Raw genomic sequence first — 72,089 nt, 5'->3', positions numbered from 1 at the left:
CTTATCTTAGGATGTCCATGACTCATTGACATTAGTTAGGAAGCATAATAGATGTTTTGCTTGAAAGCGATAATCTAAGCGAGAACAATATCAAAGTACCCACTTAACATAAATTGTCTTTCCTCTCATATTTGTGCCTCTCTTTCTATTTCTTTTATTTTTGTCTACATTATATCTTATCAGCAATCATTTATTAAGCATCTTCCAGCAGTTAAGTAGCAATCACGGTGTTTCTATTTCTTATTCCCTATGGATCGATACTCACAGGATTTATTACTTGACAAACCCATTGCACTTGCGGGTCCACATAGGGGTGTATCGGTTGAGCATCATTTATGCATTTTCATTCATTTCTAAGTTCATGTATATCCTTGAGCATATATAGCCTGTATTAGACATGGATCTATTAGTGTGTTTAAAACTCTATAAATAGTTTACATGTATTTCTCTAATTTTCTTGGAAATTTTGTTGTACTTGGCAACTGTACATTTCTTGAAGTTTATTGCTCGGGTCGTATTGTTGATGCTCCTTGCGTACTTTTTGAACATACATATGTATATATTTTTGTTCCTTGTTAGAATTTAAGTTTTGTCATCCATTGTTATTTCGAGGGATTTGCGTGGCGTGGATGTCTTCCTCGGGTTACTTGTTGTATCGCGTCAACAGGCCCAGCGAGGGGCATTACATTCTTCCTTGGTGAAATATTATGGAAGCCTTAACCTTATTACGTTGCTCAGAACTCACAAGATTCAACAAATTTGAAACTACTACATTCCCCAACACGTATTCTAATTTCTAATGTTAGACCACAACAAACATTCTTTCTGGGGACCGGGTTGATTCTTTTTCTTTTTTTTTTTTTTTTTGCCAGATGATCGACTAGGCAGCTAAGAAGGCGAGGGGCATCACAAACCTCGGTGGAGCGAGTGGAGGCAGGAGCGGCGTGCACTTTCATCTGGGCACTAAGGACCGCCCTTTTTACAAACACCTCTCACATTCTCGGAAAATGTTACCGTCACCCGTAATTGAACTCTCACCCATTTTGTAAGCATTACAATGGAACGTAGGCTGGAAGTATACCACTTGATGGGTGGTACTTTGAGTTGATTCTATACAAATAAACAAAGGTGGGGAGGCGTACCATGAGACCTTCCATGAAAAGCTAAAATTTGGGATCTACTTTCCTTCTCTAAAAAGTACACTGCCACCTCTCAAGTCTCTAAAGGGTATTTTGCCTTCCTATTTAAAATCCAATAAACAACCTGGCAAATTTTATTAGCATTTGAAGAAGGATGCCTGCCACGTATTTGGGTTAACTCCTATCAATTTTAACTTTGAAATCCAATTTCAATCCATTTATCTACCAAGTAAAAGAGTGATAGCCATGGGTTTGAATGGTGGTCTCCACATAATCAAGAGTTATGAGAATTCTCAAGTTTTAAATCCATGGTATTAACAAAGTGGACTTTAAATTCAAAGGTAGTTCAAGCCAGGGATTGGTCACACATTTGAATAGCAAGGAATACAATGGCTGATCCAAAGATTAGACAAAATAAACATTGGAATTTTATTTAAGGCCCGTTGATATTTCAAGTGAAAAATAACCCTAAAATTTATTTGAACCATTCCAGATTATAACCAACCATGTTGGACATATCAACCTACTTGTGAACCACTTTGCAAAAATCAAAAACTTTAGATCATTTACTCTATTTAAAAATATATATTATTAAAAAATACTTAAAGGCAAAATTAGGATGGACATAGGGTTGAGGGTCCTCAGTTTCCCTCAAGCATGAGGACTCGAATGAAATCTCCTGAATCACATAGCAGACGGGGAATGCTCTCTCAGGGACTACGCCCTAAATAAGGTGGTTCCACACCCACGAAATAAAAGTATATTTATATATAATTCTTTATACGCTTGTATGGATTAACATTGACTAAAAAATAATAGATTTAAAAACAATAAATATCAAACTCACAGTCGCACCTCAATTTTCTTTTTTTTTTTTTTTAACTAGAAGAAATCGGGCAGGGATCAACCCGGGCAATAAAGGGCTTCCTCTTCTTTGGTCCTTAATCCTTGGCAGGGACGAGAATCCTTACCCTAGACTTGAAGTAAGTGTAAAGAAACCTACCTGCCTTTGCCCATATTGCATGGTTAAGTAAAATTTCTTTTTACTCTAGATTCTTTTATATTAAATTTTAAAAAATAATAATAATAATTTTTAGAATGACCAATAAAAAAAAAAAGATTCTGAAAAATTGAGGCAGTGACAGGTAAAAATTGATAGTCCAAACCAACTAAACTCGATCTTACTTGAACATACATATCTATTTATCACCAAGCATTAAGTTAAATCTTAATTTTAATTACATTTTCTGTGCATGAATACTAAAATTACTTGAAAATTAGGATTACATTGAAATCACATAATGATGTCCAAAACAACCTAGTTTGTTCAATTTTAAAATATAATTAAATGTGATTAAACGCCCGCAACATGACAATTTAAAATTCATCAAAGAAGGTTGAGGTTCATGTTACAGTTCCAAAATGAGCTTTGGAAATCTAGGTCGCTCTGCATCAGGATGGATCAGCATTATGCCATCCTTTTGTGCATCAATTATGTTCATGAACTCATCAAACTCCTTACATGCATATCACAGCACTTCCACTGCAAGAAAAATGTATAGGAGATCTTTTATGTATTAAAAGGAAACAATATAGACCTTGTTAACTAAGTTAACAGTGACAACTTACCCCTCTGATTCTGTCATAGGCCAGGTGGCCTGGATGGTACTCACATTGGTTCGTGGTTATCCTTCTCTTTTGAAGATCTTTCCACATCCTTTGTTTTGGCGGGTCTGGATTTCATTCAGATCGATCTTCTTCTTAACTGGAGCAGGTTTATCCTTCACTATCATCTTTGAATTGGGAAGCAATACTTATTGGTTTGAAGGTTTGTTTTGTGATCCTTGACAGACAATGTTTGGGTGAAAACATGAACTCCTAAACCAGTTGACAGCCTACAATTCCTGCATATTAACGCAGAAGAGACAATTCTATTTCATTCGATTATATGGTAGGGGGTGAAGTAGTGTACCATGATCTGAGCAAAAGAAACCTTGAGCATCTTGAACAAAGTATCATTATTCTTTTTGTCGAAACTGGTACAATTGGCTTTGGAGGCTTGGAGATTGTCTGTTAAGTACTGGTTTTTCAGTAGTATGCTTGCCTGTCTTGCATCTGAAAGGGAAAGAATAATTGAGCCAGTCAGGAAGGCAAGAGTTCTTTTAGTAAACAAGACAGCCATGATGCAATCCCAGATGCAAAACGGTCACAGTCTATCTTAAAGAAGTAAACCATCAGCGTATTTTAAGAATGAAACCAAAACACCCGATGCCCTGTAAAATGTAGTACATATAAAGGTCAGAGGTGCCAAGTTGGATTTGCAAAACATGATTCATGAGCAAATCAAATAGGATTAATGCAAGTCCATGAAATTTTATTATATCCAAGTAAGGTCTTCCCTTTGTGTATTTATGAAGAAAGGTAAACATAGTAATCAAGATACTCTCCTTCAGTTTAATAATACATAGTAGTGACAAAATTTACATACCCTGGAATAATAAAAATAGCCAGAGTAGGTGGCTCCTCTGCTTTTAACAGCTCCATTCTTTCATACGATCATGAAAAATAGGCTGGCAAGTTGTATTATATATTATTCTCATTTGGAATTTTGTATCATACTCCCCAAAGAATAGTTCACACAATCAGAACTTGACTTACCCCTGATGTGTGGATGAAGTGGCAAAGTGAGAAAGAGAACGGGGAGCACACCACACCATCAAAAATGGTCAGTTTGAAAATATTAAGTAGAGCCATATTTCAAATATGTGCAATTACCGCTGGGTTTCTAGTGAAATATCAGAAGACTGAGTATAGATCATAAGATAATCAAGTAGAATGAGATTAATATACATATTAATACCAATCTATCGATTAGAAAATAAAATGAGTTGTTTAAGGGAAAAATAAAATGCATAGAATGTGAAAGATTGAACAACTTGTCCTTTTGAAGTCATACTGACAGAAAATCCTTTGTCATGTTTATGGAGATAGGAGATTGGAGATGGAAGAGATAAAAGGTCGCAATGCACACATTTTCAAAAGATAGGTCCAAATGGAGATAATTTTTGGCCATTTATGGCAAAGCTCTCCCTTCAAGCTACACTATTAGAAAGTAAACCGAGCATTATCAGTGACAATGAGCGAGAAAATTTGAGATGTTTTGGTATAGATTATAATAGTCTACAAAGCATAATAAATCAATATGCTTTCCACTGAACAGGTCATCGGTTTGAGTTTATAATACCTTTTTCCCATGATTAGCTTCAAAAAGCATTAAAAATTTCAGAATATTTGTGTCGAGAAATGTTTATATAGGTTGGCTAACAAAGTCCATTAGTGATAACATAAGTTCATTAAGTCCAAAAGAACAAATTAAACTAAGTTAATTTCAGGATGATTGAAAGACCATACAATGTATGATGATCAGAACATCAAGCATCCTCCTCCTGTAGACAAAATAAAAGTTTCCCATTACCAAAACAATTGAATTAAAATCAGTTTTGCCGATTGAGATGGCAATAATTGTAACTATCTGATCTGACAAGGTGGTTTTGACATCTCTAATGAAGGAAAATCACAGTTTTCCTTGTTCTTTTCTTTTCATTTGGCTATCCATCATATTTTCTTCTTACCATCAATCACATGAGCTTTCCCTAACACATTTTTCCTGCTACAATCAAGTAGTAAATCAAGCATTAACAATGAGAATGATGGAAAAATTTTTGAGATGTTTAGTGAGAATTACAATAGTCTAGAAAGTATAATGAATCAATATGCTTTTACGAACGATCTGAGTCTTGAGTTTTATAAATTTTTTCTGCTTACGATGGCTTCAAAAAGCTAAGCACATTCAGAATATTTAATATCAGAGATGTCAATATAGGTCAGCTAAAGGTGTGATCACAAAAAGTTCATAGCGAATAAGAACAATTCAACTAGCTGAATTACAGGATGATGGAAAGGACCATACAAAATATGTTGATCAGACCTCAGCATCTCACTCTCACTAAAGACAAAACAAAGTTTCCTATTACACAACAATTGGAACTTAACTTAAAAATAGTTTGGCAATTCAATGTCTGATAATTATAACCGTCCTTGGTGACAAAAGTGGCTTTTGACTACCAAATGAAAATCACAGTTTTTCCCCTATTCTTTTTCTTTTCATTTGGCTATCATTATTTTTCTTCATCATCAATCACAAGAAAGAGCTTTTCCTTTTTCTACACTTTTTCCTTCCCTCAATCAAAAGCATGGTCCAGAAGCTGTCTATCTTCTTAGACAAGTCTCAATTCCAAATGCAACGTTGGGCTTAAGTAGGAGTGGAGGAAAAAGCTTTCGGTTTCTCGTGCCTTGGATAAATGAAGAAAACAATATCGATACGAAAACAAGAATTATCCTTTGCATGCTATCTCATTTTCCTTCTACCAAACTATGGCGAACAAATCAAAATCAAAATCAGGTGAAAACTGCTGAATTTATCTCAAAAATCAGAAAGAAAACACAGAAACCTTTGATTTAGGACGCAAACGCAATTGAAGCCATAGAACAAAAAGTAAAAGCATAGGAAAGCAAGAGATCGAATGGGAAAAGGAGGAACATTACAGAGTCGTGGTAGCGGCATGACCATCGACGTTATCCTCCTCAGTGAAGAGGCATCGCATCCGATCCTCTGGCACCGAACTGCGCCAAACCTTCTCCATCCCGAGCTCTCTTTCAAATCTCTTTGAACTCTTTTCTCTCAAATCTAGAGACATCTTGCCTGCTTTATGGGCTATGGGAATCCAGAAACGAGGCCTTCAATGCTTGAGCTTTTGCACATAGATCCATCAATACTTGCCAACTAACCATTTTTTAATAATTTTTGTCATTTATATTTAATGACCATATCGTATAATTTCTAATATGGTTTATGTGGCTGACTAAGAGTTCCACTTATAGGAAAATTCCTTTTATGGGCTATGGGAGTTTCATTCTTCAGTTGTCCTCTAGGTTTTAGTTTTCACAAAGTCCACTCTTTTAATGTTTCGTTCTCTTGATCCTCATTGTCAAAGCTATGGGTTATTGGCACGTGAAATGGCTTGCTCTTGCCAACTCAAAAAGCAAACATTGGAGGTTTTCCTCAAGTCAAATCGCCTAGGAGAAAGGAAAAAGGTAATCCCGAAAAGCTATCTCAATTTTCGGACCGTTTTCGTATGTAAGTCTGCTTTTTCTTCGTTTTATTCTTCTTCATCTTAGTCTTTGAAGCTCTCATTTTTGTCCCTCGCTAGGTTCTGTGCTCTTTATATTTGTGCACCTTCTTGAGGGGCCCGAGAAAAGAGCTTTGTTAGGTTTGTCATTATCTCTCTGTTTTTATTCTCCATCACAGAGGCCAGAAGTAGTAGGAAAGCTTTTAAGGTTCTTCATCTGCATCTTTTATACTAAGTAACAACCGATAACCTTTGTAACTTTTTCCAAATTCCATGTAGAGTGTTCATAATCAATGGAAACCTTTTGTGACGTGGCACAATACAAAAGGAGACGTATGCTTCAATTCGCTACTGCCTGAGTTCATGGGAAAGCGGTAATGGGTGACATGCTAGGTGGCGATGAGCGCTGGAGCGAGTTCTAGGGTCAGGTGGAGTTCGTGATAGCAGCTCGTGCAAGACGCTTTGCCCTGAATTAAGTGGGATGCTAACTTTTCGCGCATGTACCATATACATCACTGCTTTCAAACATTTACAAGGCACAGCCGTCGACATGCCTTGAGAACACAAGTGTGTGTCCAATGGATGGCAGCTTTCGAGACTCCATTGATTCCATTGTGTAATATGATGATAATTATTGCCGGTTATCTTTCATTTTGTAGAGATGATAATCGCACCCCTACCAACAGGTATACCCATCAGCATGCACGTATCGTGCACTGGTCGAAGAGGGTAAAGAGGTAGTACCCTCTTTGACGGTGCTGAGGCTCAAATAAATGTATTACCGGTTATTTTTGGTCGGGACTCTGCACGTCGAGATGAGAATATGTCCCCTACCCTACGTTACCCTTTATCCATTGAGTGGGTATGGTAAAACCCATACCCCCTCACTATCATATATATATGTATATATAATTTTTATTAAGTTAAACATTTACCCACAATTTAGTAATTTACCTAAAATCTATTTTCATGGTGATTAATTTGAAAATAATATTTTAAATTTTCTCTTAATATATTATTTTGAATTTTATTTAATTTTTATATTTATATCTAATAGAGCATAATATTATTAAAATTGAATTTTGAATATATATTAAGAATCATAATTAAATTATTAAACATTATAAAACAAATATAAAACATTAATGCTCATAATAATTTATTCGAGTAAATTATAGAAACATCCTAAAAATAAGATGCTATTAAGAGAAATTAATTGGATATATAAATTAATCAATTAATTTACAAACTTACGAGAATTACTTAATTTATAATTGCACTTCAATTTTAAAAATCTCACTTGACATTTATAAAAATTTGAAACTATATAAAAATATAAATTGTAGATATATGAAAAATTTAAAACAAAAACTAAGATAGTTAAACTTAAAGCAATAAAGGTAGAAAGTCACGAGTTCAAGATTAAATAAATGTCAATGAAAATCAATCAACTTATTATCTTATATAAAGCAATTTGTTACATATAATTTTTATATGATTATATGATTTAAGATAAACAAATATATATCAACTTGTAATTTTTGAATTTATGACCAGTGTTTAAACATTTTATTGTAATGGATTATTATTATTAGTAAAATTTTAAATTTAATTACGTAATTTGAATATCGGGTAGCGTGCACCGGGAGTATACCCACGTCATAGCTGAGTTAGGTAAGAGTATGATTTTTACCCTAGAGAGTACGGGTAAAAGGTACATGTAAGAGTTTTGACATACCCCGACCGTTGCCATCCCTATTCATTTGTGTTACTCGTGAATTCATCGCGATACATGTTCATTAAATTGGCCTCATGTGTATTGCAATAGTTCTCTTGTTAGTAAACCTTGCTGTACGTGTAATATTATGTGTTTCTGTGCGCAATTATTATTTATTGTGTAACATTACTCGTTCTTGTGTAGGTTTAAAGTTTTTGTGCAATAAACCATGGTATTGATATTGTTCGAAGTTATGCATTGTCATGCAGGGACGCCTTTTCAGCAAGTATGAACGCAAATGTCGAGATATATTTGTCCCAACATCCTCCTCATGGCGGTGTGCTCTGTGATTGTTCGTCTTCACAAACACTTGATGAGTTGACCTTAAAAAGTGTGTCAATGCTTTGACAATGTAAAGCAGTTCAAAGATTGCCTACGGAACAACATTATAAGACAAAATTTTGATTTTACGTTTATAAAAAATGATAAACTTTCGAAAGTTGATCACAACCGCATCTGCCCAGATTGCTAGAGGCATATGCATGCATCGAGAGAGGGAAATGTTGACACCTTCCGGTGAAGACAATGCAAGCAACACACGCATTGCGGTGGAGGCATTGGTACAACAACTCATCCTAAAGCAAGCAAAAATGGGTCTCTCAACGTGTAATGCGAAATTCAGGAGCGACTCATTAAATAGAGCTACTGATTTGCTTCTTTGGGGTATGGAGTTCGCCTACCATATAAGCGTGCTTGGATGGGGGAAAGAGATTAGCATGGGCCGCCATTCATGGTAAGGAGGTTAGTAGCTACGATTTGCTTCTCCTCAGTACTGCGACCCGAAGTGGGTCGGGAGACGAATCGTGATAGTTTGTAATCATTGAGAATGACGGTGAGCGATTTAAATGCGCTTTCTTCTCTTTTCAAGCATGTTTGTTGGGGTTCAAGCCGGGGTGTATGCTATTACTTTTTGTTGATGTAACTCATTTGCTTCGCCAAGTATGGCGGGATCATCAAAGTGCAGCGGTAAAGATAGCAATGAGGGTATCTTCCATGTAGTATTCATTTGCTAGATTGACAATGAAAACTGTGATGATAATTGGACTTGGTTTCTTACTACTCTGGGAAGGCATTGTAGTGGTGAAAGTGATTATGAGGAAGTTATTATATTTATCTCGGATCGATCGAAGGGTCTTGTTAATGTAGATCCTGCGATGTTCCCATCATCGCCAGCATGGTTATTGTCTTCGCCATTTGGAAGCTAACTTTATGAAGGCTAACGGCAGACTTGGGAAAGCATTGAAAGAACAATGTTGGGTAGTAATCGTGAAAATTGCATATGTGTATGCTGCTCTAAAGAGTTCAACGATGTAGTCGTGAACTTGTAGCTATATCGACCAATGCATATGATTGGTTGTTACACAAGTCCCGACATTGATCATTGGTGTAACTATTTGTTCAAGGGTATGCGGTGAGTGCAGATGTACTTTCGAATGTATCGAGTCTTTTAATGCTCGGATCAAAGAGGCAAGACATCTACCGAGTAATGAGCATGGTCGATACTATACAGTAAGATTAATCTATAGTTCAATGTTTAATGTGTATAAATCGATAATAATGTGTAATAATTGCTGTTATTGTGTAAAAACGTCTTTTCCTGTGTAGTTGACAATGGTCATGTGTAGAAATACTAGTTAATATATAATACTTTTAATACATATTTAATATCTGACGTTATTGTGTAAAATAATAGTCTACTATGTATAATTTTTAAGTACATGTATACTATTTTCAAAAATACTGCGTAGTATTTAACGTTAATGGTTGAGATCATGAAATGCTATGTGATGATTACAAAACCTCGTTTTGTAGCAAATTATGTTTATGTTAATTACTAACTCTTAATTGGCTTTTGCACATATGTTAACACGTAGGTTTAAACTTATGAACATACTTGAGTGGCAGTGAAGTGTCCGCCATGTGGGACACTACCTTTGCCCTCGAGAAACGCAAGAAGGTTGAACAAATCATTGAAAGCAGTCGGTATTTGCGGGTGGGCCGATCAAGTGATGACACTTACGAAGTGGTTGACGATCACAATAGTACTGTCAACCTACGCGTCCGGAAGTGCTCCAGCAGGAGATAGGAAGTATATGGACTCCCGTGTAAGCATACAATTGACGCGATTATGCAAACAGACACAAATGTACACTACTATGTTAACGAATATTTTATAGTCGAATGTATCATCGTGCATATGCCGAACCAATATACCCAATCCCTGACAGTGACAAGCCATCCGATGACACCCGTCAACTCGGAATGCGACCACCAATAGCAAAGAAACGACCTGGTCATCCACGAAGAAAAAGGGTCGAGTCACAAGCCTTTGATGTGCGCGATTTACATTGTGGAAGGTGTCACCAAAGTGGACATAATCGACGATCTTGTAATGCAATCATTGCGGACTAGCTATGAAAACTCATTTATGCAGTTATTTTACCTTTTGTCAGAAATTTATACTGTGCAAGTGTAGCTTCGGATGTAGGGAAGCATGTATCTTCTTTGTGTATGTTGACAATCATATTTGCACATGTTTACTTTCTGTTGTAATTGTGTGGTTAATCAGTTTTCTGTGTATTAACGTTTTTTCCTATGCAAGGTTTAACGTTATTATTTAAAAACCAACTCTAATGTATAAAACAATAAATTTCTGTGTACTTAAGTGTGTTATTGTGTATAAAATTGATACTACTGTGTAAAATCTAACTAAGTTGGATTTGTATTTGCGGAGATTGTTAAAATCCTACTAAGTTGGATTCATAAATGATTTAAGTACAAACATTTGCATATTTAGTTCCATATTACAAAAATGTTCTCAACAGTTGTCATCTTTGCCTTTGTTTGCATGTATAGTTTCTTCTGCATTTTTTATGTTCTCCACGTCAAGTTTTGCTTCCGCTACAGCCTCCGCAGTAGCTTCAGCCTCCTGGGGAGTATTAGCGTCGTTAATAGTCTCCATGGCAGATTTTGCATCCGCTGCAGCCTCCACGGTAGGTTCAGCATCCTAGGCAAGTTCAGCGTCGTCGGTAGTCTCCAAGGTAGGTTCTACGTCCAATGTAGCCTCCGCGATAGGTTCAGCATCCTCGGCAGTCTCTACGGCAGGTTCAGTGGTTGCTTCAGTCTACATCTCCCCATCCGTCCCGTCATCCTTCTCCCCACTGGCGTCCTCGAATGTGTCAAAAATATTGCTGACATCGTTAGCCTTTATAATTTTTCACCGGATTCCATCAAGCAATATTCATGACACGTAATGCAATCTCAAATACAAGATATCTCCCACGGGTATGTCCAATCATTCTCCATTTAAAATTTGCTCCATGTAGTGTACGCAAAATGTTGGACAGCTGTTGCTTCCTGGGGGTTGTTGGGGGCAATCACAAACATGCTCTACAGGTAGATCTCTAAATCTGTTGTGGCCCAAATTAATATCTAGACACAGTTCGAAAAGATCCCGATGAAGCATCATATTCCATCATCACTAAGGAGTATATCAAATAAGGAATACTAAGCGTTTGAGAAGAACTTACCATGTCAATGGCATCTGAGTCATACATAGACAACTGAAGTGAAGAGTAGTTCATGTATTTTGAATTCTCCAAGTCAAGTGTCAACAAATGGTAGTGGCCATTGAAAACGATTGGCAACAGGATAATGTCAGCGTTTTTGTGGCCAAACATTATATCTTGCATCATGTACATAGTCAGGTCTGCCGCGGATTCTAACTTCTGCATGGCGAGCGCCAGAGGACGCGTGCGGACGGCTCATTTTTGGAATGCTAGGGGATTTGAGAGTAACTATTCACACATGATGAGGACCAAGACGTCGACGACATCGTCAAGGACTTGATCTTTACCTTTGAGGAGAACGTAAATGCTTTCACGCATTGTGAACCCGTAGTCGTTCCTCCACACTATTGAACTAAAAAAAATATGACAAGAAAAGCTCAACGTTAATCATATATTACACACATATAATACAGGTTAAACAATTACAACGTATATTACACACATATTAGCCTCCCGAAGCCTGTATACTTCTTTTTTTGTGGTAGAAATTCAAGTGGGGTCTTCACTTCATGGTCGTCTCTCTTAGTCGACCCTCGTATGACACTATTACAAGAGAACTATTTTCCTATGTTCTATTCTTTAGTCCAATCAGGGATTCTACAAGTGCGTCCATTTCTCGTAAGGCCTCTAGGTTGGTATCTGTTGCGTCGATTGAACTGGAATCAAGTGGGAACATTCTCTTAGGCAGGGCACACAAGTGCATGCTCTGTAACAGAGGCAGGTTTGGCAACAGGTGTAGTCTCTGTAACGGGGAAAGGCACTGGGGCCTTAGGACTGATATTTTTATTTGTTAGTACAGGCTCTGCAATAGGGGATGGCACTGGGACCTCTCGGGTGTCATCAGCATCAGGAACCTTAGGGACTATTTCTGATGTGTCTCTTTCCTGAGTTAGGTTTGACTGGCTCCTAAAAGACCTCACTACCCACTTGAATCTCCTACCTTAAGAAAAAGGAAGAGAAGGATCCATTGCTTCCCATTGTATGTTACTATTTGGTGGCGGTGATCTTGATACGGCCCTCTGCCGCCTTTCATCGTTCTTGCCGCGCTTGTCTAAACGCGCACGTATTTCATGAAATTCCTCAAATATTTGCTGCAAAAGGTTGAGCACATCATCGCCGTCCCCCTGTGATTGACCCTGAGAGAATATTGATGAGTTGTCAGGGGAAGAATCCTCCCGGAATCGCTTCCTTATCCGTTGTCTGCTTGGTTTTGCAGAAAATTCCTTGTCAGGGGGCCTATTTTCTTTCCACAGGCCTTGTTGGCGAGAAGCGTCATCTGGCCCTTTTCTTTCTGTCGGCCACTTTAGACAACCTCCCATACCCTTGCTCTTTTGGTTTCCGCCTTCTAAAGCCAATCAGTTTAGTCTCATCATCATTGAGTCGGAACAAGTTTGTAGAACTGCAAAATTGGTCATATATTACACAGGTAAGCCTTATTACACATGAAAAACTAAAGAAACACAAACTATTTAGGCCTTGTTTGGATTGGCTTATCAAAAAAGTACTTTTTTTTAGTTTAGTAAAAGTGCTTCTGAAAAAAAGTGCTTCTCCAGAGTAAGTTAAGCACTTTTTGTATTTTCTGTTTGGATTAGCTTTTATGTAGAAGTAGAAGCTGTAAAAATAAGCTAAAAAACAGCTTTTTTTCATAAGCTTGTCATGAGTAGCTTTTGAAAAAAACTGTTTTTCAGCTTTTTTTACAACTTCTACTTTTTCAAAAAAGCCAATACAAACAACATTTTTGGAATCCAGAAGTGCTTAACTTATAAAAAAGCACTTTTGGGTTTTCCAAAAGCCAATCCAAACAAGGCCTTAATTTACACATGAATGTGTTTTTCTTACAGGTAATCTTTATTATGCACATAAAAATATATTTATACACATGTAGAAATTATTATACATATAAATATGTTTATACATAGATAAACAATATTATACACATGTAATAACATAAGTCACATGTTTTGCAAGAATTTCACACAAGTAAATCACAAACTTATTTCTCTCCCTTTAAGCGACTTTAACAGAGGACCGATTGAAGTCACCTTGATGTAACTAGTTTCCCCATAACATATTATACGGGGTGTTCTTCCCAGCCGCTATTTTTTCACACAACATGTTACCTCGTAGAACCAAATGATGAGGGCGATGATGTACCCTTTCAAATAACCTACGGTGGTGTAGTTTCCTTTGCACTGTATCTATACACGTCCCACCATTGTTGGGAGATCGGTCATCATCCACTTGTGAATGGCATGGGCCCAAACATAACGGCTAAGTGAGGGAAGATCATTAGCGTACTGGCCACAAATATTGGCACGTTTAAGAGAAGTGCTGGGGAAGAAAATAGTAGCCATGAAGTAGACCACCCAAAGCTTCACAAATGTCTCCTCGTCATCGTCTTTCCTTTGCACGAGCTTGCATAGGTTGTCTTTAATTGCGTCACTATGATGATTATGCATTTTATTGAGGAATGTCTCCTCAAACTCACATTGGACTTTCTCGTACCTGAATGGTATGATATCCCCTTCGCAGCGAAGACTGAGAATTAGTGCCACGTCTTCTGGCCTGAATGGCAACATGCTTTCTTCTATCTTGAAGCATTGGATGCGATCATCATACACCTACAGCAGCACGTCAAGCACCCCTCTCTCCTATATGATGGGTGCAACATCCATGAAATGGGCAAAAGGAGTGCCTCGGAGTATCTCCTAGTACCGCATGTTCATCTCCTTCCTCAATGCGGAGATCAGTTCTACAACAGGAGCTTAGTAACACTGTGCATTTACAAACGTCGTCACCATTGTCTGTTGTGGAAATAAAAGAAAAAAAATCAATATCTTAAGTATGAGAGTACTTATTTTACACACGAAGAAGGTATTGTACACAGGAACACCTTATGTTACACAAGAACTCAAATATTACATAATAAGATGCACAAACTAAACAATAATCTGAAGTAAATACATATCATGATAATGTCATATTTCACACACAAATGAAGCAATGTTACAACATCTAAACACCACGCATAGCACTATCGTCCTCCTGCTTGAAGGCTCGTTTTCTCACCTCTTAGTTGCGATTTTCTTTGAGAAACTCCTTCAATGGCTGGTCTTCAACGGGAGAACAATAGATTCTGAGAAAATGAAAGTTGACGCTCGCAAGGAAGATGACTGCTGGGAAAAGGTTTTCCACCGGCTTTCACCTCGATATATAGAAGACAAACAATTGTGCAGCATTGGAGAAAAACCAACGCGGATCCCAACGCTTCGCAAATCCAATCGTCCAACCATGTGCGGTTACCAAGATATTCAAGGGCATACTCATCATTTTCGCATGGCTGGGAACTTTCTCCACACATAAAGGGCAGTATGGTAACTTCCATAGTCATTTAACACCCCAACTAATACCGTTTGGGAAATAAGGGCTGAAAAATGCCAAATATAGGAGGGACTAAAAAAGAAATTTGAAACTTGCAGGGCTTTAAATGGAAAGTGCAAACTTGGGAAGGATGTTTCAATACTTTCCTGAGAAAAATATGAGAATAAAATAATTGATTAATTTTGAGTTCGTATATTAATTTATAGTTCATTAATATTGAAATTACCATGATCAATTTTTGTTCTCTAAAAAACTATATATAGATAAATCAAATAAATAAATATAAAAGATAAACATAAGAATGGAAAATTGTGTTGTTGAGCTTGCAAAATCACAGAGCAGCCCTTCTTGACGCGAACGTCAAGCTCACTCTCAAGGCAAGGAAGAGGGGGCAAAAGCTACTCATCTTCAATTGTTCTAGCATTGGTGCAACATCTGAAAATGGTTCCCGAATAGCTAATCCCTATTTGAATGAGGAATTGCAAGTATTGTAAGTAAATGGAGCTTGGTTCTATGATTTATGAGGTTATCTTTGGCAATGATGCCCTAGAATTAGATCTAATATCTAGGCAAATAGAGCATTGGTGAATGATGGTCATGATCAGGAGGTGACTATTATAGATGCTGGAAATGATTTGAAGGGATTCTTGGCACCTCTTTCTAGAGCTTAACATGTAGATCAAGAACCAAATAAAGAAGGATAAAAGACTTGGGTGTATTTGTTTGCCTCAAATCGAATCAGAGGAAATGGAAGTGAGTTACAGCTTGTAGCTCCGTTTATTTTGAATGGCTAGAGGATTGTTCTATTTCATTCCTCAGAGGTGTAGAAAGGAGAGAATCATTGGCAGAAGGCTCTCATAGGATGTATCTATGGTTTACAATCCGTATTGGAGAAAATTTCATCTTTTTGCCATGAATCGGTGGAGGTATGGCCTAATTCAAGTTTCTAGCATCAATTCTTATCTTTTCTTGTTTCTTTGTAATGAGGAGTATGGTTGTAATAAAATTCTTAATGATGGTCCTTATACTTTTGATAATCATCCACTCCTTTTCAAGAAATAGAACCTTATAATGTCTTTGGATATCTTTGCAATAGGGTCTTTACCTGTTTAGATTCAGCTTCTAGGACTTCCTTTTGAATTTTGGGCAAATGAAATCTTGAGAAAAATTAGTTGTCTTTGTGGCAAACCATTGTATAGTGATAGATGTACATCATGTAGAATCAAAATGGGGTATCCTAGACTTCTTGTAGAGATGGACATTGTTGGTAATTTCCCTGAAACTGTAATTTTGCAAGATAAGAATGGAGTATCATTTAGTCAACCAGTTGTCTATAAATGGAAGCCCAGTTTATGTCCCAGATGTAAGAAATTTGGACATTTAGAAAAAGGAGTACAAGAGCAGGAAAACTGAGAAAACAAGTCCGGAGGAAAAATGAGAAAAAAGATGTGGATAAGAATGCAAAGGATGTTATAGGGAATGGAAATGAGAAGCTTTCTGTGAAGGGCGTACAACGATGTTTTCACAACATAAGGTTGTAGTTTCAACTACTCATGTTGCCTCTACTAAATATATGGTGGTTTCTGAGAATTTGGATGAATGTCCTGCTAAAGTCAAATGCCATAGCTAACCTAAACTTACTGTTAATGATTAGGCAGAAGGAATACCAAGTAGAGATGTGATCAATATGAGGTTGGAGAAAATGCCCATCAATGTAGTTTCTTAAGAACAAGCTGACCTTGCTTTTAAAAATATAGCATAAGGGACATCAAGAAAAAGTTCTAATGCTGAGAGCATGCCTTGTCCAAATTTGATTTAAAATGGAGAAGCTAAAGTCTTAGCTAAACAAGCTAATAAACTTGGCCCTAGTTGTAAAGTTGGAGCTATTGGTGATGGTAGGAAGTGTAGGAAGCTTAACCTACCTAAGATGTTGGAGAATGATTTTATCTTGAAATATTAGAGGGTTAAATAGCCCTCTTAAATAAATAGAGATTAGATCTCTGATTGTAAAGTATAAGGTGTCTGTTATAGATGTTTTGGAAGAAGAGAACCTTTCTATCGTTTGGAAGAATATGAAACTTCCTAATTGGGAGCTCACAACTATTCTCATAGTGCTTTAGGAAGAATTTGGGTTCTATATAACTCTAGTGAGATAAAGTTGTGTGTTGAGTGTTTAGGAGCACATTTCATTCATTATAAAATTGAGTGGAGCTCAAATGTTTTTTACTGGACTTGTGTATACTCTTGTGATGTTTATGCTCGAAGGGAGTTATGGAAGAGCTTATCTAAGCTTTAATAGTAGAATTTCTATTCCATGGCTTATTCAAGGAGGCTTTAATGCAATAATGTGTGCTTGTGATAGAGTGGGAGGCAATTTAGTTTACTTAGAAGACACAGAGGATTTTAAAAATTGGATTGCTCATTCAAATCCTCAGGATATCAGGTGTGTTGGACCAAAATTTACTTGGACCAATAATCATGTAGGAAATAAGAGGATATTTAGGAAACTTGATTGGGATGTTTATCAATGATACTTGGGGTGAAAAATGGAGAGAAGCTTATTGTTCTATAATGGCACCTGACATATCTGATCATTGCCCCTTATTAATTTGTATGGGAGAGAAGGAGAGGAATATTAAAAGTCCTTTTCCAATTTTTTAACATGTGGTGTGATCACCCTAAATTCTATGACATTGTTGTGAGTGTTTGGAATACCCCAGTTAGAGGATGCAGTATGTTCAAACTATATTATAAACTGAAGTTGCTAAGAGCTGAATTGAGATAACTTAATAAGAATGCTTTCAGTCAAATGTCAAAGAAGGTTAAGAAAGCCAGAGGTATGCTAAGTGAGCTACAAGCTGATTTGCATAGGAGGAAAATCTTTTAAGACAAAAAGGCAAATGCAATTAGATCAATTTGGGAGACTATAACACCAAGTATTTCCATAGATTGGTTCAACAAAGAAAGAAAAAGAACTTTATCTCCCAATTAATTCTCCCAAATGGTGAAATATATCTACTAAGGAAGTTAAAGATGCATTGTTGAGTATTAACAGTATTTTTGTGGAGAAAATTTTATCCTAATCAGATCACATGGGACTGTATTGTGATATAACAAAACAAGAAGTTAAAGATGCGTTGTGGAGTATTAAGGAAGAGAGCTGTCTGGGGTTGATGGCTATAATAGCACATTTTTTAAGAAAACTTGGAGAATTGTTAGTCCAGACATTGTACAAGCGGTTAGGGATTTTTTTTTAAGGAATGGTTCTATACTAAAACAACCTAACTCAACTGCCATCACCCTTGTTCCAAAGATAAGTAATCCCATATCTGTAAATGATTTCAGACCAATATCCTGTTACAATGTAATCTTCAAAATTATCTCTAAGATGTTAGCATTTAGACTTAGAAGAGTTTTGAATGAGATTATTCACCCAAATTAGTTGACTTTCATACCAGGAAAGAGAATTGCAAATAATGTTCTTCTTGCTCACAAGTTAGATAAAGGATATCATAAAAATAAGGACTATTGTTGTACCCTGCAAGTGGATCTACAAAAGTCTATGATTCTGTGTCATGGGATTTCATTGGGAAAATAATGCTTGTATTTAGATTTCCACTGAAGTTTATTAACGGACATTTTATGCTATGTTAAATATGTGCAAGTGTCAACATGCGAATATGCAATTAGTATTACAATTGGTCCATTAATACCGCAACTGTGCGGGTAGTCAAGTAATACCTCATGGATGAACACGAGGGTCATATTTCCCTAGGAATGACGAGATGCTCCTATTACTTCCTTTCTACTTAATCAATAGCCTAAACATTTATGTTCTTTCTTTAATCTACTTCTACAACATAATACACAATACAATTAGAGAATTTTTAAGCACAATTGGAAGGAGTTTAGAGGTTGTATGATAGTTATTTTGATTATTACTTATGGTAGGCATTTAGTGCGATAATCCTGTTCTAGAATTGGACTGGGGGAATTCAAAGGCCTACTTGTCCCAAATCCCTTGGCAACCAGGTCTAAATCACTAGGAACTTAAGTTGAAATATCTTTCACCCCAGCCTTCTATGTTTGCCTTAAGTGCAGGAATTCCATGAGAAAGGATAAATCAAACCCTAAGCCTAAGGGGCAATCAATTCCTAATCTAGAGATCTAGCAATATCTAATCTCTTAGAGTATGCATAGATCTAACGTAGCATGGGTCTCCTAATGTGGGGGCATATTTTCCTCATCCATATTAACAAGAATATCATTCAAGCACACATGCGATGATTCACAAAAATTAGAAAGATTTATTAAATTAAACAATCAAGATTTATAAAACAATAATCTAGAGACCTAGACATACAATTTCCCTTGAATTAGGTTCTTATGGATCATAAAATAGACAATTAAAGCAAGAGAAAAACATAAGACCAAGAATAAATAAGCGTCAATAGAATTCCTTCACTAACTCCCTCCAATGGGTCCTCCATGGTTAAGGGTGAGAGGATCCCAAGATTGTTAGGATAACGTGTGTCACTCGCGCCTTCCTCTAACGATGATCTTGAATTATCCTCGAGAAACCTCACCGAAGTCCGTTGGAATATTGAAAAACCTTGTCTCCAGCAGCTCAGATCTCCAGAACTCCGGTCGCCCTACCTTATTTGGCAAAAGAGTCTCCCCAAATTTAGAGAAAATTAAGATATTTATAGTGATCGGATCCACCACACCCCCACCACTGGTGTTGTGATACTCGTGGTAAGTTGTTTCTTGGGCTCCAAGTAGCATCCTAGCACGGTCTCTAGGTGTTGTGTGACTATATCACGAGTGTTATGGTCGTTGTGACTCAGTGTTGCTTCCAATAACTCCATGTTGTCAAGACTTCATAATGAGAGTGGTAAGTGTAGACAACGGGAGTTATAACTTGTCACCACGGTCGTTGTGAACCATTGTGAAGTTTTGATTCAGCAATTTGGCCTGTTTTACTTCAAAACGCCCCGTATTCTCTTCTTTTTCCCTAAACCAGAAATAAAGGTCATGGTGAACAAAAGATTGAAATTTCATACTAATACGGTGCTAAACATATCAAATTCCATGCTAAATGCAATGTTAATGACATAAAAAATATGATCTAATTAGCACTTATCATTTATCAAGCTCATGAAGTGTATTAGGTCTTCTATGTATTCAGTTGTGATTAATGAACAAATCAAAGGCTATTTCCCAAGAAAGCAAGGTTGCAAGCGGGATCCACTTTTCCATTGCTTTTTGTTCTATGCATGGATTATTTCACCAGGGTATTGAATAAGAAATCTGCTCAAGGTTTCACATTCCATAAGAAGTGTAGAGAATTGCAGCTATCTCACTTGTGCTTTGTTAATGATTTGATGGTGTTTACAAATGGAGATGTGGGTTCAATTAAGATTGTTAAGGGGGTTTTAGACCATTTACATGATGTCTCTGCCCTTAAGCCCAACAATAAAAAAAAAGTGCTATTTGTTTTAATGGTGTTGAAGCATATGTTAGAGAGGAAATTTTGAGAATTCTACAATTTAGTGAAGGCACATTGTCTATTAAATACCTAGGTCTTCCCTTGATTTTTTCAAGGTTAACAAAAAGTCATTTCCAAGATCTAATTAATAAAATATCTACCAAAATTTCGCACTGGACAACAAGAACTTTGTCTTATGCAGGGAGGTAAATTATGTACTTTTGAGCATGCGTGGGTATTAGAGTGTTATTTTTCTTTTTCCTAAAGCTGTGATCTATGAAGTAGAGAAGTTGTGCATACGTTGTTTATGGCATGGTTCTAGTAATGTTAATAAAAAAAAGGCCTTGTAAATTGAGATATGGTGAGTAAGAGCAAAATTAATGGAGGCCTTGGGGTTAAGTCAATGCACACTTGGAATAAGGCAGCCCATACTAGACATATATGGGATCTAGTGCAGGAAAAGCCTTTATTATGGGCTAATTGGGTGATTATATATAAATTAAGGAACCTCAGCTTCTGGGGATTAACTAAGCCAATGAATAGTAGTTGGAGCTGGCGACAACTGCTAAATTTATTGTCTGAAATTAGAAATTGCTTTAATTATAAACCAGGTGATGGCAATAAGTTTTCTTTTTGGTTTGATCCTTAGTGTAGAGGCTATTTTGTTATTGAGAAATTCCCTGGAATTAATATCAAAGGCTCTGGTGTGAAAAAGACAGTTGTGGTAAGGGATATATGGAAGAATGGGCATTGGCAGTTCCCTATTTCTTTGAGTGTGTACATGATATGGAAGTGTGCTTTGTTTTTCTTTTGATCTTGGCAATTATGTTAGTGTTTCTGCTTGTATTGTCTTGTTAACTAATCATAGTTTGCCTTTAGTATCTTTGTTAATAACGGGTGATATATAGGAGTAGAGTTTCTTGCTCTGCCTTTTGGGGTTTTTGTTTGTGTTTCAATGTAACATGTTTCACTCAATATATAGAGATATTCCGGATTCACCAAAGGAGAATCATTTCTTTCAATACTCACTCGTTATTAGTTAACAATCCTAATGATTAGATCCATATGCTTAATTCTGATAGGAAATCAAATAGTAAAATGATTATTCATCGAATGACTATTCATTTATTGTATTTTTATCAAATAGGGGGCAGGAAGACTTTATGGAGAAATGGTGGTGGTTCAATTCGATATTGTCTAATGAGAGGTTAGAACATAGGTATGGTCTAAGTAAATCAATGGATAGTCTTGATGGTATTGAATATACCAATGAAAGTGACGACTCCATTCTAAATGATACGGAAAAAAACTTTCTTGGTTGGAGTGATAGTAGCAATTATAGTTTTAGTACTGTTGATTAATTATTTGAGATCAGAAATATTTGGAGTTTGATCTCTGATGAATGTTTTTAAGCTAATAATATTATTTTGGTTTGATTGAACAAAAAAAATGAAAATTTTGTATTTTCTATTAAATTTTTAATACTTTATTTTAGAATAAGATTTTTTTTAGATGATTTTATTTGACTTTTTTTTATAAAAATATAAAAGAATCTTCAAAACCTTACTTTTCTTTGTCAGCAGCGATGAAGAGGGTGAGAACCTCTAAAAAATTTATAATTAAAAAAAAAAATTATAATACACTCAATTTTTTTAATTAATTAAGGAATACTAATTTATAATAAAGATATAATTGATAATCATAGTATTATAATAATAATATATTATTATTATAATTATTATTATTTACATATTAGCCAAACAAAATTATTAAATAAATTTTTTTTTCTGATTATCTCAACAACAGTTAAATCTTTACATTTTTTCTTTTTCATTTCTTTCTCTTCATTACTTTGTTTTTTTACTTTCGGATCCAAACATATGCGAGAAAGTTCTTAACGGGTTTGATGCGGATCCGGATCCGATAGGCGCTGGTAAGGTGTTCCAAGCGGCGGCGGGAGCAAAGGCAAAGAATCCGAGAATCCTCTCGATTGGTCTCATCGAAGGCCCGGGAAACCCTAACTGCCGATCGTGTTCGAAGCCCTAGGGTTTGAATTGGATCTACGATGAGGCCCATCAGGCTCCCTGAGCCGCCCAGTGGCCCCGTCGGCATGCCGGAGATTTTCGAAGGTGGCCTCAATGTCATTCGCCGCGCCATTGTCATTGGAAATGGCTTCCCCGGTGCCGAGAACCAGTGCCTTGGCCTTGTTCGAGCCCTTGGCCTTGCCGAGAAGCATACTCTTTATGTAAGCCCTTGTACTTTGATTTCTCGAGCATCTTTCGATTTTTCTGCCTTTTTATACGATAAGAGAACTTGAAAACTTAGTATTTTTTATGCTAGTTACGCGGTATGGATCTATTAGTTTATTATCAGACCTGGATTGCTGTCGTCTTTCTTTCTTTCTGAATTGCCTTTGTTGTTTTTTTCCTTGGGTTGTGGTTTTTAGTTTGGAAGCTTTGGCAGTTAGTTAAAATCATTCTTTGGATTTGCTCATATAAAAATGAATGGAAGAAATGGTCCACATTGAAGAAAAAGATGAATACTTTATGGTTCAGCGAATGTTATTTGATTTTCTGCGAACACAATATCTGTGATTTTGGAATTGAGAAGTTGTTTCCGAAGTTATGCTTTTTGAAAGATTAAGTTTTTTTATGGTTTAATGAATCTTATCGGAGGTTCTGTGGACTTGACATTTGTGATTCTGGATGTTGTGAGCAGCGTGTTGTAAGACCAAGAGGCGGAATTAATGAGTGGCTCCGGTGGCTCCCAGTGTCTCTGCATAAGATGATAGAAAGTGTGATCAGAAGGATATCAGGTGATTCGCAATTTGGAGGGAGTATCCAAAGCAGAAGGGTATTCCCATTGGCCGCTCAGAATGGTGGGAGTGTTGGCTTATCGTCGATCTTGGAAGCTGATGCCAAGAAGATTGCATCACTTGCTCATGAGACTTTTGAGAAGTAAGGTTATCTATCTAATGATTGGGGTTCATGATTCTCTGTTTTCGACAATTTCTGAACTCATTCTTACAGTTAAAAATTGGAATGTAGTGCCACATGATACAGTTATTCTTGTTACGGGTAGCATGAAATATATAATATCAACACATGATATACCATTAATCTTGATAACCCATCTGTCGTGCAGTTCTCATGGTGCAAGCACATGTGATTTATAGTTTCTTCAGTTCTTGTCTTATCAACGTTAAGACTTGAATATTTCTTTGTGTAAAAAAAAAAAGAAAATACTGTAACACAGGAGCCATAGATTTTGGTAGAAATAACAGTGATTATTATCAGCAAGCTATTGATAGAATCATATTAAGACATTGAGGCGGCAAACTACTTCTGGATTCTTGTATTACTCCTTTCTTATACATTTGCACGCAATTATTTGATCTCAGCTTTTGCCTAAACTCCTTTACACAAGCTTCTGGAGATGGACTTCCTTTACACAACTGGTTAAAGATTATTCTGCAGCTGTCTGTGTCAAAAGCAACACTAATCTGTCACCTTTACATACTCTCTGCCGTATAGACATAAACTCTATGAAATTCCCTTTGTTAGCCAAATGTCATGCATATTCTCACACTTGTTTGGGTGTTTAGTAAAAGTTTCCTTTTATGCTATTTCTCTTTTTAGTCCTATTAAATTTATAAGACCTTTTGTATAATGATTACATCCAAACTCTTCTCAGGGAAGGACCAATTCTGGTGGTTGCTTCTGGACGTGACACCATCTCTATAGCTAGTTCTGTAAGACGTTTGGCTTCACAACATGTATTTGTCATCCAGGTTCATTAACTTCTCTTGTCACTTTTTGATTAAATGGGTTAAATATGATTTCTAAGAATTTGAGTACAGCATGCCTTTTTACATGACTGAGTTTCTCAGTGCAGGGTGTTTCTTTGTTCATTTAGGGGAAGCATATAATAGCAGTTCAGTCAACATTTTAAATAGCATTTTGCCTTTTCTTTTGTTTTTTCAGATACAACATCCAAGGACACGTCTCGACAGGTTTGACTTGGTTGTTACTCCGCGTCATGATTATCATGTGCTTAGCCCTAGTGGACAACAAGAAATCCCTCAATTTATAAGACGGTGGATAACACCTAGAGAGCCACCTAGTAGGAATGTGGTATGCTATCTGTTTTCTTGGCCCTCTTTTCAAGGACTTGTGTGACCGGTTCTTGTTTTCCATGGATTTTCATCTTTCATTATCTACTTACTGTTCCAAATTTTGTAACAGGTTCTCACTGTGGGAGCATTACATCAGGCGGATTCTGCCCTGCTTCGACTAGCTGCATTAAACTGGCATGCAGAACTAGCCCCTCTCCCAAAGCCTTTGCTTGTAGTGAACATTGGAGGACCTACACGTATATCTCTTCTCCCTTTTAAATAGTTCTTGTCCTTCATGTTTTGGGTATCATTTCAATCTTTGTTCTTTTTATAAGTTCTTATTAGAAAACTGGTGGATATGATTTCCAACGAGCAATCATCCTATTTTTATTTCAAAATATGATGAATTGCTTATGTAGAAAGATATGATAAATCAAGCTTTAGGATTCTCTATTTTGTTGTGGTTGCAGCTAATTTAAGTTTGGATTTCTTTATGGGAGTACTTCCATAGCTCCATTGACTAGGTGATGAGTACTCCCTATTTCATTAACCAATGCAACCATGTGGTAAAGCTATAATTGACCTTCAGCTTCTTTTGTTTACTGTCATGTTTACGTTGTTGGGCTTGGTTCCCTAGCGGAGATCCTATTCTACCTCCTTGAACATGTAGTTTATTTCATGTTAAGCGTGATTTATCTCTCATTCTCTTTAATTGCTATTACAGGGCATTGCCGATATGGTGCAGACCTTGCTAAACAGTTGGCAGTTTCACTTCATAGTGTAATGGCAACATGTGGAAGTGTCAGAATTTCCTTCTCCAGGAGAACCCCTCAAAAAGTATTACTTTGTTAAGCAATCTTTTTCATTTTCTTCTGTCATAATCTTCTTTGCAAATGTTTTTCATTCTCTGAAACTGACAGATACGAGTCCATTATGCTAAGGGAATTTGGTGATCATCCCAAAAGTCTATATATGGGATGGTGAAGGTAATAACTCTGTTACATGCTGAGAATGTTCTTAATTCTTGAATTGTTGGAATTAATTGACATTTTTTTACTTGTATAATAAGTCAGACCCAAACCCACATATGGGACATCTAGCATGGGCTGATGCTTTCATTATAACAGCAGATTCAGTTAGTATGTTGAGTGAGGCCTGCAGCACAGGGTAATTCATGTACCATTCAATGGCATAGCATTGTGTGTTGCCTAAACTTTCATGCATTAAATTCGATTTGTTTGCATTTCAGGGAAGCCTGTGTACACAGTTGGAGCTGAACGGTGTACGATGAAATTTTCTTCTTTCCAGAAAACACTGCAAGAGAACGGAGTTGTCCGCCATTCACAGGAATGGAGGATGTGAGTTCTCCTTTCTGTAACTTTTCTTTACTAGAATATATACTGGCTTTGGTTGATTACTAGTATATTTTCTAGAAATATTTCATATGCTTACCGCTTTTGAATTGTGTCTGAGTTTCAATAATAGCCACTCAACCACAGAGCAATCGTGCATTATCATGCTAGTGTTTTTTCAGTATGTACATACATGAGTTTTTCTTGGTTATTTGTTAATTATAGTTTTTAACTTTGAAGTAGCAACACCAAATGATAGGTGACATGGCATAGAACTATTCCTCTATGTAAATTAATTTTTGTATCTATAAACTAATAGGTGACTCCAATCCTTAATGTTTTGGTCCTTGAATGCACAGATGTCTGATAGTTGGAGTTATCCTCCCTCAACGATACAGCTGTAGTTGCAGCGCAGGTTCGTGAGGCACTGGCAGAGCGTGGCTGGACATTGCGTTAAATAATTCCCTGATTAAAGATACAATTCACCCTATACTTGATACGGTTGAGTTTTCCACACAAGATTTGTGTTCGTAATTAGATATTACTTTCTCTCTGAGGTTTTTCGGAGGTGTAAAATAAAATGGCTATTCCCAGCTTGTAAAAATTCAACGAGTATTATAAGATTGATACAGTGATAGGCGACAAAATCTCCAACTTCCCCACAATCTTGTTCTAGTCTTGATCATCATTTTTTTTTAATTTTTTGTTTAGATTTTCTTTTATGAACAACATAATAATTTGCTCTATGATCAGGAAAATCATGAAATATAAGTAATATCATAATCACTCAAGAGACTTAAAAAACTATTAAACATAAGAGGAGTGGTTCATTAATATCATTGAACGTGGGCTCAACCTCTTAAGCACCATTAATGCTTCATGAACTATCTCAACTTCTTCACAAAAACTGAAAATGCATTTGGTTAACGACTCCCACTCTTTCCAGCTCTCTGAACTGCACCAGCATCCCCTCTACTCCTTCACATTAGACACTAAATAAATGCACCTCACTGATCATTTACAAACTGTACCACTACTCACAACCTCTACACAATAAAACACTTTGTATCACTCTCTACCTCTTCATTTATATATAAACAACATCCTCAAATCTTCATTCATTCATCCATTCATCAAGAATTTAGAGCATTAATCAAAAGCCAAACACAAGAACCATGGAAGGCACTTCCACTGCAATAAGCATCCCTGAAGCAAGTGGCACAAACACTGAAGCAAAAGCTCTAGTGCCACCACCAGCTCAAACATCAGCACCAGTTGTTACAAAACGAGAGAGTCGCTTTGGGTCCATCTTCAGAAAGACAAGGGCTGCAGGTGGCTGGAAGAGAGGCCTGGCATGCATTGATTTCATCCTCAGGCTTTTTGCCATTACTGCCACCATTATAGCCGCCATCATGATGGGAACTACTGATGAGACTCTCCCATTCTTCACACATTACTACCAATTTGAAGCCAAATACGATGATTTCCCTGCTTTAACGTAGGTCTCACTAACTAGTATCATTGAAGAAATCTCATCATATAAATATAAATATATATATATATATATATATTGAAAATTTAAGGAGTTGTGTTTTTTGACAGGTTCTTTGTGATTGGAAATGCTATAGCTGGAGGCTACCTAGTGCTGTCTTTAGTCTTCGCACTGATCAGTCTCGTTAGACCACATGCAGTTGGGCCACGCCTTCTTCTGCTTATCTTTGACACTGTGAGCTTTAATTACCACTAATGAAACTAAGCATACATTGATATATTTATAAATATGAATACATCATGTTGGATGATGGAGCATATGATTGAATAATGGTTGTAGGTTGTTCTTGGACTGACTACTGCAGCAGCGGCCGCGGCGGCAGCTATTGTTTCGGTGGCTCATGATGGGAATCAGAGAGCGAATTGGGTGGCCATTTGCTTGCGGTTTGATGGGTTTTGTCAGAGGATAAGCGGGGCGATCGTGGCTTCTTTTGTGGCTGTGCTCATCCTCATGCTCTTGATTCTCATGTCTGGTCTTGCAATGCGTAAACATTAAAAGATGGTGGTATCTTTGTTTTGTTGCCCATCAGCTCTTGATTGTTGTATGTCTCTGCTATCTGTTTCTTTCTTTTGCGTCTTTGTTTTGGGTTATCTTTGAACAAGTGTGAGCGTGTGTACCTGATTAATATGCGTATTAAACATTTTATCAATGGCTTTGAAGTTCTATACATAATATTGGAACAACCTCTGGCCTTTGTTTGGTTCAAAAACAGAGGGGGAGTGAGGAGGTGTAAAAAGTAGCGGGCAAAGGAGGGTTTGAAAAAATTTTATGTTTTGTTCATTGAAAGAGTGTGGAGGGGTAATTTACTTTTTGAGAATAACTTAAGTAATGTTAGATAGATGTAGTTAGTGTAGTTCACCGTTGGATGTTTGACACGTGGCATGAGATGAGTAATTTTAAAAAAAAAGTGAGGGCATTATAGGAAAGTTATTATATTTTTATATATTTTTGGGACACGTGTCACAATATTAATGGTGAACTACACTAACTACATCTATCTAACTTCACCTAAGTCATTTTAATTGATCAGGAGGAGTGACGAGGGGTGAGGAGAGGTGTGTGACACATATTTTATCAATTTGCCCTTTTATATAAAATTGATCATGATAGTTTTTTTATATATACATAAGATTATTTTGTACCAATTTTATTAATATTAATAATAATATTATTATTTAACTAATACTATAACCATTCATTTTATATATATTTTTTTATATTTTTATATTATTATATATAAAAAATATTTGTATTAATATAAAATTGATGCATTACAAAGAATAAGAGAACAAAAATAATTTGAGGGATGAAACTAGATTTTTTAAAAAATTATGATAATTTCTCAAATTAATAAAGAACAATTTGATATTTTCAGACATTTAAAGTTTAAAATTTTGTTAAATATTTCCACCCTTCCAAAAGACCCGATTTGGAAGGGTTTCACCCCTCCAAACTCCTCCTTCCCCAACCAAACAACCATCACTCCTCCCCACCCCTTGTTACCCCTCCAAGCTCCTCTTTCTTCTAACTTCCCCAACCAAACAACCATCACTATAAAGATATGGATGGTTAAAAACTCACGTATGTAAGCCACGCTCAAGCCCAAACCCTCCGTCGTCGTCGTCTTTGTGATTCTCTCCGTCGTTCCCCTCTTGCCATGGCAAGCGGGGACCGGCAGCAGGCTCCCCCTACTTCTGTGAAGACCAAATCCTGGGCTCAAATCACCACTGACTTCCGTCATTCCTCGGACAACTCTCCCCTTCACAATGAACGCATCCTTGCCAAGCTCAGAGAGACAACTACTGATTTTATCAGACTCGACAACGATGCCATGAATAGAGCTAGATTGAAGTTCCAGCATGCTCTTTATGGAAAATTGTTTGGCAAGCCGCCTCACTTCGATCAAGTCAAGTCTGACATGCTCGCTATGTGGAACTCCTTGGGTGAGGTTTCCATCTCCGATCTTCCAAACGGTTTTCTTCTAATTCGATGTCCCTCCCAAGAAATCATGCAGCAGCATCCTCCTTGATGGACCGTGGTCTGTTAATGGTATTATCCTCCAGCTCTCCCCCTGGAAACCCTACTTTGAGCCCACCTTTCGCCAAGCTTAGCACTGCTGCTATCTGGTTGCAGCTACATAACCTTCCCATTGAGTTCTGGGAGGGTGAGATACTGGAAACTATTGCTGGCCAGTTTGGTTCCCTCCTCAAGATCGATGAATTCACTAATTCTCTCAGTCGCTCCAAGTTTGCCCGCATCTGTGTGGAGATCGACTTGTCCAAACCTCTCTCCCGGGGCTTTTGGGATAGGCGACGATCTTCACCGGGTGTTTGTCGTAGTCTGTATGAACGTCTACCGACTTTCATGTTATACGTGTGGGATGATCGGGCATGGAAGCAACTCCTGCTCAAGATCTTTCGACGTCTGGTGCCGCTAGAACCGGTCCAAATCGCCCAGCATGGCGGACCGAGACCGGGTCGAGCCTGGTATCAGATGTTCCAGATCAGAGGATGGATGATGCTGATCCTATCCCTGCTCATCCACCGTCGGAAAACTCTGAAGACCCGGTTCACCTTGCTGAGGAGAGCGATTTTGGCTCTTGGCTTCTGGTGTCTCGCCGGCGTGGCGGCACTCGCGGTCGCGGAGGCGGCACACGTGGCAGTCACGCGACTCGCAGCGTTGCAGCCGATCCCGAGCCCCGATATCTCCTTGTCCCGAGGTGCTGACATTTAGAACATACGTGGCGGCAGGTCTGCTGCTACTGGTGGGCGGCCCGTCACTTCCCATGCTACTTTCGCTACTCCCGATAAAGAGATACAGTTTCAGAACATACGTGGCGGCAGGTCTGCTGCCGTTGGTGGGCGACCCGTCATTCCCCATGCTATTTTCGCCACTCCCGATGATGAGATACAGCTGCCTATCCTCCCCACTCTTAAGTCTTTTAGTCCACCCGTTACCTTCTCTCCCAACGTTCCAATTAATGCTTTAGGGTCCCAAGGCATTGAAGTGACTTCACCCATTGCGTCGCCGCCCAACCCCGTCCACTCACACAACCCCTCTCCTTCACTTACCCCCTAACGAGAGAACCAGGATTGGACCGCATCGATCCAACTCCCCCAACCCTGTTCTTCGCTCCTCTATCACACCAGCTTCGCCCTCCCAGTTTTCCATTAACCCGACCCCCCATGCTTCCCTGGTGGATAAAGTCTCTGCAGCTCTGGATGAAGATGGTATGGAAGAAGATAATAGTCAAGATGAGGATTATTCCGATGATGACGACGACGATGAGATGTCAGTGGAGGAGTCTCCTGATGATGGACCTGACGACTCCATGACTCTCATCCAGTACCAGACCGAAGCCCGTCGGGAAGCTTTAGTTAGAAAAGGTTCAAACCTATCTGATTTATCTCCCAAGAAGGGGAGAATTGAATCTGAAGAGCCCTGCTCTTGATCCGGTCCAATTGCTCTACCCTCTCAGAGTAGTGTTTGTTTTCCTTTTTCTTCTCTCTGTTTTTCATGAATACACCTAAAATCATCTGCTGGAACTGCAGGGGCATCTCCACTGGCGGTACCTCTTCTCGGGTTCATGCGTCTCATTCGCACCTACAAAGCCGGATATCATCTGCCTGGTTGAAACTAGAGCCGATTCTGATCGCGTTGACCGTTTTTGCAGGAAAATTCCCAAGCGTTGGGACTGGGCGGCCATTCTTTCTAATGGTTATTCGGGTGGCATCATAGTTCTGTGGCTTAAGTCCTTAGACACTGTCTCTCCGGTTGTAGTGTCCAATCGGGCCCTTCATATTATTATCTCGTTTGACGAGCATAGGAACTTTCTTATTTCAGTTATTTATAATTCTACTCGTGTTCGTAATCAATGTTTTCTCTGGAATGAACTCTCTAAGCTTTCCCCTCTTCATATTCCTTGGATTATTGTTGGAGACTTTAACTCTATTGTTCACAGATCCGAGCACAAAGGTGGTTCCTTTGCGTACTATGCTAGGAAGGCCCGGTTCTTCCTGGACTTCATAAACGGGAACAACCTTATCGACCTGAACTTCTCAGGTCCCCACTTCACTTGGTGCAACAATCAACTTGGGTTTGCTCGGCGGTGGGCCAGACTGGATAGATGATTGATTAATTTCGCTTGGGCTAACTCTTTTCATATTAACAATCTTAAGCACCTTGCCCGATCATTCTCCGATCATTCCCCTCTCTTTCTCTCTTCTCTCCCTTTTTTGCCGCGTTCTAAGCATGTCTTTCGTTTCGATAATAACTGGTTTGAATTTGTTGGTTGTCATGATGCAGTTCGCGACGCTTGGAACTGTGACCCTCATGGCAATCCCATGCATGCGTTTTCTCATCTCCTTTCCCGGTCCTGCCATAATCTCCGCATGTGGCGTCGGACTGGTGTCAATCGAGCTGATTCTGATATGATTAACATTGAGGCTGAGATCAGCCATCTTGAAAACTCTGATTTCAATTTAATTTCTCAGTCCCTTCTTCTCGATCACTATACTAACCTCTCTACTTTACAGCGTCAGTGCTGCAATATGTGGGCGCAGCGCGCTCGGATGTCGTGGGTCAAAGACGGAGACAAGAACACCAGCTTCTTTCATGCCACTACTCGTATTCGCGCTCACACCAATTTTATTTCGCAGGTTGTTGATACTCAAGGTAACCATTGTCGCGACCAGTCGAGTATTGAATGTGCCTTTCTTAACTTCTAAAAAGACCTTTGGAACACTTCGATTGACACAACAGCCACCCCATACGATGCTCTCCCCGGTAACCTACCCTGCATCCCGGATTCTGTGGCAGCTTCCCTCGTTCGGGAGGTTACTAAGGAAGAAATTTATACAACCATCCTTGAGCTTCCTGCAGGTAAGTCACCCCGCCCTGATGGTTTTAATTCGGAGTTTTATCGCAATTTTTGGCCAATTATTGGTGATTGTCTTTTTGCGGCCATTCGGTTTTTCTTGAGAAACTTCTCTATGCCTACCTCTTGGGGTAAAACTTTTGTCACTCTTGTGCCCAAAAAGGACAAACCCAAACTTGTAACTGATTTCAGACCGATTTCTCTCTGTAACGTGAATTTCAAAATTATCACTAAACTTTTAGCCAATCGTTTGAAGCTTGTTCTCCCTAGTCTGATAGGTCGAGAACAAGCTGGCTTTGTTTCGGATCGGTGTTCCTTTGATAATATTATTGCGGTGCAAGAGGTTGTGCATACTTTAGAATCTGATACCAAGAGCCCCCCGAGGATGATAATTAAATTAGATATCAAAAAAGCATATGACACGGTCGATTGGAGTGCAATTCTTGTCGTTCTTCGCCGAATGAATTTTCCTTCGATTTGGATTTCCTGGATTTCTTCTTGTCTTCAATCTTACTCCTTCTCTATTCTGGTTAATGGGAATCCTTCTCCCTGGTTTACTTCGTCCAGAGGTGTTCGTCAGGGAGATCCTATCTCTTCCTATCTGTTCATCATTGTTACTCAGATCCTTACTTCTCTTCTCAATATTAGTCTTATGAACAACACAATTCCGGGATTCCATTCTGGCCTTAATCAAAATTTCAACCACCTTATGTTCGCTGATGATCTAATTCTTGTCACTATGGCTACCAGGAGTGCTGCCCGGAGTATTAATCATTGTCTCCATTTTTATGGTAAACTTACTGGTCAGCGCCCCAATTTTTCCAAGTCGCAAATCTTTTTTCCTTCCTGGTGTAATAAACATATCTCTTCTAGAATTTGCTCTATCTTAAATCTTGCTCAGGCTTCCTTCCCATTCAAATATCTTGGCATTTTAATTTCTCCCAAGAGACTCGCGGTCTCGACTTTTCAACCCATGGTCGATCGTGTCCGTATGATTTGTAAACGCTGGAGCAATTTCAATCTTTCTTATGCCGCTAAAACCATCCTGATTAACTCTTCAATTCTCTCCCTCCCTATTTATACCATGTCTGTCTGTCACATTCCTGAATCGATTATTTCTGAGACTACTAAAGCTGTAAGGAAATTCTTTTGGAGTAGAAACGACAATGGAAAGGGCATCCATAATGTGAATTGGAAAGTTATTAATGAAGGTAAGCCTGAGGGGGGCATTGGTATTAGGAACTTGTCTCTTGCTAAATTCTCTTTAATGGCTAAGCATTTTTTCAAGTTCTTAAATGGCGCGAATGATATTTGGGTCAACATTATGCATTTAAAGTACGGGGATTTTAATTTTTGGAAATGCTCGATCCCTACTACTTGTTCTGGATTTTTCAGATGTCTGGTTAATACTGCCACTCGCATTAAGCACTTTTTCCGTATTAATCATGTTAATCCAATCAATACCTCTTTCTTATGGGACCCTTGGTGCTTCGATATTCCGATTGCCCGTAAACCTACTTTTATCAATATGAGTGAGGATCATGACCATCTTGCTATTTTAGATTTTGTCCAAGGGGATAGATGGAATGCTGATAAGTTACATCATATTTTTGGGTCCATCCTTGATCTTCTAGATTTGCCTTCATGCTCTATTGATGATGATCACTGCAGCCACTGGATTTGGAGTCCCACTTCTAAACATCTAACTATTTCCTCATCAGTGTATAATCATTTGAACCTTTGCCTTTCTCAATCGGATTCTTGGCCTGGCTGGCGGTTAATTTGGCGCCTCTGCATCGCCCCTCGCACGAAGCATTTCCTCTGGACCCTGTTTCATGGCCGCATTACCACTTCCAACTTTCTTTTTCAAATGAATATGGGTCCTAATAACCCATGCATTATGTGCGGTACCTCTTAGCGAAACTATTGATCATCTTTTTGGCGATTGTTTTATTGCTAAGCAAGTTTGGTCTCATCTCAGTCTGAGAATCAATACTCATATTCATTTTTCTACCGGCTTCACCTCTGGTCTTTGGCTTACTGATGGCAACTACTCTAAACACACTATTTCTATCATTGCTGCTACGGCATGGTTTCTTTGGAAATCGCGTTGTGATGTAATCTTTCGCAGTGCCAACATCAATATCCCATGCCACTGTGTGCAGAGCGATTGCTCATGTGCAGGAACATTCCATGTGTAACTCTGGTCTACTTGGGCAAAGGCTCATATCGAACAACTTCTCCTGCTGCGACGAGCTCTTCTTATTTACACATGTCAACACCGACGCGAGCGCCAAGGTAAGTTCGGTTGGTTTTTTTCTCCAATGCTAATTATACTGTCAACTTTGCAGGTTGCGTCGCCCAAGCTTTGAATGATCACACGCGGGATGATTTGTTCTGCTCTGGATACTGCTCTTCGTGTTGCGCTGAATCGGCACTCTCTTGTCAAGCATATCTTTGTTGCTATCTTCTCAACCATCAACGCTCTCCATGCCTCTGATACAGTCATTAACTGGAGATTTTCTTCTCAACTCACTTCCATCAGATCTCTCTTGAACGCTCACGGCTCGCCTTCCATCCATTGCATCCCCGGCACATGGATGTCTCCAGCTATTTCCTTAGCTACACATGGTTTCAACTACACAACACTCAATCTCTTCCTGGTTGGAAGAGATCTTCCTCACTGGATCATGAAATGTTTCATTGACTCTGGATTTAATTTCTAGCTTTTTGTTCTCTTCTTTTCTCTTCTTGGTCTTTTGTTAGTTCAGCTGATACTTGTTTGTAGTTTCCTCTCTTTTCAATAAAATAGCCCCTTGGGGTTCTTGTTAAAACAACCATCACTCTTTCCCACCCTTTGTTACCCCTCCAAAATCCTCCAACCAAACAAGGATTTAAGTGTGCGTACCTAATTGTGTTTGTGTGTGAAATTTATAAATGGAAAGCAAAGGATTGGAAAATGATCAAAATATGAAAATTTATTAACAATGGAAGATAACTTTTCATTATTAAGAAAAACACTAACTCTATTTCCTTCTATATTCTACCATAAAGAGTGAGATTAAAAGAAAAGCCGGAATAGATAAAGGATTTCAAAAGCACGGAGGTTTTTACAACGATAAATGGTTGTAATCTTCTGGCAATGAGGGATAACAGGCTAAAATTAACATAAAGTTGAGGGTGAAAACAGCATATTAGACGCCAACCCATCTGGTAAACTGTGTATTTCCAACAACCACGTAAACTTTGTTACCTTCCAAGCATAGGCACACTGGATCATGGAGAACCATAGTTCATTTCAACCATGACATACCATGAACTGGGGCAAAATATTCTTTCATCAGAATCAACAAGCTAGATATTAAGGCCTTCTAATAATCTGGTGATGGATCATCGCTATTAAAAAACAACTGCTTAAATTGCAAATCAAAAATTTCTTTGCGGTTACTATTTCCCCTGGTTAGCCAATAAAAAAATAATCTACTCGGAAAAATTATACAGTCCGCTTCTATTTGTTGAAAACTAGTCTGCTGCCCGGCAGATGATTGCTTATGAAATTGAAGTTTTACAGTGAAAAGATAATGGAACTATGCTCCCTTGACTTTTCGTGATGGAGGTCGGCGGAAAATGTTAATAAGATCATCCAAACCCTGTAGAAACAGTAGATATATGGCTTGTTAAAATTTTCACATTAATGATGGCAACAACAATGAGATAGAGATAGTTGTCTGAATTTATACCCGAGTTGTGATGACGAGGAAGCTGAACAGAAGAATCAAGTATGACCCCAATACAAGCAGCAAAAGGAAATCAAAAGTTACACTAGCAACCTGCAAGAAAAATGTCCAAATCATTCTGTCTCTGACACTATCAAATGGTAAAAATCCACAATTTCATTTTTTTTTTATATATATGGCAAAACAAATTAAATACCAAAAGGGATTAGGTGAAGCATGCAAATGAAAAGTGAATTGCAAGGGCATGTGCTGAATCGAAGTAACCAAATAGAACGATCTGTCCTTCACTAAAGCATGTCATGATGGAGCAGAGTGTAAAATAAGCGTCAGCTGTTGCGCCAGAGGCAAAACATGGACATAAATGATCAATGCTTCTCTACTTGGTTCAAGAATTACAAGGAGATGAGCACCAGACAGAATGCACAACTTCTGTAGAGAATTGAATTCTGTTTTTACATGGAAGGCCTGACTTAAATGATGAGGCTGCATGTGCCATCAGAAATTTGGTGGCATCCAGTTGTACAGAAAGGTAAATCATTAAAAACACCAAGTACCTGATAAATGTTTAGCCTTGCTCTAGTCACATCATAAAAAGGTGAACATTCCATCAAAGGGATTCATGTTGTATCGCGCACCTGTCCGTGTGACCAGACAATTCCTGCAAGAACAAATATTATGAAATTGAAGGAGGATAGCTATACTTCAACATAACAAGCATACCACACCATTCCAGAAACCCATGGATAAATATACCCTTCATGAGAAATAGACCAATAAATGTGGAAATTTTCCGTTGCAAGAAGCAAAACTATCAGCCTTCCAGGCCATAAGAAGTAAAGGTAAATTCTCTTTAGAGAATCTCACTGATGCTAGATGGATATCCAAATAGTAACATTTTTGATCATTCATTTTAAAATAACAAGTATGCAAGTGGATATGCCAATAATTGCACGCTACATGTTACAGCAAGAAAGGCTAATTTTTATTCATTTAGAAATAGAATCAGAACTGAATTCTGCATGGGAGTGCCAACCTCTATAAAATATATCAGGAGCACAGCTCCATACTTCCACTTCCACCAATGAAGTTCCATATTCACAGACTAGGTTGGAGAATGTAATTTATGGTATTTTCTCGAAGGCTCTACTATAAAATTTATGGTATTTTCTTTAAGGCCCTACTAATAAACTAGCCCTATTGCATACAGCATGTCTTAGTTACAACTAACAGACCAACATAATATAATCTGAATCCTACTAAAAATGCCCACTGTAATAGAAATTACACTTGTAGCCCATCATAAACTGCGTAAATGCAGTCTACAAAGTCTTGAAAGTTCTGTACAGTATGGACTTCTACAGTTAACAGCAAAGTGTACAGAAAAATAAAAGCAAATCAAAATTTAATGCTAAATGATAAAAGAGAGAACAGCATTGAGGAAGAGAAAGAAAACCTTTCTCAATGCAGATATCAATGGATCAGTCTTTTGAGAGAGAAAAGGGGCTACTCGAGGTCATTGACAATAGATCCAACCATGAGTTTATGTATGAAGGATTTACAGCCAAGCTATCTGTTATCTGCAAAGATTTGTATGTTCCTTCCTTCATGTCACATAAATATGTCTCTGCAGCCAAGAGTTATAATAATCACAAATAACTGTAAAAGAGCAAGCCAATCAAAAAGCGAAAATGGTAATCAGTTTCTTGGTTTCCAGAGTAAAGCACACAAACTTAGTTCATTATCTATTTTATAGCTCCACCCATTCTCTTTCATACGGTTGCAAAATGAACTCACCAGTATCAATCTCAACAAAAATCTTACAAAATTTTGCAAGACAATGGGAATTCTTTCAAATCAATAACAAGATTCGTTTCCTAGTAACAGAGTACAGATGCTTAATATCTGCCATCCTAGACACAGTAAGAACAGGAGGTGAGATGCTTCGTAGTAACCTTCTGTTATTCCACCAGTAAACCAACCTGAGGAAGATCTTCTTAATATACTGTTACTTTGCATAATTCAAATGTGAAAAACCAATCCTTGAATTGCTTTCATGAATAGATCATTCTCTTGCATCATTCATAAATTAAAAAGGGCAACAGGAAAAACAAACAAAAAGTTAATTAGAAAAGAACTTACAGCAAGACTTTCTGCAACCAATTTGACACTCCTGTAGATTGCAGTTTCATCTACAAAAACTCCTAGTTACAAAGTACATGGCCTAAAACTTAAGTAACCCGATTGCAAAAGAAAGGAAATCGGAACCCAAACCCTCACCTTGTATCAAACAGGCCTCCTGTACTTTCTAAAAATTCAGGAGGAGAAGATAGCTCAGAAAGGGTCATTGCAGTGACTCTCAACCTGGAAAACTGCTCATGCTCCCATGCTACCTACATTGAATGTAGATTCTTATCCACAGAGTTTTCAAATAAAAGTTTGAAAACATACAGATATTTGATTTGTGCAAACAGAGATGATAACACTTATGATGATTATATCTTGTAAAACCAAGACAATATGAAAGCATTTATAAAACATGGTGTTTGCATGATGAACATGTAAAACCTCAACCTAAAGATCCAAAGGAACAGAGTCAAATAGTGTTTAAACTATAAAGACATAAGAGTAGGAGCAACTGACTCGTGGATTTTGAGATATTGATCTTTTGTGCTTGATACCAATCCCAATGCCCATCTCCTTGGCAACACTTGACAAACTCTGCTATTAATATATTTCAGTTAAGATGAGAGAGAAGGAACAACTTCAGTTAAGAAAAATTAAGGATTCAAATTCCACTTACGTCATAAACTTGCTTAACATAGGCATTTTCTGGAGGTTTGGACACATGCATCCACAGCTCATTGTTCCAAGACCCAATACCATTTAGGCAGATAGCATAGTCAATACTTTCACGCAAACGTTGATCAGAGCTCCTTAGCCACTGATATGAAATGAAGTAGAAAGATGGCCAAAACAAAGCATTGTTAAAATACTAGAATTCTAATAACAGAAAATAAATCACAAGATAGTGGAGGGTTTACTGTTCTGATTGGATGACAAGGTCAAAAATTACCTTTAAGAGTACCATTATAGTTGTAAGGACCACCTGATGTCAACCCAAAAAGAAGATTATATTTCCTCTTGTTTTTGGATTCGAGTAAAGGCGGGAGAAAAGCCTTGCTATCTCTAGAAGAGCCACAACCCCACTTCCATTACTATCACTTCCCACTGACAAAAGCCTTCAAAAGATAAATCAAAGTTAAAGTCTTGTATATCATATCCTTGAAATATCACATATGATGAATAATTAGCACTTCATACCGGTGAAGCACCAAAAGTATCATAAGACGCAACTATAGTAATAGTTGGCAGCTGATTAGTATCGCCTTTCCCCCTTAAGCCCAGACAACCATCCCTGTCAACACATAAAAAGCAGATATCCAATACTGGTGAAGTTCTGCCAATGAGGTAAAAGCAAAGGAGGGGTGCAGGTGGCAGTTTCCTCCCATCTCCCACCATGAATCACCCACTGAAGTTGGATCATCATCAAAAGATATATATATATATATATATATAAGTAAGTGAACTATAAAGGTAACACATGTTTACAATATCTACAACACCCACCATCATTCTCTGAACAGACATGTTTTTAAATTGTATCGCCATATAGATCTATGTAGCTGAATCCCAATAAACTATCAGCACCCATCCTTCACCATCGATGAAAATCGGAAAATCTGTTGTACAACCTACTTGGGATGGAATAAAAGTTCTTGCAGAGCATTACTGTTACATACCTCAAGAACTAATCAGATGAATGCTAAAAGCCTAAAACAATTCATTTGAAATATCGGTACTCTGTTATTCTAACAAAAAATGGTGTATTAGTTAGTTCTCTAGTTCAAAAGAAATATGGAAGAAAATTTAGGAGAAAACAGCAACTTCATATTAGAAGTAGGAAGATGATTATCTCAGGCAAGCTTTCATATTGGTTAAATCTACAAGTACAGAACAAAGTTTGTACCTGAATGTTTGTCAGAGTGGGGGACACAAGTTTCTTAGGTTCAGGTGAGGACAGGACCAGCTTGTAGCTGCAAATAAGAATAAGAAGAGGATGAGGAAGAATAACAGAACATAAGAAGAAATTTAAAAAGTCAAAAAGTCATCTTAAATATACACTAATTGCTGTATCCAAAACATGTGGAAGTCTTGTAGAATATCATGTCCAAAATCTTTTTACATACTAGCATACCCTATGGAGAAGCAACTACTAAAATGGCAAAAAGCTTCCAAAGGGACTTAATATAATTATCTAACATAATCTATAAGGTGACAATGTACATTATCCTGACCTAACAGAGCAAAGGATCACTCTTGGAAACCACAAAACCACTTTAATTGGCAAGATGCCATTTTCGCAACCCAGGCTATGCGCACTTATTTCAGTTCAGCAAGATTTGCTGTCAAATGATAGCATCCAGCCTGCTAATTGTCAGTTGAGCGTATCCAATAAGTCCGTAAGGTACAAGAATTGTGTTTTTGGAGCGGCACATCAAAAGGATAGTTTTCAGAACCATATAAGTTAACATTTGGCCAGCATTAGAAAAAGATTGCCTTTTGACTCTCCAATTTCAAATTCAATGTTAGCTTGGTCTGAATGTATCCATTAGTCGTGATTCCTTTAATTATAAAAACCATATTATGAGTGATACCAAAAATTTCTCCTATTCACAAGAGAGATTATTAACAAACTAAGTTAACTAACCCTCCTGTGGTTGCAGTGGCTGGGTTGAGTGGCCAGTATACTCTTCGAACATCAGCCAAGGCAGCATTAATTTTGTCATCTTCAAATGCAAAGTATACTGGATACTGCAGAAACCAAAAGAAACCATCAATTAGATGATAATTTGTCTACAAGAGCTACAAGAGAATACAGAGATATAAAACTATGAAGGAACTGTATCAGATATATAATTGATCAAAGAGGCTCATTTGGGGAGTGATCGACAACAGGGAACCTTATAACATCACTATACTGAGAAATTACAAATGCCATAAACGGAAAAATAGTTATGATATTAAATGATTAGTGATTTAAAAGGAAAACAATTGTCATTAATAGGATAGATCTGCAGAATGTCAAATTTTGCATAGTATTGACTTGTGAATTGGTTAAACACCACGTGAATTGGTTAAACACCACAGAAGGCAGAAAGAATCATTCACTCTCACTTACTGGAATGTTTGCATGTATAAGCAATTGTTCCAACTCAACCAATATATTTCTCATTACAGCTTCCTTATTATTGATGCCAAGTTTCTTGATCTCCCTAACAATCTTCTCGTTGCTTTTCTGAGGAAGCAACAGTAACAAGCTCCCCCTAACGGCCGCCTATTTGTAATGTAGTCTGAATTTCATTTCAGAATTCAAAAATAGTGAGCTTAAACAGGCAAACCTACCAAAAATAAATAAAATGAACATCATAAGCAAGTAATCAATTTAAATTTGCAGTCAATAAATATATGGGCATGTAGACTCATATCTATATAAAAGTTCAATGGTTTAACTTAACCTAACATTGAAAAGTACCAAGAATATAAAACAACAGTGCACATCACTCAAGAAACCCAAAAAGAGCCCAAACATGTGGTCGTCACTGAAACCCCACAGCAGTGTTATAGTTAAGAACGTAAGCAAGGATTATATTAAGATTAACATGCTGAAAAATTAAGTTTGACCCTCGAAAAACATTGATACCAACACACCAAAGGCTCCATTCCACACAATGTTGGACTATGTAAATCTTATAAACACACTCCATGACAATTTGAACAATCATAAACACGACAACTACCGTAACTTCCAAAAATCCCAACTTCAGCCGCCTTTCTTGGTTCTCCAAGTCAAACATACATCAAAAAGTACAAAAATATTTCCAATTCACTCTCACGAGAATTTGATATATTACTAGCTTTTATCTCTTTCCAATTCATAAGAATGTTTTTCTTGCATTGAAATTCTCAATTGTATGAAAAAAAAAAAAGCTGATATAATATTCATCTGCCCACTGCCACCGTTATGCATCCATACAGAAGACTTTTTGTGAGCGGTAAGCCCTCTCGTAAATTATGGTGCAGTTTGAAACTACTGAGTCAAGGACACTCCCTACTTAATTACAAAAGGTACAGACCAAACAAAGAGAGCACAAAATCCAGTTTTCATTCCATCTCAAACCCAACAATCAGTAACAAAGTCTCAGCATCAAAGTCAGAGATTAAAACAAGAAGACTAGCAACGAGATCCAGCAAAACCAACTCAAATCAGATCAGCAAAAGTCGCAAATAAACACAAGAAAAGGCCATACCTCGCAGGAAGGTGAGATTAAGTTCGCGAATGGGCATGATGACGGCCGTACGCGAAAGATCGGCACCAGACGCAAAGGGAGCAGCACCAGCGTGGTGGTTGAGGCCAGCAAGACGGGAACCAAGTGGAGCACCGGATAGATCGTACTGGATGAGGCGGTAGACATCGACGACGGAGGCGGCATCGCAAAGCTCCACGCATGCCACCAAGATGAGCACCTGCGCCACAATGATGTAGATCGAATCCAGCACCTCTTCTCGTCCTGCCCTCCTCCTCGCCGCCATTGATCGCGATCGAGATCAGCTTTTTGAGGTCCGGCTTCAGTGTACACCGGGGGTCCTTTGACGGGAAGGGAATGCTGCTGTTCTGATGTCCCCCGAGATATTTTTCACTAAAATGGTCCACCCTACGTGTATAAATTGAGTTGGGTCCAACCCATTTTTAGGTTGGATCTGTTTAAGATGAGGATGTGGTTAATCTTTGTTAATGCCATTCTTTTATTATACCCCTGTAAAATCCGGAAATTTCACATGTGCCATCATGATGATTTATAAGTTTTTAAAGTTTTATGCATTATTTATTTGGAAATTCTAATATGTATGTGTGTTCACTGTTCACAAGTTATATATTTAGGTCGTTATGTTTTTTGCTATTTAAGTTACAATTATTTAAAATATGATTTTACATTGTGAAAAATCTACTATTCATATCCTAATATAGATCCTAAAATATAAGTAATTACATTGTTAAATTCAAACTTGTATGGAGATGCTTTATTTAAGATTTTTACTTGCATGCATTTTAGCAAAATAATAATAATTATTATTATGTGTATTTATAAAAATGATATTCATCTGTAAATCATTCTAATTCACTTATATATCCCTCAGACCAAAACATTAATTTATAAAATTAACTATTATTATTTACCCTGCTCACATTTTTAGACAAAAATACAAAAATCAATCTATATTTCTACAAACAATTATACAAAAATCATGCAATTTTCACATTTATTTAACATAAATCAAGTGCAAATCATAACTATATTTTCACACAAACTACAAAGTACAAAAGTGCTTAAAAAGAAAAAAATTTAACAAAAACTAAATTTGGCAGTAAACTAGAGGTTAGAGGGATGGAGATCTAGGTAAAGCCATGGCAACAGCAGCATACATAGCAGCACCAACAGGAAGAGCCTGTTCATCAATGAAGAAGTAAGGAGAATGCAGCATGTGGGATGGTCCTAGAGTTTCATTTTGTATTCCAAGTTGAATCACAGCACTTGGAATTATTTGGGGAGTAGAAGGCGAAGTCCTCGGCTCCCATGACTGAATGCTCCTTTGGAAGTTCACTTCCCGACGAGTTTCTCCCCAACCATCTTCACATGAGTGTACATCTCTTTGTCATTGACAGTAGGGAGGATACAGGCCATATGGCCTTTGTGTCTCCGGGAATTCTACTGAGGCAGTGCACTGATGAACTGCAGATTGTGTCTCTATTATCTGACGATGAATGCACATAGTAAAAAGATGAGGAGCTTAACCAATAGCCTTAACCTTGATTTCTTTTTTTTCGGTTTTTCCCTACCTCTTTTGATCCTTTTTCATAAGATAGGAGATGCCTTCAATTGTTAGGGCTTCTGAAAGTGCCTCCAAAAGTCACGGACTCTGGGATAACATTGTGTGCTTCTCCAGCCCATATGAAACCAACTGATACTACCTGCAGATAAATCATAGAGTTTGATGCATTATATACTAAGCCACTCATTGATGAAACTAAAAAAATGCGAAAATTTCCTTCATGATTCCTGCAAAGTACATTATACGGACTTTCTCCTGTTCTCTCATCTATTGAATATATATCTTGGAGATATCTTCGCCTTATATAAAATAGAACATGATTGCATGTCACTCAAATATTACTTGAAGAGTAAATTTACTAAGAACCACCTCAACTATTAAAGTATGAATCACATCCTTCTACATGATGAACACGCAAGGGATTTATGCCATTCACAAACAAGTAGAACAGAGCTGCTAGAATCAGAAGAATGATACTTGAAGATGCCATAAAACAAATTCGACAAAAACAGACAGCAAAGCTTACTAGAGAATCAAGGGGATCTGATTCTCGAGATACAATTTGTTGAAGGCTAAGGATTGCAAATGATGCAGCAAGAATAGGATCAGCAGTCTTGTGTGGAAATGCTGCGTGCCCTCCTTTCCCTTTGATTACCGCTTGAAAAGTTCCAGCAGCCGCAAGAACAGGACCAGGACTACAAGCAATGGTGCCGGTTGGAAGGCCGGGCTCAACATGCATGCCAAAAATGGCTTGCACATCATCCAGAGAACCCTCTTGTATCATATGGTAAGCTCCAGCATGGCCTTCTTCTGCTGGTTGGAAGAAAAGCTTCACAGTACCCTGTGAGTGAAGAGGAACCAACACAAGTTTTGCATGGAGAAAGATTCAATTATGCAGAGGAAAAAGGAATTGCAATTAAGTAAAACAGATTAAATTGTTGGCAGTGCATGATATGGCCTTGCCTTCAGTTCATTCTTGTGATGTTGAAGCAGCTTAGCAGCTCCAAGAAGCATTGTTGTATGAGCATCATGCCCACAAGCATGCATTTTTCCACTTTTCTTGCTTTTGTACTCCCAATCTTTCAGTTCCTAACAAAAGATAAAAGCATTTAGCCATTCCTAGATGGAGCTCAACATAAACTCAAAGAAGAGCAGGAATAATTAGTTTAACAAATGAACTAAATAATCATTATTGATCTCCATTGGAAATCACATGTCATTAATCTCAGATCGAGGACTAAACACATTATAAAAAGAACTTCCACTAAATTACAGCTAAATCAAACTCAAAAACATGAATTTCTAATTTCAGTTAGCCAAGATGTAATACCTCCCTCTGCAAGTCACAGTTATGTTCAGACAAACATCACACTCCAAGCATGCAATAGATCTTCAGAAGCAAATAGCTTTTTAATCTCTAATTCACCAAAACAAACTCCAGCATGCTCTTCAACACTAACAACCAAATAAACATCATCAAGTTCCCAACTTTCCACTCAATCTACACCAATTCATCCATAAAAACACAAAAAATCCAAACACAAACTCCAACAAACCCGATGAAAAATCTAACAATTGAACAAAAAAATCAAATGCGAACCATCTTATAAATACATAAAAACAAAAAGAAACACCTTCAATTCACCTGTAAAGGAAGCGCATCCATGTCGGCCCGGATGGCGAACACAGGGCCAGAGCCAGAGCCAACAGTGCCGATAACACCAGTATTGGCCACAGGCCATGAATACTGAATGCCAAGCTTATCAAGCTCAGCTCGTACTAGCGCGCTAGTCTCATGCTCCTGAAAGGCCAGCTCCGGGTTCTGGTGGATCCGCCTTCGAATGGAAACCATCCAGTTGAAGAACTCCGCCTCTCGAACTGATTCCAGGAGCTCTTGTTCTCGGAGATTGGATCTGGATTCATAGGAGAGTGATGAAGAGAAGGTAGCTATGGAGAAGGAGAAGAACAAGAAGAAGACGAAGACGAAGATGAAGAGATGGGAGAGAAGGGCCATGGATGTGTGACAAGTGACAACTGAGACACAGTTTGCATTCATTTGTGGGTTCCATCAAAATCATAATCTAAGAAATAAGACAACATGACATTTAATTACCTTGAAAGCTTATTAACCAACGGTTAAATCAAACAAGCACATGGAATTTTATCATTTTAATTCAGATAATATACCAAACCGGGAATTTATGTTTAGGTGTAATATTTTATTGGATCCTATACTATACATAATTTGCCCTTTTAATCTTTTTATCATAATTTAATTATTGAAAGTCACTCTAGTTTACCAAAACTGCATGACCCCGAGTCTCCTCATTTGAAAGAAATACGAGTTCAATTCCTCATAACCGTGCTCCCCAACTTTAAAAAGGTGAGGATATTGTGGCAAGTCGCTTTGCTTCACGATGCCCTCTGACGCCGGGTCACAAAAAGGCTATGTCTATACATATACATATATATATATATATATATATATATATTTAGTTTTGAAATTAGTAAAAATCCAGTTCTCTTGGTACCTTTTTGTTTGGTTATCTGTCCACACATATTGATTTGCCTTCGTAAAAAAATAAAATATGATTATAAAATTATTTTATATAAAAAAAATTAGACAAATAATAGATCGGATCGAGTCCAAATCGGACCCAGAACCCAATAAGGGTCTTTTGCTCTCCATCTCTCCCACCACCGCACCCTTAGATCGTGATCCTGCACCCGGCCTCCGCATCAACATCACCCCCTACTGAGCTGTCATTGCTAGCCACTAGGGAATAAGGTCCAGTCAATGTTTGCTCGCCCAACGGTCCATCTCATTGTCTAAGACCAATTTTATTTTATATAGTCATTTTTATCGAATAAATTTTCTAGTAGATCACTAAACTTTGACTCATTTTCACTTTGATCACCAAACTTCAATTTACATCAATTTGGTCACTCAACGTTAATTTGATTTCACCGGGTAATAAATCAAGGATTTCAACCCCCTAATTGATTGCATGGCTATCTGAAAATCCAAGTCAATCCTCACCATCACACATTATTAAGCCTATTGGAGATGTCCATGTCATCGAAAAAGAGTCACATCATTTATTTTAGGGTTGGAATCCCTTGATTTACTACCTAGTGAAATTAAATTAAAATTGAGTGATCAAATTGATATAAATTGAAGTTCGATGATCAAAATAAAAATACAGCGCAAATTTAGTGACTAATTAAAAAATTTGCTAAATTTTTATTTTGGTTAATCCACCAATTTAATTTTTCTATGTTTGAAATCACCTGCAAATGTTTTTTATTAGTTTCTATAGACGTATCTCATGGACATTATTGTTTAAATATCCAATTTATGGAGCGGTTCTATTCTTTTGAATCCCTTGTTTCTCCTTTTCATTTAAAAATAAAAAGTATTGTTTTGAACTATATACAAAACATAAAGAATTATATCGTCCCCAGCACTCTGTGTGGTCAATAAGAACTTTAACAAGAGATCAACATCATGCATGCAATTACAAGGTAGCACTTTCTAGTTTTGGAAAGCTGCTTTCTCGGTGAGCTCCTCTTCCTTGTGTGAGCTCCTCTTCCTTCCCTTGCTCCTCTTCCTTGTTCGTCCTCTCCGCCCCTCTTGCTATGGCAAGCGGGGAGAGAGAACCGCCTCCTCAGCTAGAACCTCCCAAATCTTGGGCCCAGATCGCTTCTCGCAGTTTTCTGCTCGCAAGATAACTCCCCCCTTCATAACACCCAACTCGAACAAACTCAAGGATTCAGCCCCTCGAGTTTGTTAAGTCGATAAAGATGCTGCTTAATCGCGCCCGAATGAAGTTTCTAACTCTTTTACGGCAAATTCTTTTGGTAAACCTCCTCCGCTTGATCAGTCAAGCAATTCCTTCTCAAGAAATGGGTGGAGATCGGTGAGATTCACATCTGCGACCTTCAATGGCATTTTCTCTTGATCGCTGCAGGGTCTCACATGCAGTAATGCACGAGCTCCTTCCATGATGGCCCCCGGGTCCATCAATGGGATCATCCTTCGACTTTGTCACCATGGAGCCGCTCTTCGAGCCGGCCTTTGCTAAGCTTAACTCCTCCGCCATATGGGTGCAGACTTCACAATCTTCCCAGCGTGAGTTTCCGGGATGGTGACACCCTTGAAACCCTTACCTCCCACATTGGTCCTCTCTCTCAAGGTTGATGACCTCACCATCTCCTCGACTCGCCTCCAAGTTTGCGAGGTTTGTCTCGAACTCGATCTCTCGAGCCTCCTCACGCGGGTTCCGGATTGGCGATGACTCTCATCGAGTCTTTGAGTTGGTTCTATATGAAAGACTCCCTACCTTTTGTTACTCGTGTGGAATGGTGGGTCACGGTTCCAACTCCTCGCCCCTAGAGTGAGCGGTGGTGGGGTAAGCGGTATCCTTCCACCCCTTGTTCTTCTGCAAGGGTTGGCGGTTGATTCCGGCTCCCGAGCCGGACATCGTGTGCTCGGGACAGTGATACAGAAGACTCGGGTCTTCCCCATTCGATCCCTCGATACTATTATGATCTCTCATGACGCCTCCTCGAGCCGAGTTTGGACCTGGATCTCGCGCCCGTCCCAGGGGTCGTCGGCCGCGATCGCCGATGACTGTCGTCGTGCTTTGGTCACGTGACCCTCGGACGTGGCAGTCGATGGGTAACCAATCGGTCCACGTTCTGGATCCACAGTGGGATGGGGGACACGTGGCGGTTCGCATGCGAAGGGAGAGGTGGCTCCTTCGCTTTCCCGTGCCCAGCGCGGAACCTATCAATCGTCGATTTGACCCCACCGTCTCGACACCTCTCCGTACGGATCATCTTCTCCTCCGATATCCCACCTAACATACATCGGGACTCCACTCTCCTGCGCTACCGGGAGTGTAATCCTGATGTGCCTCGGGATGTTGCCATTGGGACCCCTGAGCTTCTCTCCACCCCTCAGTCCCAGACCCCTTCTTCGCACCCACATGTTTCTCGAGACAAACAACCCTTAACCCACAAGTATCTTCGCCTCCTCCTGTTTTGAGAGCCTCCTTCCCTTTGAACCCTCCCTCATAATATCGAAAAACCCTAACCCTTCCCACTTTATGCTTGTAGATAATATTACTAATGCCTCCCGGAACGAGCGGTTCCGATCGGGAGATGAAAGGGGTGAAGAGGGTCTCCGATGAGTAGCGATGAGGATATGTCTGATGGTAGCATTGAGCCAGACGATGGGATCGTTCCTTTTCACTTTTTCATTTGTGTTCTCCTTTTGTCTTGGCTAAGTGCTCTATCTTCTTCCTTTTTATTAACTGCATTTTATGAATGCCTTTAAAAGTCATCTCGCTGAATTGCAGGGCATCCTCGAGTGGGATACCTCTGAGTCGTGTTCTTAGATTCATCCGTAAGCACAAGCTCAGTCCCTTCTGCGCCTCGTGGAGACCCGAGGCCAACGAGGATCGTCTCAACCGTTTTTGTGGTAAACTTCCTAACTCTTGGGATTGGGCGGCGATTTTAGCGAATGGGTATTCTGGTGGCATTTTGGTCACCTGGAATAAATCTCTTGGTTTAGTTACCCAAGTCTCCATCTCTGCCATGCCCTTCATCTTATTATCTCTATTGGCTCCGCAAGCGCGCTTATTTTCATGATTTATAACTCCCTCGCGTTTCGCCTCAAAAATTTTTATGGCATGAACTCACCAAAAATATCCTCTTTTAATGTTCCTTGGATGATTATCAGATTTCAACTCATATTTCTCGAGATGAGCACAAGGAGGGCTCTTTTGCCTACTATTCCATGAAGGCTCGTTTATTTCATAAGTTTATTGACGACAATAATTTGCTGGATCTTCATTTCTCTGGTCCTAGGTTCACTTGGTGCAATAATCAGATCGGTCCTGCTAGACGATGGGCTCGCTTGGACAGGTGTCTGGTCAATTTTGACTGGTCTTCTAAGTGTCCTTCTTATACTCTTAATCATCTTCCTCGTTTGTTCTCTGATCATTCTCCTCTTCTCCTTTGTGTTGCCTTTACTAATTTTTTTAAGCGTAAAATTTTTCGTTTTGAGAATTACTGGCTAGAGTATATCGGTTGTCTCAATGTTGTTCGCCATGCGTGGAATTTTTTCTCTAATGGTAACCCAATGCATGCCTTTTCGCACCTTATCTCCCGGATCTATGAAATATATTAGGGATTTGGCACAAATCCGGTATTAACCATCTTGACAAGGATATTATTAATCACGAGAATGTTATTATGTCACTTAAGATGGGTCGATGATCTCAATGTAGATTCCCACCGACTTCATGCGAATCAAATGTGAGGTACTACTGTTCTTCAAAGACAACAATCCATTAAATGGGCCCAACGATGCGACTTGCAATGGGTTTGTGATGGGGATCTTAATACCACTTTCTTCCACTAACTCCACTCGCATTCGCAAACACACCAATTCTATTGCCCAGGTCAAAGATTTGAATAATTTTTCTTTTCTACGACCGTGTCGTGGTATTGAGAATGCTTTTTATTGAGTTTTACTCTAATCTTTGACCTGCTACTTCTGGTGATTCCTTTACTGATGTTTTTAATAATCTTCCCAATGACCTTCCTCATCTCTCCAATATTGATCGTGATTTTCTTATGAGGGTTTGTTACTCGGAGGAGGTTCACTTCGCTTTTTGACCTCGGGAAAAGTCCGGGACCTGACGGTTTCAATCGTCGAATTTTTATCCTGGTCCGAGGGTTGATGATCACCTGTCTTGAAGCTATTAATTTTTCTTTATTCATTCTCGTGATACACCTCTCTGGGGTCATTACCTATATCATGCTTATTCCTAAAAAAGACAATCCTAGTTTTGTCACTGATTATAGGCCCATTTCTCTTTGCAATGTTTGTTATAAAATTATTACTAAAATCTTGGCTAATAGGCTTAAGTTTGTTCTTCCCTAAAGCTTATTGGGATTGAACAAGCTGGGTTTTGTTTCTGCCATTGTCCCTTCGATAATATCATTGCCTTGCAAGAAGTTGTTCATTCTCCAGAGAATGATCGTGAGGACCCCTAGGATGTTAATCAAAATAGATGTGGAGAAAAGCTTATTATAAACGCTTAATGGAGTGCAATTCTCGCCACTCTACTAAGATGAATTTCCCTTCTATTTGGATATCTTGGATTCAAGACCCTCGCATTTCTTGACTTCCTTTTTCCTTTCTTTCATTCAATGGCCAACCTTCACTTGGATTAAGTCCACTAGAGGTGTTCGTCCGAGGTGACCCTATTTCTTCATACCTCTCCATTCTTGTCTCTCGAATTTAACCTCCATGCTGAATTACGTCTTCGTCAGTAATTTAATTCTCGGTTTTAGCAAACATCTCAAATATAATTTAATCATCTTATGTATGTCGATGATCTGAGTTCTTATAACTCCTGGCGTCTAGGCGGTGCCCGCTAGATTTATCATTTCCTGTCTTAATTTTTATGGTAAGCTCACTGGGCAATCTCCCAGATCTTTCTAAGTCTCTGCTTATTTTCCTCGTGGTTTAATAAATTTGTTGCCAAAAGAATTTGCATCATCCTTAAGTTTCAAGCGCCTTCTTTTCCCCATTAAGTATCTAGGAGTTTTTTTATTTCTCCTAAACGCCTTTGCTAAAAAGCGCTTTTTGATTTCATGACTGACATCAAGCATCTCATGCTCTAGATGGCTGAACTCCAAACTCTCCCTCACGTGACCAAAACCCATGTTCTCATTAATTCTTCTCTTCTCTCACTTCCAATCTACTATCTTTCTGTTTACCCTATCTATGACTCTACTCTTAAAGATATCAATAGAATTGTTAGGAGATTCTTACATCGTGTAAGAATGGCAATGGAAAAGGGCATCCATGCGGTTGGTTGGAATGACATTACTAGTCCAAAAATCGAGGGGTCTTGCAATTCGAGATCTTCTTCTTGCTAAGCATTTCCTAATGGCTAAAAACATGTTCGAGATATATTAATGGTGATGATCTTATCCGGGTTGATATTCTTTATCTTAAATATGAGTGGATTGAATGGCAAGACGAGTATTCCTCCTGTGGTTGTTCTTGGTTCTTTAGGGGTTGTGTCCACACGACTGTTTTTGCTTCGATCCCAACCTTAGAATTAAATCTATTAATCCCAACAAACCTCCTGCATTTCATGCACGGTATTTTGAGGTTCCTCCGGGTTTAAACCTACATACATTAACATGGTTGGATATTTGAAACCACTTTCTATCTCTGATTTCATTGAGAATGGCTCTTGGGATTTTTGAATCTTCATCTGCTTTTGTAACAATTTTTAATTTTATTGTTCCAAATCTTGGTTCAATCAACACTACGAGCCCAATCATCTGATTTGGGCTTCCAAAACTAAGGATTGCAAGATTTCTGCGACTGTGTATCAATTTCTTAACCAAGTTCCTTCTTGGTCCGATAATTGGGGAGGGTTGGAGACACATTTGAGTCTTATGGTGGCTCCTGAGAGCTAAGCACTTTCTATAGCTCACTTTTAAAGGCAGGCTTTCTACCTCCCGATTATCTACATTCTATTAACATTGGCCCTCAGTTGCTTTTTGTGCTCTCGAAATCTCGATTATGAGTCGATTTGCCACTTGTTTTAATTCACTGTCACTTTGCTCGATCTCATGTAGGAGCTTCTAGACCAAGATTGGTTGAATTTTTCCTCAGTGATGGGTTTGAATCCGAACATCTTGGCTTGTGGATGCTACTTACTCTCATTTTGCTAAAGTCTGTTATTGCTTCCCTCATCTTTGGTTCATTTTGGAAGAATCGTTGTAAGATATTTAGATGCCTACATCTCCTTCAGTGTTGTTTGTAGGGCCTTGGCTCATGCTGGGGATTTTTCCCGTGCTCAAGCTGATCAGCTTGGCAAGAGATTAATCCTCAACGACTTCACATTCGGATGGCTCTTTCTATTCGTATCTAGCTACTGGAATGCTGCTAATAAGGTTAGTGAGAGTCTGGTTTTTTACGTGCCAATTCTAACTATATAATATCTTGGTAGCGGTTCTTGCCCCTTCACTTGACGAGAGGATGAAGGCAGAGTTTATGCCTTAAGCTTGCTCTTGAGCCTCTCGGATCTTGGAATTCAACTCGAGCATATTTTCATTCAGACATCCAGAGACACATTCAAAAGTTGTTTCATTGTTTCACTAACATACATGGCGGATGTATTTCTCCTTCGTCCTCATCACATTCATCGGTGCCTCAACTTGTTGCATTGCCCGATGATCCATATTATTCCCAAGACTTGGGCCTCACGAGCATGCAAGCTTGCTTCCTTGGCGTAATCTTCATGCTCTTAACTTGTTCTTCGGGGTTTTGAGTCGCCTCATTGGCTCGTCGCGAGTATTCTCTTTGGTGGCTTTCGACTTCTAATGGTACAGTCTTTCTGATTGATTGCTTGTGTGCTTCTATGCTCTTGAGTGGTTGTATTTTATTTGTGTTGTTTCCTGTTTTGGTTGTTTTGTTGTTTGCTTTGATGTATTAAAACTCTTGTAAACCTTGTTTTCTTTTCAATAAAATAGCTCATGTGAGCTCCTTCCCCACATCATGCATGCAATTTTCTGAATCAGTGCCTCCACACACTGATTTTAACAAAAATCAAGCTGAGGTCGAAGCATTTGAATAATATGGTTTCCAACTTCTATAGAAACCGAATGCTCATATTTGCAGTATGATAACACACCTACCAAAGTGGGGCTTTTTTTCTGAAAATATTATATTTCTTAAAATTATGTACGGATATGTGCAATTTGTTTTTTATTTACTAGAGTGCGCACATTCAAGTGAAACCGGTATATATTATACCGATATCTATTTTTGAGAAAACGGTAAAAACTTTATTTTTTTGTTTTTATTATATTTTTTATTTTAAAAGCACATTTTTTTTATATAAATTTTTTTATACTTTAGTTTTTTAAATTTTTTTTCTAAATCAAACTCTTTATCAAAACCCTATTTAAATATCACCACTTATCACACTTAAAATTACCATATTTTCCTTTCTTTTTCTCTTTCTCTCATTTTATTCGTATTTTGTAAATATTATTATTATGGAATTAAAAATAGAGCACATCAAAAGAAAGGTATTTACTAATTTTTAGATAAATTTATATTATATGTAATGTTATTATATTAGATTAGTGAGGTGATATATAGCTATGTTTGTTTGTGAAGATGTTATTTTATTATTTTGATAATTTATAAATTAATAATTTTTTTATATTATGATGTATCATTATTAAATAGATTAGGGTAAATTACATAATTTGTTACTAAACTATTCACGAGTTCTTATTTTGGCCACTAAACTTATGAGTTCATTTCAATCTAGTCACTTTGTCCTGCCGATTAATGGCTAGTTTGGCGTGGTTCCACCATGTCATCGAGGGCTAATCACGTCGAGTGCATCCCCCAAATTAAAAAGACTTTTTCCCCTTTCTCTTTCTTTCCTTTTCTCCTTTCTTTCTCCTTTCTTTATCGAAATACCTTGACCTCGATCTTTTCTCCTTTCATGGCGTCGATCGATAAAGTAGGAGATCCCGGGAATAGTGGCCGTGTGGATGAGGAGACTGAGGTATGTTCCTTTTTTTCTTTTTAGTTCTTCCTCTCTCCTTTCTTCTTTATATACCTCTATAAATTTACACCCCTAAATAAGGTAGGAAAAAAAGAAAGAAAATTTAAATTGTCTCAATATAATGAGAAGAAATTTACTTGATTTGAAGAAGCTATTGTTTGAGAAATACATAAGTAATGCCTTAATATTTAGTATTTCAGCCTCATTAGGTGTGAGGGTTTATGGTGCCCTAATATTTGGTATTTCATCCTTGTTTTGAATTTTTCAAAGGTTTGTATTTATTTATGTTGAAGATGGTGAAGATGGTAAGGATGGTGAAGATGTTGAAGCTAATCTAAAGTTGTTGATGATGGGAAAACCAATATTGAAGTAGTCTTAAAGTGATTTGTTACGTAACCATTTGGTATAAATGATTCTCAATTGAATAGAAGAATTTGCTATTGTATTACGAATTAAAAAGTCTTTGCATATGATAGATGAAAAATATTGATTCTTTAAGATAAAAAGCTTTGATTTGGCTGGAAGGGAAAAAGGGCACAAGGCAAGTGTAGGAAAAAAAGAAAAAAGGAAGAACAGGTTCTTTAGCCTGCGTGGCATTGGGGGTTGTGATGATGCTATTAGCCCTTGATGACATGGCAGAGCCACGTCAGATTGTCGTTAACGGCGTTGGCGATGGTGACCAAATTGAAATGAATTCATAAGTTCAATGACCAAAATAGAATTTTTTTTAGTTTAGTGACCAAAAATAGAAACTTCGTGGATAGTTTAGTGACCAATTATATAATTTACCCATTTAATAGAATTCCTAAAAAGAAACTAATTTGTAGAATGCCAGCGGGTGTTTGATATAATGGCTAAGAGAAAGTGTTTGTTAAAAATACCAAAAAGTGTTTGATAGAATGCCTAAAAAAATGTTTGATAGAATGCCTAAAAAGGGAGTGTTTGATAGAATGACTTAAAAAAAGTGAATGATAGAATACTAACAAAATCTTTGCTATAATCCCACAAAGTTTTTTATAGAATGTCAAGAATGTGTTTGATAGAATGTCTAGGTTCATACCTTATATATTTTTCATCTTCATGCCTCTTATTTTATTTTTTTAAATGTCTAAACATACTAAACTCAATGCTTTTAATTTTATTTTTATGGATAAACCACACAAATAATCACTAAACTATAGGGGAGTATTTCTATTTTGGTCAATGAACTTTAAAAATTTTATTTGGGTCACTAAACTTTAGTTTACGCTTTTCAATCAAATCACTAGGGAGAACACCGTTAGCGGTGTCCCTAATGTAGCAAAGCCATGTTGGGATGCTTTTGCCACATCACTAAAAATTCGATGACCTAAATAGAATTTTTAAAAGTTCAATGACCAAAATAAGAACAATTCTATAGTTTAGTGACTATTTTGCTGTAGTTTATCCTTGATTTTTTCCCAGGTTTTTGTTGTAACTATAGATTCAATTTTTCTTGTAAAGATGTATTTGTAAATGTATGGAACAATCTATACATTCAATAAATCAATTGTTGATTGTTCAAAATGGCATTCACAAAACACAATCATAAAAGAGATGTAAACTACTAATTATGTATTAAAAATGACATTCACAAAAACATAATCATACAAACATAATTTTTGGTGAAATAGTTACTTGTATTGATAACTAAACATAATTATATTCAAATCCCAAGATGATGCACAAAATTAGAGACATGTCTAGTATCTAACAACTTGACAAAAGCGGGGTTCATATGTAATTAGTGCGTTAAAGGCAAACAAAAAGAAGAAAAACACCTGACAAGTCTAATTCAAAAAACCAAGCCTACGAAGACTTCACAGCGTGTGCAACCTCCCAAACTGAGTCTTTCTATTAAGCTGTGCACCCTTGGAGGTTGTTTCTTTGCATTTCTATCCAGATTGAGACACTTCCCTTTTTTTCTTTGGGTCATACTTCCAACTTATGGCAAGTCCCTCATACCTAGAAGGCACTTGTCTCCCCTTGTTGTTTTACTCACATGCATTTTCAAAACCAGCTCCAGCGACAAAACTTTGATGTGTGTTTGTAGCTTGAGAAGAATGGAAGTTTACATCTCTTCATGATTGTTGTTGCCTACATGATTAGTGGTTTACATCTCTTTTATGATTGTGTTTTGTGAATGTCATTTTTGAGACATTCAGCAGTTGTTTTTATTGAATGTATATATTGTCCCATATATTTACAAATACATCTTTACAAGAAAAATTAAATCTACAATTACAACAAAAACCTATATCAAAGGATAAACCACACAAATAGTTACTAAACTATAGAGTTATTCCTATATTTGGTCCTTTGAACTTAAAAAATTTTATTTATGTCATTGAACTTTTGAGTGGCGTGGTAAAAACCATGTGTTATGGCTTGCCGTCGGGCACGCGTTAAGGTGTTCTCTAGTGATTTGATTGGTAGGCGAAACTAAACTTTAGTGACCCAAATATAATGGGTTCGAGGGACAAAAAGCGGAATTCTTATAGTTTGGTGACTATTTGTGTGGTTACCTATTTCACAAATATCTAAACATGCTAAATTCCATTCTTAATTTGTTACCAACAAAATGTTTAGGAGATCTTTTTTCTTAATGCTCATTGTTATTTTTCATTGCTAATCATTTCATGTTATCATATTTTATTTTTTATTTTTCATCATTTTATTTTTAATTTAATTAATTCATCTGACGGAGTTGAGGTTCTTAGGTGCCGACATATATATTTACGAGTCGCTACTCAAATCATAGGCATTTAAGAGAAAGGCGGGTTTTGGCATGTAACCCAAATTAGTCATTTTGGATTGATTTTAGTCTTATCGATTGCATTAGTAGAAAATGGGAGTTCGGAAACACACATTTCATTTGACTTGTGGTGAAGCAATAGTTACACTCGGGGATGTGGCACTTGCTAATGGGCTTGCCCATCCATGGCAATAAAGTCATTGGCCAAAAACATCTGAAGCTTAGGAATTGATCTCTATGAGGAGTTGCTTGGTGTTGTCCGTCTCCTAAGTAAAGGAAAGACCAAACAAAAAACCCTTACTTGGCTCCAAGAAACATTTAGTGTCTTGCCATATGATGCAAGCCAACAACAAATTAAAGTGCCACTTGTAGCTTATATACTAAGGCTCATTAGTTTGTGTTCTAATGCTGGGCATGTCACAAAATAGAGTTTATTTGAAGTGGTTACCACTTTTGCAGGGATTAGTTGGGATCGGCATGCTTAGCAACCTATATCGATCTTATGTAAGTCGATGCATTCAATCGAATACATGATACTACTTTAATTGTGGGGATTAGAGAGGGACACAAGCCAATTAACCGACTCGGCCTATAGTGTCGATCTGCGGTCGGGGTTGGCTCGACAAACCAGCTTGGGAAGCCCGAGCCGTGGTCGGGCGGAGCGACCCGCGATTGATTTTTGATTAGACCGCCGGTTCGATTTTATAAACTTTAGACCGGAATCGAACCATGAGTCTTAAGGTTCAATTCTAGGTTAGGGTTCCAATACGGTTCAGTTCGGTTTTTGGTTCTAAATAATTTAGTTCGATTAATTAAAAATAAAAATATATTATATATACTATTTTTATTTAAAAATTAAAATGGAATTAAAATCGGTGGTTAGGTTAGGTTCGGTTCGGTTCAGGTTTTTCAACTCCTAAGAACTTTGACGGAACCTTGAAAAGTTCGAGTTCAAGATTTCGGTTTGAAACCAAAACCGTTTTCTGATTCTGGTTTGGTTCCAATATGGGATTCTAGTTTGATTCTACAGTTCAAACCTAGCAGGAATTCGAGTCTAGTCAGGACGAGAACGTGACTTCGTCGAGGTTATATTTATTTATTTAAATAAAATTTTAAAAAATAATTTAAAATAAAATAACTGAAAATTCATAAAAGTAAATTGGGTTGGTTACACTGCTTTTTATAGGCGATTGATATATCTTTTTTCTTATCCCAACATATATGGGACTAAATATAAATAAAGTAAAGGTCATCCATTGGTTATATCTTTTTCTAAACAAATAACATCAATTGAAAATTTTTGGTTGGATTGGTTTGAGTGATGTTACAAGTGTATTGTTGCTTTGAAGTCATGAGTTCAAGCCTTGTTGGTTACTATATATAACTCATGCCTTCTTGGTTACTATATATTGTTAAAAAAATTTTTGCCATAAATTAAATTGAATTTTAAAAGTTTAAAAATATTTAAGATAATTTTAAAAAAATCAAAATAATTTAAAAACATAGTTATTAATTTTATTTTTGTTAAATATTTATTATATAATATTTTTAATAATGTTTTCAAAAGCGGATATTAGTTGATGTGGGATTAAATTTAAATCTATTGAAGAATCATTGATTTAAGTAAAGAGGATCATTGGACAGTGAGAATTGAATAAATTTACTATATATAAAATATATACATTAAAAAATAGTTAAATATACAAATGAGTAAATCTAAAAATTTGAAATAGTAATTGTTCTTTTTATAATAAGACAATTGATTAATATAATCTTATAATGAACATTTTATCATAATTTAGATTTTTAATATTAAAAATATATTATTAATATGAAGATTAATAAAAATCTTATAGTTAAAATAATTTATTTATAAATTATGCTAGAGTGATTTCTTACTAATCTAATAAAAAAATTTTAATTTAATTATTTATTAATCAATATTTCGAGATAATATTATGATTTAAAGTTTTTTACTGGACTATAGTAAAAATAAATACATAAAATTAGTTTGTAGAAAGGATTATAGTTGCTTGACGGCAATCTAATATTCTGAAAGCTGGATTATGATTTAAGATTTTTAGAGATTATATCAAAAACATGTTTACTGAATTGATGATGTACAACAATTATATGTATACATATGTTTGAAGGATTGTCAAAAAGTCTCCCTCAGAATATGAATAAATAATATTAAAATAAGCACACAACCTTCTTATGTTGGTTTATATAAGAAAAACTAATTTTTGAGTATTTTTATAATTATAATAAAATAGACGATAAATGGATTTGCTCATTATTGAGTATCAACTATATATCCATATATGCATATATATATATATATATATATATATATTGATAAATGTGGATAAATTACACAATCAAATTCTTAATTTTTGAAATTAAGATGAAATGCTAACTCTTCTATAGATGGAATAAACTATGATGTTTTCTCTTTTTATTGGTTAGTTGAATATTAAATATTAAAGAGATGATATGACATGTAAAGAATGTTAATCAACTACCAAAAGCCCTTTTTATTCCTTCCAACATAATAGGATGATGAAATAAAAATAGCAGACAAGTTAACCTCCTGCATTTATTTGGGGAAAAATCAATAAATCACAATGCGCAGGTGATGCTTTATGTGAATGCCAACAAATTGAACAGCCAGCTTGAAGATATTATTTCACAGCCTGCAAAAATTATACAGAGAAACATAGGTATTATTACTACAATGAAGTATGAAAGAGGGTAAGAAAAGACACTGAGTGTTATCTTCACTCAATTTCGTTTTGCTTACATATACATAAGTCGTTTTCCTTTGATAGCCTCATAACAATAAGATAAAACATATTTTATCTTGTGGTATCACATTCGTGCATAAATGCTCCAACAAGAAACACAATACATCTAAAATCTCTCTTTCTACGATGGCAAATCCGATTAGAAGGATATTTTTATCACCATCCACACTGACGACCAACAACAAAGTCCTTTTCTATTTTCCATAAAAAAGTGTGCCGTCTACTCATACACTGAAAGCTTGCAATATTTGAAAGCTTACACATGAGGAAAACTCCAAAAAGTGTATGAAAGACACAATGATCATGTACCAAATAACTGCATTATATGCCAACTATGTTTGGAAATCTATTATTATTACGGGCATAAATTGTTGCAATGCTTGATAGCCATTTTGGCAATTCGTTTTATGACTCCTCCCAATTACCGAATGTTGCTTTCAAGCTGCTTTTGTAGCTATCCATACTTTTCTATACAGTCAGAGTATAGAACATATCAATTTTTATCTACGCTATCAAAAATAGACACACACATTGATGCTGAGGTTACCAAAGGTTGTATATGCTGAGAAATCGTCCTAAAATCTGGCTTGGAATGATCTTGGGAAATCATTGCCGATCTTGCACGATATGAGGACCGTTATACTTTGTAGTCTGCCAAATATTTTTATTCTTGCTAAATGATGCAAGAGCCTTCAAGTGTCATGTCATATAACTCATGCTAAATCTGATCTGATCGGACTCGATCACTTCTGTATTCTCGGCTATTATTACCCTTCTTAATGTATGAGTATATAAGGAAAGAGTTACTCTCGGATTCTAGTGGAGACCATCGCTTTAAGTGAGACAAAAAGGGCTTAAGTCGCGGGTTTGACTCAGAGTACGAAAATGCTCAGACTAAGCGAAAGCAATCGCAGCTCGTGATGAGTTCTATTTCGGGTCTCATTGAGGGTGGGTCGGTCTCTACTAAAAAGGTATTGTGGGCCTTTAAAATTTTTTTTGTCTCCATTCTTTTGTAAAAGCCATTAAAGCCGTGATTCCTACCCTCAATTCTTGCAAGCCCTGAAATCCGGGAAGAAGGTTGTCTTCATTACTTTTGTAGCCATCTAGTTTTCTTTCTCTTTCTCTCTCTCTCTCTCTCTCTCTCTCTCTCTCTCTCTCTCTCTCTCAAAATCTTCAACTATGGCAACAATAGCAGCCAAGCATGATGATTGCAGGTCTCCATCTCAAAGACCATCTCGATTTACCAAAAAGCCCCAATAAAAGCATGCCAAGTTCCTTCACCTCTCGAAACTTGGAGCAGAAAGTTTCAATGCTCTTGTACTCGGTGTTCTTTACAAATCACCATCACCTCACAAAGAGATGTCGGAAAAGCTCTCTTTTCTTCTCATAAAAATGGCTTTGGAGGAGGTCTTGTCCTCTTGGTATCCGGCTACGAGGGAAGGTTCTTTGTTAAACCCATCTACTCAAAAGCTTGAGTCTTCTTTGCTCTAACTCTAGTGCACTATTAGTTGAAGCTTCAACTAGAGTTTAGATCTCTGAGCTTGGAGACACTCTCTCGATTACAAAAACCTTCATGGAGAACCTTGTTGATAAGCCTCCTCTCCACCCAGACTCTTAGAGATGCCCTAGTTTTTGACCTAGGTGAGCCGAGGTTTGGATGTGGAGGGTGTGTAGTGGGAGTAGGGACAAGTCACTCCTTGTTTGATGGACCAACAAATTATAACTTCTTGAGAGCATGAGCTTGTAAGATGAAAGGAAATAGGGTTGATTATGAAGATGATGATGAAGATGAGGAGGAGGAGGAGGAGGAGGAGGAGGAGGAGAATGAGCTTATAGAGTGAAAGAGGAGGGTTGTTAATAGGGAAGAAGCGAGGTAAGGAGGTGTTGATGATGAGGATTATGGCATTTGAGCATTTTCATCAGTTGATTATGCAAGCTTCAGGATCTTTAAAATGCATAAATAGTGGTAGTCTTGAGTTGATGGGTAACATAGCGAGAGAAGACCAATTGACTCTCAGAACTTTTTCTTTGAGTTGTTCCCTGGTTGAGAATTTTAAAATGAAGGTGAATAGTTGTGCCATTAGTGATGCTTCTTGCTCCTCCTTTGAGGTCCTTGCTGCTCATCTTTGGGAGGATCTTTTAGGGAGTAACTTTGGATTTCAATTGGAATTAGATGATCACCAAGTAAGTAATCCACAGATAACTTCATGCTTTTAGTATTTGAGGAATTATTTTTCAGAAATTTTTTTATCTATTATTTTATTATGGCATTTTTTGCTTATAATTATTAATTATAAAAATTATCTATTGTTGAATAGGAATTTTCATCTATTTCTAGTTGTAGCTTTAATTAGTTATGGAATTAATAATTATGCTTTGGTATATTATTTTTAAAATGACTACTACTTATTTTGAATCGTTAATGCATTTTATGTATTAGAATATTTTGTTGTAATCGGTTCATTGTTTATCTATTTGTTCTTATGTGATGGATTGTGATCATGTTATGGTATGATGATAAGATCAAAGATCACGATGTTAATGTATAGTGGATGCTATATATGCTTGAAGGATGTTTGTTAATTATAGATAATGTTGAGTCGATGTATGGGTTTGATTGGCATACATGAGTTTAGAAGAAATGTTAATGTGGGTGAATGTTAGAAGTGAATAAGTCAAGAGAAATGTTGTACTACAACCACAGGGCGAGGTTGAGTCTTGAATTTGGGGTTTTGACTTACTATATAGGGTGGAGATCATAGTATTTCCTTGATGATATCTTTACTGCTAAAATTGTGAGGTTGACACTTGGGAAATAAATTAAATCATTTTGAGTGATTTAGAGCCAATATTTCAAGGTTTATTGGGATGGATTCCTCTGATTTGATACTTTTGACATTCTATGTTCATGCATGAAGTGCAGTGATTTTCCAAGTTATGACAATGAGTTGAATCAAAATTGTGGAATAAATTCAGAGGTCATAGAAGCATAATTTGTAGAATGATTAAAAATTATAAAGTGTAATAATTTGTTTGATCTATCACCTGCCAAATTTCATATTTATTGGGTGTACGTTCGATGAGATATGATCCATTCTTGTTTTACATGTCTTGGAGATATTACGGCATAGACTATGCAAATTTCAGAGGTAAATTATGGATTTATATGTACAATTAAGCAACATGCTCAGATAAAGAAAAATTCATTATAACCTTAACTTTCTAAAGCAAAATTTTCAAGTTTATTGGTTCTGATTAAAGTTATGATCCATTAAAAAACACTTGTGCATGGCGATGTATATATCTAGAGAATCTTCGGGTTTAACATATTTTTCTCACTCTTGGAGACTAAATTTGGTGAAGTATTAGACAAGGAAAATGTTCAAGATTGTTCTAAGTTTCTTCTTGCAAAAATATCTGCATTTTGATACCATATTTCTTGGAGTTATGTGTTTTGGAAATGAGGACATGTTAGAAGTGTTAATAAGCAAAGGATGTAGAGTTGTAAATTTACAAAATGATTGGTATTTAGTATTGATTTGGGCGATTATTTATTCAATTTTGTAAGTAATTTCTATATATTCATTTTATTTTTCCTAAAAGTGAGATTCTAAATTGTGTATATATGTTTGTTTGAATATTTGGAAAAATTTGTGAATATTACACACTTCGACTTTGAGTTTTTATCTGAATGTTTTTGGTCGCAAATGGCGATATGAGCACCCTGCCGATGGGGGTTAGACCCTAACTTTGTTGACAAAAATTACTGCCAAAAATGAGGCTGCGGTTCGCACCGTGTTCTTTTCGATTGAAATAGTTAACAGCATCTAATATTTAGTCTCCGAATTGAGGGTAAATAAATGACCTACTGATGATTACGAGCTCAGGTCAGCTCTGAGTAAAATAAACTGACCTCGGCATCCTATGGTGAGATTTGGAGACATACACTAGAATCTGTTTGACATTACCTGCTGACTTTTTGATTTTGATTTTTCTTTAATTGCACTATTTACATGTTATTGATTTACTGTGTATATCTCATACACGAAATTTTTATCCTGCCTTGATGTTCTTGTATTTACGGGGTCGTATTTCTAGGTTTCAAATTTTGGTTAATGACATATTAGAAATATTCTTTTATTAGAATATTTTCTGTTTGTACATTTTTATTTAAATTATGTTTTGGAGACATATGCTCATTTCTAGCCCAAATTATGTATATTTCTTATTCTGACTTTAAAATCGATGATATTTCTTTTTGCCTACAATATTTTTGGATAATAGTATTTCTTGGGAACTATACTTACTGTTGAATTATTAATTTTAGTATTTGTTTTAAACTCTGTTTAAACTTTGAATTATTCTCAATATTTTGAGATCGAGGATTTAGAAAGCCATGTTGTTTTTAAACAATTTCTTGATTCCTTCTTGGGCCAATAAACGCATGGATTTGTTTTAAATCATTTTCAGATCAAGAGAGGTAGACCGGTGTGGACTTTGAAAGGTTGTCTGTAGGTGTAGTCTTGTTCTGTTGTAAAATTTGAATTTGTGTGATTATACGTCATCCTCATTTACGTATTTTACATTTTAGACTTCTTGTATCCTCAACACTATATACTCTGTAGAAGTCTAGTAATCTCTGTAACTTTCGGTTGGTTTTGTGTATAGTTTACACTGTCCTACATCTCGAGTTCTAAGGCCTTGTAGGCCTACTAGGTTCACGATCACCGTGGAGTCTGCCGCGTTGTCCGCGCATTGGGTCTAACCGAGTCCGAGTTCGGTGCATGACAATTGGTCTCTCAGCTGTTGGAAAAATAAAAAGAAAAAATTCAAAGTTAAAGTGGATGAGATTAAAAAGAAAAAACTAAAGGAATCAAACTCACATAGATGAAGGTAATGTTTGGCAGCCTGGATATCTTGGGATGGGGATGGGATATTCAGGACTATAGGGCTCATCCGGTTGTTTGGTTTCCCAGATGAGCACTGGATGAGGGAATGCCCCCATCCTTGTAAAAAGTGGATGGTGGCGTCCCTTCAAATCAGGTGGAGCAGCTGCTCATCGTGAGATGAGTCCTTATTCACTACTTTTCCCATCCATCAGTTCATCCCTCCCGATCCATCTCCATCCCTTGTCCCTGCTGAGAGCTTGGATCTCAAGCCGATCTCACGAGGAATTAGGCGCGCGATTTCTTCCGCTCTCTGTTCATCCTTGTAAGCATCCTAAATCCCTAATCTCTTATCCCTCATTGATTCATTCATCTTTGATTGGGACTGTAAATTCTTTTTAAATTGATTATATTTGATTTGTTGCGATGTGGTTCTTTTCTGTTGTTGCGATGTGTTTTTAAATTTCTGTTTTTAAATTGATTGTATTTGATTTGTTGTGATTGTGTTTATTGCGATGTCGTTGCAAAAGAAATCTTTGCCGGAGTTGACCTTGTGGGTCTTTTCTATTTGATCTAGGTTGCCTTTGCAAGTACTTTTTTTATGGCTTATTTTTGTGAATTTGTTTTCAGAATTACATTCGTGACAGTAGTGATTATTTCGCCGATTTGAGGTGATGATAATGCTTGTTGTGCTATTTGATGATAAAGTTGCATGTTCTTACCGAATTTAATCAAGATGTGATTTTTATAGGTGCTTTGGGTTTGTTATAAGATTGGTTGTGGAGACACCATGTAGAAAAGCAAGGACTTATCACACGTATTCTAATCATCTTAGCATATTTGGAACATATAGAAAACTTATAATTTCTCTCATTTCAATTCACATGAAGTCTTCCATGAACCGAGCCAATGGATAAATGATAAGAGAAAAATAAAATTCTCCAAATTGTTTTGAATCTTAGTCCGTCTACGATATGAAATAAAGAAGCCCGACCAACTCTTGGATATTGTTTACAAGTGTTTAGATCATCCGAATTTTGATAAACTAATTTTATCTGTATTGATTCAAGACATACCAATTTTATCGATTTATGTTGTGTCTTTTCTCATGTCAGTTCTCAAGATTTCGCAATGTTGAAACAAAATGAATAGCAGAGTGGGATTAAGCTCAAGAAACTAACACTAGAAACAAAGGATATTACAAGATTCAATTAGTAACATTATTATGACAATGAAAACAGTATTAATAAACTTCACTACTACTACACCAACCTCATTTTGGGTTCATTAGTGGTTGATAATGATAATACTAGCAAGTAATAGGTCAAAGGAATAAATTGATTTATCCCTCCTCCTGACTACTTCCTTAATTCAAGGCTAAATTTGATGTGAATAAAATTTTGGCAAAGTAAGTATGAATAGAATCAACGCACATATAATTACCTGCCTGGGTTATTATTAAACCAACTCTAATAATTTTAATGGGTTGTTTTCACTTAATAAGAGTATACAGGAGACACATGTTCATCTCATCATCAGACTGCATAGCCACCATGGCTGAATGCCAAAGCTTAGTTTTTATCCAAATATTCAAGTTTCAAAACAATGAACAGAGGTCATCTGTTGATTATATCAATTAGGTGATTTTTCATGGAAAGGAATAAAAAGAAAAACCTCACCGAACTATGAGAGTGTCATAGCTACCTGTAGCCGCACTATGGGAATCGCAGTGACACATGCAGGTAAGCTGCAGAGATGTCGCGGCACCCAATTCCCGTAGAGCCCTTGGATACAGAGAATTATCTTGACTGCTTGTTAAAATGGTGACGACACAACATGTATTAATATGGTTAAGAATGCACAAAGTCACTTTCTTTTAGCCCAGTAGCTCTCTTTACTACGATCTCGTAGGATGCTCAAAAGATTCAATAACAATGTTCTTGCATATTTTTGGTCACAACCAACGAAATAGAGTGATTAGACACAATTTTCTTAGGTCTGGCAAAACTGTTAACAGATATTTTAATTTTTTCCTACATGCCATTGGAGAATTACAAAGAGTTTACCGGACCTCCATCTAGTACTTTTTCAAACTACATTGCTGGCCTCAAGATTCTTTCCATACTTTAGGTACAAAATTGTATGTACATGTTTACCAAAATATAGAACAATCGTATTTTAAGAATGACCCAACAAACTTACATGTTCTTAGGATTGTATTGGGGCCCTCGATGGCACACATGTACATAGGAGTGTTCGATGAACATGGTTGCATCTTTTCATAGTGAAAAGGTTTTCCAACACAAAATTTTCTCACGCATGATGACTTTGATCTTAACTTCACTTATGTGCTTGCGATTGGGAGGTTTTCGCATGACTCGATGGTCTTGTGTGATGCTTTTAGAAGAGACAATGGTCTTAGCGCTGCGCAGATGGTGTGTTACTATTTTATTTGTCGAGTTAATATGTACAAAACATAAATTACGCTGTAGTGTATATATAGCATAATCCAGAGCCTGTTTGTTACCCTGTCGGAAAATATTTCCTCGTCGGATGAGATATGCTACAAGACCTCGGATTTATAGCATCCTTTTAGAGATGTTAAATATCACTTGAGAAGGAATTCTCAGTGTTCACGTATTCCCGAAAACCCTAAGGAGCTATTTTTAACCAGGCGATTCACTTCAACTGTCAGACTTGATTGAGTGTGCATTTGGGTCTTTGAGAAAGCTCAGTTTTAAGATTCTCACGATTCAGGCCCTTCTTTCCATAGAGTACCCAAGTTGACCTAGTGATTACATGTTGCATTCTTCACAATATTATTAGGCAGGTGGTGATAGATTGATACCCTCCGAGGGTTAATGGGAACAAGAGATGAGAGTTCATACTTCCAGGAGAGAGCAACGTGAAGATGTTAAAAGTGGTTGGACAAAAGAGATTAGATAACGCATGATATGTGTGAACAATAGAGTAACTGATCTAAGAAGGATATGTTATAGTTTATGTACACGTGTATTTACGCTTACTGCATATGAGTTTGATGTTGAATCTGCTTTTCTTTTTCATATGTTGTGAATTTCTTTATGTTGTTTTGCTTGATGTTGAATAATTGATATAGTTGCTATCAATGAATTTTAAGACTAAGTATTCTATATTTTTCATTGCTATATAAAGGTTTGTATATGAATGTGTGTGTTTGTAATGTAATAGGATGGAAGCTGGTAGTCATTCATCAAGTTGAGGGAAGAATGTGATGCAATGTGCGATGGAGACTAGCTGAGAGCAAGTACACTCTATGGTAACACGGATGGAAAAATGGTAATAAGTGTGATCAAAGACATTCAAACCACGAAGCAATTCATGAAGTCACAGCGTGCTTTGAGAGAGAATTTTTGGTAAAGATTGTACTGAGTCTAACATACATAATCATCTCCAAACATTAAAAGTCCAAATGGGCTATAATTAGAAGACTTGAGATGAGTGGTGTAGGTTGAGACATGAAAAGAACAAGAAAAATAATTATGGGTGAAGAGGAATGCATGACATATCGATGGTATGCTTTTTCATGTCTTACAATTTTGTTGTCACCGGTCTATACCTTTGTTTATATTTCTCTAACATTAATGATAATTTTTATTGTTTTGTTAATATGAGTCTATTAAAAATGAAGAATCATATATATAAGTAAACCCATTGAAGACTACGATTTGCTTGAAGTTGTTTGTGGTAATGACATGCAACATGGCATTTTGCTCGCGATAGTATTGAGACAACTCTGACTGATAATGGTGTACCAAACATTTTCGCAAGATAATTTTAATATTGGATTGACACCCAGAGGATCTTGGACATGAGCACAATTTGATAATAACTTCTGGTTTGAGACATCCTCACAACACAAATTGCTCTGGCAATGAGTACCTCTCAAGAAGCACAAACAAGAGGTAAAAAGATATGCAGTCTTGATTCCGCCTTAGCACAAACTGCAGATTCAAAAATGGATAGACTTGCACTTGCAATTGAGAGCATACAGTTACTCTACCGCATTACATAGCTTCACTGTTAAATGCGATGTATCAAATATACGATAAAAATATAATTCCGTTGCCAAATCCATGCCAGAAATATATAAATTTAATAATTTTACATGATAAATGTCAAATCTGATGCTAAAATATATTTTTACATAATTTATATTATTACCATGCCAAATACCATGCAAAAATCCAAATATAATAATATGTTAATCTCAGGTTAAATGTCTCGTGACAAATATCAAATATAATACTATGTAATATAGTATCAAATACCATGCCAAAAATATAAATATAATATTATATTACTTCCGTGTCAAATATCATACCATAAAAATATAAATAGTAATAATATACTAATCGTACCAAAATACGGATCAACAATATAAAATATAATAATATATATAATGTTGTGCCAAATACAATGCAAAATATAAATATAATAATATATTAATACCTGCCCTAATACCATGCCAAAAATACACATATAATAGTCGTGTATACATATATAATATATAGCGTAATATAAATATATAATATATTAACTACCGTAGTCAAAATATGCGTACAAAAATATAAATATAGGAAATTATTAATCCTGTGATACGTCACAGATATTAAAAATACAAATATACAAATTGATTGAATGTGTATCAAATACAATACCAAAATTATAAATATATTAATATATTAAAAGCAGATCCCAAATCTGATTCATATAAAATATAATAATTTACACAGATTCACACCAAGCAAGCTCAACCCACTTTAATCCTTCCAATAAACCCTTGTTATCTCTTTAATCTCCAAATTATTATAGAGCAATAGAAGACAGGAATGGGTGACCCCTTTGTAAAAACCAAAGTTACCATTGTTATCCAGCATCTCTCTCTCTCTCTATCCACACACTTCTTCTTCTATCCTACTACCTTCTTCTTCTTCTTACCTTCTTCTTCTTCTTCTTCTATCCCACTAGCAGCAAAACCCTAAACCCCAATCTCTCTTCTTCTTCACCATCACCCTTCGCCATGGGCCCGCTTTGCTCCTTGAGCTCACAGACGGGCCCCAACTCTCTTGCTCACCAACCCTAATCCCATCCCATTTGAGCTTCCTCACGTTGCTATCGTCTCCTTCCTTATTTTGATCCGCTCATTCGTTTCTCTCTTCTTCAAAGACCTCGAATCCCTCTCCATTTGGTGGAGGAGGAGAGAAGGCTACTGAGCTTCATTTGGTTTGCTCCATGATCAATTAGGGTTGGGTGTGACATTGCTTGAAATTCGAGAGCAACACGGAAAGATTTGATCTTTGCTTGCATCTCCAGGTGGCCTTTCTTTTGGTTGACCGTCTCTCAAGCTCCAAATCCTTCTCATTAGTCATTGGTCTCCCTCCAGTTTTGATTCTATTGGTTTTGTCTAATTGCTCATATCATTACTCATTAATTTCTTCACATAATCCTCTGATATATATATTGGTTCAAGAGAGTGAGAGAAATTGCACGTTATCCTGCGAGTAATCACGACAAATGATGATGTTTCATGGTATTTGATCTCCTTAGTATGTTATGAGTTTCTAATAATTGGTTGTGTTTGTTTGAATCCTGTGATCAGGATTGAATCCGCCATAGATTGGAGCTTGAGATCCAATAAAATCTTTACTTCACGCATGATTGGAACTCGTAGGTGGGGGCTTGGATAATGGACTTGATTTTGTTTGTTTTTGATCTTTTTGCTTGTTTGATTTATGTTTATAGGTTTTGCTTTTATTTTATTTATAAGGGATCGACACGTCGGCATCATGTTTGTAAAGCAGACACCGACGAACAAAGTCGAGCACAACGTCTCTATTTGTTTTCGTGGGTTCTTCCAGTTTCTAATGCAGGCAAGCCTCTATTATTAATTATTCAGATCATCTCGAACCTCCGATTAGGGAAAAAGCTACAAGTACAAGAAGATCTCATAAATTATAAATTTTATATTTAGTATATATATTCAATACATCATTATATGTCAACATATAACTTTTATCATATATATATATATATATATATATATATATTTACTTACTTATTTGCACAGTGCCTTGTCTAACAGATCACCCGCCTAATTGCCGTCGCCAAAATAAATATCTCATAACAATTTTATTGTTCTTGAGTCTTGAAAATGAATAGAGTCACCACCCTTTTGTCATGCTTGCTTACTAGTCGTGTTGCAATATACTATCTCATTCTGCGCCTTAAGATATATATATATATATATAACATCATTTTCATCTGCCAGCATATATTTTATAAAATTTGCCATTCCCTTGAGTTGAACATTCTTGGTATTGTTTTCGGACCGAGTAATTTTATACGTTGCTCTAAATGGAATGCGCAATTGTTGGTAGAGGCTCGCCTAGCACCAAAAGATAACGACATGTCGCGCCGAGTGTTTGATATGTGTGTGCGCAACCTCTGCTATATTTATATCGCATCCGCACAGTCCTCTTACGCGATTCACGTATCATTACGTAGTCACCATCTTTTCCTTGTTTGGTCGGCATCATCACCATTCTTTTTCATTAACCATTTCACTGATCATTTGGGATCACTTGCAGGGTTTTAGAAACATTTCATATTTATGTATATATTAGAAATGTTGCCTCAAGGACGTATAAGCCAAAACTCACCACCGTTGCTAACCCTTCTAATTCGTACTCCTGCTTGAACTGATGAGATCTCTGACCCATGATACGGTAATGACCTGAAAAGCAACCATGCATGCTAATACATCAATAGAACCCACATTCTTTTGAATTATTTTTATTGTTACTGAACGTATGCTTCTCATTTTTATATATATTTC

General features: G+C 37.0%; 3 protein-coding genes and 2 pseudogenes across 3 annotated transcripts; 2 read left to right on the top strand and 3 right to left on the bottom strand.

Moving 5' to 3' along the window:
- Positions 1-2,540: 2,540 nt before the first annotated feature.
- LOC120258708 lies at positions 2,541-11,067 on the bottom strand (annotated as a pseudogene).
- Positions 11,068-22,462: 11,395 nt separating this feature from the next.
- LOC120258707 (mitochondrial fission protein ELM1-like) lies at positions 22,463-26,432 on the top strand. Its single transcript, XM_039266153.1, has 10 exons — positions 22,463-22,788; positions 23,262-23,500; positions 24,237-24,333; positions 24,527-24,676; positions 24,788-24,914; positions 25,382-25,504; positions 25,599-25,643; positions 25,731-25,824; positions 25,908-26,015; positions 26,369-26,432. The coding sequence occupies exons 1-10, from the start codon at positions 22,609-22,611 to the stop codon at positions 26,430-26,432; spliced, it is 1,227 nt and encodes a 408-aa protein (XP_039122087.1). The 5' UTR covers positions 22,463-22,608.
- A 717-nt stretch (positions 26,433-27,149) lies between these two features.
- On the top strand, positions 27,150-28,068 carry LOC120259484 (casparian strip membrane protein 1-like). The gene is made up of 3 exons (XM_039267095.1): positions 27,150-27,507; positions 27,612-27,735; positions 27,841-28,068. The coding sequence occupies exons 1-3, from the start codon at positions 27,185-27,187 to the stop codon at positions 28,054-28,056; spliced, it is 663 nt and encodes a 220-aa protein (XP_039123029.1). The 5' UTR covers positions 27,150-27,184; the 3' UTR covers positions 28,057-28,068.
- A 7,766-nt stretch (positions 28,069-35,834) lies between these two features.
- Positions 35,835-42,871, bottom strand: LOC120257937 (annotated as a pseudogene).
- A 1,296-nt stretch (positions 42,872-44,167) lies between these two features.
- On the bottom strand, positions 44,168-46,175 carry LOC120258048 (IAA-amino acid hydrolase ILR1-like 9). The gene is made up of 4 exons (XM_039265388.1): positions 45,770-46,175; positions 45,088-45,213; positions 44,651-44,965; positions 44,168-44,263 (listed from the first exon to the last, which is right to left on the bottom strand). The coding sequence occupies exons 1-4, from the start codon at positions 46,136-46,138 to the stop codon at positions 44,168-44,170; spliced, it is 906 nt and encodes a 301-aa protein (XP_039121322.1). The 5' UTR covers positions 46,139-46,175.
- Positions 46,176-72,089: the final 25,914 nt, after the last annotated feature.

The sequence above is a fragment of the Dioscorea cayenensis genome, chromosome 4, assembly GCF_009730915.1.
Source record: "Dioscorea cayenensis subsp. rotundata cultivar TDr96_F1 chromosome 4, TDr96_F1_v2_PseudoChromosome.rev07_lg8_w22 25.fasta, whole genome shotgun sequence".
NCBI lineage: Eukaryota > Viridiplantae > Streptophyta > Magnoliopsida > Dioscoreales > Dioscoreaceae > Dioscorea > Dioscorea cayenensis.
This window is presented reverse-complemented; position numbering and strand designations above follow the sequence as displayed.

Bases quoted from the DNA above. Each gene is read 5' to 3' on its own strand.
- LOC120258707 (XM_039266153.1), top strand. From the start codon at position 22,609: ATGAGGCCCATCAGGCTCCCTGAGCCGCCCAGTGGCCCCGTCGGCATG. The intron at 25,644-25,730 runs GTAATAACTCTG...ATAATAAGTCAG, and splicing joins CTATATATGGGATGGTGAAG to ACCCAAACCCACATATGGGA. The intron at 26,016-26,368 runs GTGAGTTCTCCT...TTGAATGCACAG, and splicing joins CATTCACAGGAATGGAGGAT to ATGTCTGATAGTTGGAGTTA.
- LOC120259484 (XM_039267095.1), top strand. From the start codon at position 27,185: ATGGAAGGCACTTCCACTGCAATAAGCATCCCTGAAGCAAGTGGCACA. The intron at 27,508-27,611 runs GTAGGTCTCACT...GTTTTTTGACAG, and splicing joins GATGATTTCCCTGCTTTAAC to GTTCTTTGTGATTGGAAATG. The intron at 27,736-27,840 runs GTGAGCTTTAAT...TAATGGTTGTAG, and splicing joins TTCTGCTTATCTTTGACACT to GTTGTTCTTGGACTGACTAC.
- LOC120258048 (XM_039265388.1), bottom strand. From the start codon at position 46,138: ATGGCCCTTCTCTCCCATCTCTTCATCTTCGTCTTCGTCTTCTTCTTG. The intron at 45,214-45,769 runs GTGAATTGAAGG...ATCTTTTGTTAG, and splicing joins TGGATGCGCTTCCTTTACAG to GAACTGAAAGATTGGGAGTA. The intron at 44,264-44,650 runs GTAAGCTTTGCT...ATTTATCTGCAG, and splicing joins CAGATCCCCTTGATTCTCTA to GTAGTATCAGTTGGTTTCAT.